A 72,089-nucleotide genomic window follows, 5' to 3' on the forward strand; every position below is an offset into this window, starting at 1 on the left:
TTCTGTCATGTGGCTACACCTCTGTCATTTGGCTACACCTCTACCATGTTACTACACCTTTGTCATAACCATTGCCCTCTGCCATGTGACTACACCTCTGCCATGTGTATACACCTCTGCTATGGGGCTAAACCACTTCCATTTGGCTACACCTCTTTCTTATGGTAACATCTCTGCCTTATTTCTAGACTTCAGTCATGTGGCTTCACCTCTGCCATGCGGCTACACCTCTGCCGTGTCCTCTGTCCACTGTCATGTGACTAAACCTCTGTCATTTGTCTACACCTCTGCATTGTAACTACACCTCTGTCATGTTACTTGCCCTCTGCCATGTGGCTACACCTCTGCCTGGTTGATACACCTCTGCCATGGGGCTACACCACTTCCATTTGGCTACACCTCTATATTATGGTAACACCTCTGCCTTATTACTAGACTTCTGTCATGTGGCTTCACTTCTGCCATGCGGCAACACCTCTGCCATGTCCTCTGTCCGCTGCCATGTAGCTAAACCTCTGTCATTTGCCTACACATCTGCCATGTAACTACACCTCTGTCATGTTACTTGCCCTCTGCCATGTGGCTACATCTCTGCCTCGTTGATACACCTCTGCCATGGGGCTACACCACTTCCATTTGGTTAAAACTCTATATTATGGTAACACCTCTGCCTTATTACAAGACTTCTGTCATGTGGCTACACCTCTGCCACGTTGCTACATTTCTTTCTTGTGGCTACACCGCTGCCATACGGTTACACCTCTGTCATGTGACTACACCTCTGCCACGACGCTACATATCTTTCTTGTGGCTACACCCCTGCCATGCGGTTACACCTCTGTCATGTGACTACCCCTCTGCCACGATGCTACATATCTTTCTTGTGGCAAAACCGCTGCCATGCGGTTAAACCTCTGTCATGTGACTACACCTCTGCCACGACGCTACATATCTTTCTTGTGGCTACACCGCTGCCATACGGTTACACCTCTGTCATGTGACTACACCTCTGCCACGATGCTAGATATCTTTCTTGTGGCTACACCGCTGCCATGCGGTTACACCTCTGCCATATGGCTACACCTCTGCCATGTTGCTACATATCTTTCCTGTGGCTACACCGCTGCCATGTGGCTAAGCCTCTGTCATTTGTCTACACCTCTGCCATGTAACTACACCTCTGTCATGTTACTTGCCCTCTGCCATGTGGCTACACTTCTGCCATCTTGATACACTTTTGCCATTTGGCTACACCTCTATCATGTTGTTACACCTCCTTGTTACTATACTTCTGCCATGTGGCTACACCTCTGTCATGTTACTTGCCGTTTGCCATGTGGCTACACCTTTGCCATGTTGTTACATCTTTTCCATGTGGCTATACCTCTGCCATGTGGCTCAACCTCTGTCATGTGCCTTGGCCTCTACAATGATGCTACATCTCTGTCATGTGGCTACACCTCTGCTACGTGGATACACCTCTGTCATGGGGCTACACCTGTGTCATTTGGCTACACCTCTATCATGTGCCTTGTCCTCTACAATGATGCTACATCTCTGTCATGTGGCTACACCTCTGTCATTTGGCTACACCTCTACCATGTTACTACACCTTTGTCATGTACATTGCCCTCTGCCATGTGACTACACCTCTGCCATGTGTATACACCTCTGCTATGGGGCTTAACCACTTCCATTTGGCTACACCTCTATCTTATGGTAACATCTCTGCCTTATTACTAGACTTCAGTCATGTGGCTTCACCTCTGCCATGCGGCTACACCTCTGCCATGTCCTCTGTCCACTGCCATGTAGCTAAACCTCTGTCATTTGTCTACACCTCTGCATTGTAACTACACCTCTGTCATGTTACTTGCCCTCTACCATGGGGCTACACCACTTCCATTTGGCTACACCTCTATATTATGGTAACACCTCTGCCTTATTACTAGACTTCTGTCATGTGGCTTCACTTCTGCCATGCGGCTACACCTCTGCCATGTCCTCTGTCCGCTGCCATGTAGCTAAACCTCTGTCATTTGCCTACACATCTGCCATGTAACTACACCTTTGTCACATCCATTGCCCTCTGCCATGTGGCTACATCTCTGCCTCGTTGATACACCTCTGCCATGGGGCTACACCACTTCCATTTGGTTACAACTCTATATTATGGTAACACATCTGCCTTATTACTACACCTCTGCCATGTTGATACACCTCTTCCATGGGGCTACATCTCTGTCATGTGGCTACACTTTTGCCATTTGGCTACACCTCTATCATGTGGTTACACCTCCTCCTTGTTACTATACTTCTGTCATGTGGCTACACCTCTGCCATGTGGCTACACCTCTGTCATGTGCCTTGTCCTCTACAATGATGCTACATCTCTGTCATGTGGCTACACCTCTGACATGTGGCTACACCTCTGCCATGTGGATACACCTCTCCTACGTGGCTACACCACTGTCATGGGGCTAAACATGTGTCATTTGGCTACACCTCGATCATATGGTTACACCTCTTCCTTGTTACTATACTTCTGTCATGTGGCTACACCTCTGCCATGTGGCTACACCTCTGCCATGTGGCTACACCTCTACCTCTGCCATGTGGCTACACCTCTGCCATGTGGATACACCTCTGCCATGTGGCCACACCTGTGCCATTTGGCTACAAAAAGTCATTTTGATGTGTGTTTTTTTATACATTTTGTCCCCTAGACCTCACCATTTTAACATACTTTTAGTCTTTTACACTAACATATTACTGGCCGAATATCATTAACCCGGGTCTTTTTTTGTTAATTGTAAAAAAAGATATATATATTACTTTAAATATTTTATTCACTGTGACTTTACCAATGCCATTTCTCCATGATTGCTTTAGTCAAAAACCATTATTATATACCCACGAAGCTGTTCAAAAGTAAATGTGTGCTCCAGACAATCGGACTATAAACAGTTCGGGTGGACAGACGCCAAATCATACGTTCAACTCACCTGGCCCCTTCGTGAATTTTTAAATTCGAACAGTTTTACACACCGTAAGTCTAGCTTATATGATAAGTTGACACTTACCTCGATTAATCTTCCGTGTTCCTTCAATTAATGGTCAGATTTGTCTGGCACATATCGAAACAAAATATTTCCTGAAATGCACACGTGTAATCAATTACATGATCCAGGCTAACACCTGTTAATTTCACCTTAACAATATAATCAAACACTTGTTTGCGCATGTCCGCTAAAAATCAATCATCAAGCGAATCAGTATGGCAGTGACATACGTAAAGCGGTTAAATAATATGTACTGAAGGGGAAAACAATGCAGGATAACTGTTCATTACATTTTGAAAAATGGTATATACACGTTGTTTTGTATAAGATGAGGGGGNGGGAGGGGGTGGTTGTGGGTTCTGGGTTGTGGGTTCCAAAATTCATATAACATTGGTATTTTGTCACTGTACTGGGTACGTATCGGTACTTGATGAAGCTGAGGACAGTGCTGACGACGATCAGAACTCTATAGTAGAGATCCATTTGTCTCAACCGCATCGAGTAATGCTGAACAGTCCTGGAAAACCGAAACTCGGTCATAATGAGCCAAACTCCAACGATACAACCCTTGTGTATGTTCAAAGCTATATAATTCCAGGAGCTGACTCGAGGACTAACACTTGACCACATGCCCGGGTCATGAATTTTGGAATATTTGTTATTATTCGTAAGTGGTGGAATCTAGGTTGTGTAGGGGCACTGTGATATTTTAGTTTAGTTGTTTATTCATCTGTAACATCCACCGTAATGATACCAAGGCTATTTTTTTTGAGAGGGGGTATTTATTATTATAAATAACTCTCTCTTTGGACTTTGCATATAGGAATAACATCTCAATGACGTTACATTATCACTAAGGACTAAGCATTTCATTAAAAAAATATCTAAAAAAATAAATCTTAAATTATCTCGGTAAGGACGTAGTAAATAGGAATATTATCTTATTAAAATAAGCATACTGAGTATTGCTAAAGCAATAAATGTCCCCTACCGACTCTAAAAATTAGTAACGGTGACCTTGACCTTTACCCGACAAACCTGAAACTCTAATTTGTCCGAGATATTATGGTCCTTTGTAATTGTGTAAAGTTTGATCCAAAATCCCTCAAGGAATGAAGCCGCTAGAGAGCAGACAAGGATTTTCTAAAAAAAGTAACGGCGCCCTTGACCTTGATCCAACAACCTTAAAACTCATACTTTTCCAAAATGTTATGGTCCTTTATAATTGTATAAAGTTTTATCAAAATCCATTTAGGAATGAGGCCGCTAGACCGCTGACAGTGATTTTCTAAAAATAGTAACGGTGACCTTGACTTAAAACCCCTGAAATTATAACTTGTCCGCGATTATTAAATAATCCAACTTTAAGAATGTCGTAAAAGTCAGTGTCGTATAACGAATGCCATTTAAATAATATCAAGCTAAGAATGTCGTGAATAGTCAGTGTCGTAGAGCGGATGTCAATTAAATAGTACCGCGTTAATATTGTCCGTAAAAGTCAGTGTCGTATAGCGGATGTCATTTAAATAATCTCATTTTGAGAATGTCGTAAAAAGACAGTGTCGTATAGCGGATGTCTTTTAAATATTCTTGCTTTAATCATGTCGTAAATAGTCAGTGTCATACAGCGGATGTCATTTAAATAGTATCAAGCTAAGAATGTTGTAAATAATTAGTGTCGCATAGCGGATGTCATTTAAATAATCCACATTAAGAATGCCGTAAATAGCCAGCGTCGTATAGCGGGTGTCATTAAATAATCTCACTTTGAGAATTTCGTAAAAAGTCAATGCTGTATAGCGGATGTCATTTGAATAATATTAAGTTAATAATGTCGTAAAAAGTCGGTGTAGTACAGCGGATGTCATTTAAATCGTATCGCGTTAACAATGTCATATATAGCCAGTGTCGTAAAGCGGATGTCATTAAAACAGTTTTGCGTTAAGGATGTCGCTAATAGTCAGTGTCGTATAGCGGCAGTCATTTATTCAGTGGTAATTCATGATATGTAATTTGTATATACATGTTTAACAGTCATCGAGTGTCCATTTACAGCATTGCTGAAAAATTCATCGACTATAACATAGTTATATTACACAGAATCGTGTTCCACATACTCATTGCAATATAGCAATATTATATTAACATCTGATGATCACATGCATATTGATATATTATTCATTCCTGGTTTTCACTGCATACCAATCCATTCCCTCTCCCATATTCCCGTATTTGTTCCTTGTTCATATTACTTTATTCCTATAGGTAGTGTTAAAACTATTGATTATTAAGCAGGTAACAAATTTACATAAGTGTCACGGCACTTCTTTTTGTTTCCTTTTCTATTCTATAAAACGTACAATTTGTATTTCAATGTGTTACCCAAAATTTGAATAAAACAGAGTTTAAACCAAATCTCAGAAATAAATCACTGTACAAATTGATTCTGAATTAAATTGTTCAATATACCTGATAGTCGTTTTGACATTTTCGTGCTCAGAATCAGTACAATTATGCTCAAAATAAGTTATCTAGTGCAGCTATAGAGACGGAAGTACGAACTTGCATTCCTTTGACTTCATAGTAGAGTTGTAGATTATAATCGTTGAAGCTCGTTTTCTTGTTTGACAGCAATAGAGCTGATACCGGAAAATGGCATTCTCAGCAAATCGTGTAGGGCTTTGTAATTTTATAATCTATCTGCTTCAGCAGTCGTCGAAACATAAAGTACTAAAGTGAATGACCACAATGCATTGTAAAGGTATCAGGGAAAATTATCAATTTAAAAGGTTCAAAAACATGCGAACGAACGACTGGCAAATGCATTGCTGATAGCAATCAAACATATGACTGGTTGACGTGCCACGGTGAAAGAGATAAAATGTATATCCTACTAAAATGCAATAAAGACAGGTATCCACCATCTTCCTGATAATATAAAGGGCGATGTTTATGAGAATATTGTTCAAATTCCGATTTTTAATACTTTGTAATTGTGACAAAGAGTCAGAACAAATCATTGCTTTGTTAATTTTATTATTTTCAATTTCATCCAAAGCCAGACCAACAGCAGTAGCTTCAGCTGTAAAAATAGACGCGATATTTGGTAATCGGCAGGAAAAAGATAAGTTGCCAACAACACATGCTGCTGCAACGTTTTCTTCTATTTTAGAGCAGTCCGCATATAAAAGTTTATGTGAAGGAAATCCCGAGATGACCTCGGAAAAAGCGCTGTCGTATATTGAACCGGGAGAGGGCGAGTTTTTTCATTATGGTGTAATTCTAAATTTACTTAGTCGTATTGTCCATGGTGGAATATCTGATATTATAGCAATTTCGATTAAAGTTAGGTCTGAATCCGAATTTTCCAGTAGTTTTGGAAGTTGTAATCCAAAAGACAAATCCAATGTCTCATTTCGTTCGAAAAGCTGAGTATACTTTGGATAAAATACTGGTTGGAAAGCTAGGTTTTCTGGATTTGATTTTAACTGGTAAGCCAACTGTGGACATGCTTTTGTTCTTCTGTCACTAAGTGACGGTTCATTTGCTTCATCGAAGAGACTTGTAGCTGGTGATGTGCGAAAAGCACCTAAAACGAGACAAAGCCCCTGATGATGAACTAGGTCAAGCATCGGCAAATATGACTTGCGGGCTGACCCATATATAATTGAACCATAGTCACCCTTTGAACAAACAAATGAGCGATATTTCGGCACAGAAGCACATCACGGTCAGCTCCCCAATCTGTAAGGGATAGTACTTTTAGAATATTTAAAGCTTTTGAGTATTTATCTTTTAAGTATTTGATGTGAGGCAATAAGGATAATTTTGAGTCGAAAATGAGTCCAAGAAATTTTGATTGTTGAACAACTGGAATAATAGTTCCGTCTAGAGTTAAACAGGGATCATTGTGTAATTTGCGGAGTTTGCAGAAGTGCATGCATACCGTTTTCGATTTAGAGAGTTTAAAAACATTTCGACTTGCCCATGTCTGAAGTTTGTTTAGACACACCTGCAGTTGTCTCTCTAAAGTGTGCGTATGTTTCAATACTGGTGTATCCTTAACGGAATCCCGACCCGGGGTATAATTATGTAGACAGCTGTTTTAATGACTGTATGCATAGGAGCCATAATACACACATACCGTTACATTTGTTTTGTAATTCAGCCGTATAGGACATGTCTACGTTAATGGGCCGTAAAGATAATATCAGTCGACCTCAACACCCTGCAGAGAGTAGGCATGTTAAGTCTTTTTTTAAATAACATTCTCTCAATCACGAATAAAAGCTTTCAAATTTAAAGTCTACAGAAGTAGTTTGCATATGACGTGAATTACAGCACGTGTAACGAAGATTAAGTCATTCACCCCTGAAATTTCATAATGAACTATTCCAACCTTCGAATTGGAAGAGTTCAAATGTGTCTTCATGGGTGAATGAGTTAACTACCTTTATTTTTCACGCAATCATCTTCGATTCCGGTATTATAGTTGAAAATTAAATCATATTTAATTTAAAGTGTATCCAGGTTAATCATATCTTTGTTTTACGATCTTTATTCATACTACTGTTGTCATCCCAAGTTAGTTATTAAACCAATTATGAGATTATTAAAAGGTGACCTTGAGTAAAGTATTTATATCTAGCGGAGAATAACTAAGCGAAGTTTGATGATGTTTACAGATGTCAACACAAGATAAAGGTAAGTAACGCATTTGTATGTATTCTTTATACTATTTTAAAGTCCGTAGGGAGTTTTCTTATGGTTTCCTGACACAAATATTTCATGAATAAAGTCGTGTTTCACATGAAAACAAACACGTAAACATTTTTAACCTTGGAATGAATTGGCCCTTCACTGAAGCGATCAGCCCACCGTAATCAAAATGCTTTCAAGGGTACCAAAATGGGTTATTTGGTATCATTTGTGGCATTGAAACAGTTAACGGATAATCAAATATTCTTATTACTATTGTTTTTGCCAAATGCAAATGTTGTTGCTACATTTAGGACTGGATAGTTAGTTGTACAGGTTTAACGTTCTATCAACAGATAAGGTCAATTAAAGACATGCCCCATGTGTGTTGTGTATGCGTGCATGGTATATGTGAGTTGGATAGGGTATGTTGGTGTAGTTGTTTCCCTGTGATAGCGAAGGTATGATGCCGAATTTATAGTTCTATCTCACCGGAATACCTGCACCCAGCATCATTCCGCCAGGTCACTTTATACTGACAACGGGTGCACCAGTTGTTGCCATTACTCTAAATGCTGAGCGTTTAGCAAGGAAAACAATACCAATAAGAACTTGGGTATGTTCCGGCCTGGGGACAGAACCCATTGTCCACCCCACTCGAGTAATATTTAATAATTAATAGGTTAGTCGCTTGTTGCTTGCCGAGAAACATCTATTAGAAGATAACCAGATCCAAAAAGTTTGACGGACTTTACGTCCCCCGTTATCCCTACCTCAATAAGAGAGGCGACAATGATGCTGCTATTTTGTCCCGAAGGGTTGATGACAATCTGGAGCCCAACAAGGGGACATTGAATGAACGCGAATATCCAGCGCAAAAGCGTCAGATATTTCTCTCGTGACTGACCCTGTGTCACCGCCTTCTTGGAAACATGGATACCAAGGGCTCGGCGTGACCAGCCGATTGGTAATACAGGACCCATATCACCACTCGTTTACCCAGAGTCAAAGAAGTGTGTTGTAGAAAGTAGGATACCGATATCCTTATATCTTGACTTTGTCAGTGATTCCAATCCCCGCTCAATTTATATTAACACACAAATTAATCAGTACAAATAAGCATTTTTACACATGATAGAGATTAAAGACTCTTTACAAGGTACATTCTGTTACAAAGAAAACAATTATACATTTATTAATGGAATGTAGAATAGTACAGAAGATCTGGGAAGATTTGATCTGTGGTAGTAAAGTAAAATATGGTATAATGACACAATACTAGGGAAATAGCAATTGAACACGGTTTCAATTATATAAATACCACACTTTTAATAACAAAATAACATATTTACAAACAATGGTTAAAGCAGTCAGTCATGCATGTGCTTTACCATAGATATAACATTTGCGGAATCGATATAAGAAAATGGGATATGACAAATTTGCCACTCATGGTCATTTATCATATGAATAAATACAATTAAAACCTGCAGATGAGCAAACATTTAGTAAGAATAGATGAAACTCATTGAGGAATTCCAGGTATACAATATCTTCATGGATGTCGGGATAACAAACGGCAACAAACCTGTTCTGCTATTGACAAATATAACATATATTGTCATTTAGCCAATTTTCCTCTTTGGCCAACCCATGGGATAGGCCAGGATATTACTTTCTGATACTATTTGATTTCAATTTCATTATAACAAACCAACCAAGTTTGAATTATTTCTTGCTGAAAATAGACAAGACATAATCAGAAGTGTTATTTCCCTATATATACCAACTGCAAGGAGAACAGATGACCAAAGGGACCCATTTTTAAACCCATCTCTCCTGCCTTTAGGGCATGGACAGATATTATTTTTTCATACCATCTAGTTACCATCTCATCACAATTATTCCAGCCAAATTTGAATAATTTCTTGCCGATATAGACAAAATATAACAAAAGCGTTATTTACCAATATAAACTATAGTAAACTTTACCCTCTCCCCAAGGAAGAGCAGATGACCTTGGGGATAATGAAATGTACAATTAAGGTAATGTACCTCAGATATGGGATGGGGCAGTATATTATTTTCTCATACCATTTAATTGCCATTTGGCATCATAATCATTCCAACCAACTTTGAATAATTTCCGGCTGAAAATGGACCAAATATACCCAAAGGTGTTATTTCCCTTTATAAAATATAGTAAACGTTACCCCTTCCTCAAAGGAGAACGGATGACTGTAGTACCTCTGAGTCTGGAAGAAGATTTTTCAAATATTGGTTAATTTTCCATTTTGGGCCCTGCCCTGACCCCTGGGGTTGGGGTAGGAATCCCAATTTTACAATTTGGTGCCATTTTCCTCTAAGGATAATTCTCACAAAGGAAGATTAATTTCTTACTTAAAATGAACAAAATATACCCAAAAGCGTTATTTCCCTATACATGTGTAAACAAAAGTAAACTTTACCCCATCCACAAGGGAGAACGGATGACTCGGGGGTACTGAAATTTACAATCAAAATAAAGCCCCTGAGGATCTGTCGATCCATGCAGAGAGATTGACTGAAGTACCTCCGAGTCTGGAGAAGATTTTTAAAATATTGGTTTATTTTCCCTTTGGGGCTCCGTCCTGGCCCCTGGGGTTAGGGTAGGTATCCCAATTTTACAATTATGTAGCCGCATCTACCAAGGATGATTTTGACCAAGTTTGAACAAATTTCATCCACTGGTTCTTAAGAAGTAGAAAATGTAAAAAGTTTACGGACGACGACGGACGGAAAGCGATCAGAATAGAGCTTTGCTCAAGTGACCTATAAAAGTAGTTTCAATATTTGTATATATATGACCTCTGTGATCTTGAAAGTCATGCAAGGTACTTTTGTTCAAACTTGGTAGCCAATTACCTGACCATGTTATGTGTTAAATATTAGGACTCTAGACCTTATAGAACTTAAGAAAAAGTTTTTTGAAGTCGTTACCTTGAAATAGCACATATGAAATTTGACCCCTAAATAACTCAAAACTTGACCTGGTCAACTAAAAATGTTTTCTGCCAAAAAATTGTGCATTGGTGTTGTCCACATCATACCTGACTATAAAGTGAAACAAGTTTCGAAATATTCTTGATTAAAGATTTTTTTTAAAACATTTGACCTTTGTGACCTTGATAGTTAATAAAGGTCAATCATTTGTCTAAATATGATAGCTGGACATCTCGGCACCTTACATATAAAATATTAAGACTCTAGACCTCGAAGATTTTTTTTTTAAATCTGTTACCCAATATAGTGCATTTGAACTTTGATCCCTACCGAAAAACGGAAGTTGACGTTTTTTGCTCAAATGATATGAGAGAAAAAAATTACCCTTGCTTATCTCAATATGATATCCACATATCAACCTCGTGATTGATATCGTTAACGAAATATATTGGTATAGGCTGTTAATCAATCAGAGTTCATGGTGGCCATCTTAGAATATCAATTGCTCCAAAAAGTAACATAAGTTCGTAAGGGCCCCCAGAGAAATAAATGTACCAATGGTGGTTAATATGGGAATGGAGGAATTGGAGAAAAAGATCGTTGAAGTTTGTAAAAATATTGTCGGATTTTAAAAAAGATCAAAGGCAATAATGAACACGTCATACGACGTTAAAGGGAAATGTTTCAGAAATAATAAATATATCAAATTGATCGGATAGCCATTTAATATCAATTACGAAAATATTTTTTCAATAAAAAGTGAAAACGTTTCAAAAACAGGTGACCTTTGACCCCATGGCGATAATTTAAACTTGACCCTTTTCTTCATAACATGGCACGGGTCAAATTTAGCCCCGACAACACTTTATCAGTATATTACAGTATACATACAGTACCATTTATTATTAAGGAGATATGGCTGTATGAAAAATGGTAAAAAATCACTTTATAGGTCATAGCAGCCATATTGAATTCCTGATCAACTTCAAATTTGGCAATGACATCTCCAAACTATTACCTACAACCTGGCAAAAAAATCATGTACATACCTAGTTGGTCTCAGAAGAAGAAGAAGAAGAAGAAAAAGACAAAGAAGAAGAAGAAGAAGAAGAAACAGAACAAAAAATAGGTATATCACCTATTGGTGAAAAGCCCTAATATATTACTTCAGCAGAGGACTTAAATGGACTCGTAATATGTTGTACAGACATGACCTAAAACACAAGAGAACACCAAGGTGTCAACAAAACGATAATTCCACCTCAGAACCGCTAAAACTATGGCAAAATATGAACAAAAGGTAAGATTTACATGGAGACTTTTGAAAAATTACACAGAGTTTACTACCAGGTGTTCTAGAAAGGTAAGCATCTTTTGCTTCATCAACGACACCTGCTATGTCTATCCAAGAAATGTCACGTCCTTACATCGCGAACTCGCTTAGTGTCAACAAAACCACAAGGCTGCATCGCTCACCTGGTAAAATCTCACAACTCTAACTTTAAAAGTAGACTAAAAAAAAAGCTACCGGAAAATCATCAGTGTGTTTAAAGTAAAATCTTGACGAACGGACCAGGTGAGCTATAATATCAGATGAATAGATACTGTTTATAACGTAACAGACTGATATCATTTCTCGAAAGGGCGAAACTCTATGTACATCTCGTAGTATATACACATTTGTCGTGAATATTATTGAAAAATTCAGCAAAAGGAAAACAATAAAACATTGATCAGCTGGCTACAAAGGCTTGATCCCAATATTGAAACTGATTAAACAGGTTTTATCGAAGGACATTTCAGTCTCCTTAGGAAAATACAGTTTCCATTGTCTGTTTTGTTTTTTGTTTTGTATTGTTTCATGGCCCGTCTACAATGCAAGTCATTCAGTGCCAACACCATTGTAAAGATAGACATTCACAAACATTATGACATAACACAAAAAATGATAAGTGTAAAAAAGTAAAAAAAAATACATCAATAGCGAACAAATTGGTTTTAAAACATATAAAATATTTATGTAAATATTGATTGAGTGCAAATAATCACAAATCAATCGCACATAAATTGTATCAAATGACGTTTTCATAGACGTTACATGGAAGAATCTGTCACAGATTTGTTTGAAATCAGCGCATTCAATCATAATATGTTTGACCGTAAGCGGTTGGTCGCATGCGTGACAGTTAGGTTGGTCTCCTTGCGTAAAATGTAAGTATGTATGATGTAGGTATAGTCTATGCGCAGTCGCGAAAGGACAGCTTGATCTCTGCAAACCGTTCTACTTGTTGCACATGAACCTACGTTTGGTTGAATCGCAAATAACTTATTGTTTATTACTTCAGATCATTTATGTTGCCATTTCGATTGAGCAATATTCGCTATGGAAAATTTGAAATCATAATGAGGCTGTTTTATATGTTTTGGTTGTGGTTTTATAGCTGCCTTAGCAGCCTTATCTATCTTCTAATTTCCACTTTCTCCAACATGACCAGGTATCCACGTCTAAGGAAATTATATATGACGGATAAAGTTGTATTCAAACACTACACGCATCAAACGTTAACTTCCTTATGATCTGCAATCCAAATAAATCTAATCTAATTTCGTGTCGGTAGTGAAGCGGACGTACAACCTATCAATCAATCAGGCAGGGGCCAGGTGTTTTCATCTGCCTCCACTTGGTATACATATTAAGATATAATATATAAATGTTTTGGTGCAAATGCAAAATGGAGCAATGGTGTAGGAAAATGGTATTTGCTTGGGCATTTTTCCCAACTCGAGACTTTTGGGTCCAATAAAAGAATTAAACATTAAATTCATGAATGTTCATTCATTTTTTTTGAATTTTCTATCACCCAGTACCCATTTGGGTTAACTGTAGTATGTGTGCCTTCTAATAATGTAAAATATTATAAGTTTGTTTAGTTAACAATAATTATATGAATTTCTTTTTGCCTAGCCGCTCAAAAAATAATTACAAATTCATATATCTCAAGTGATGATTAAATGAAATTGAAAAACGTTCATGTATGCTTTAATGTATTATAAAGATGAAGAGTGATAACATGTGAAATTTTTAGTACATGTACATATACTTCATACGTTCCATCATAGGAACATATATAGTGTACTAAAATAGATGCATCACTGTGCAAAACATGTTTTATTTACTTGATTTTTTTTATAGACACCTTTTAATATTGTCTAAAAGAGTAACCTGCTTTTAGGAAAAAAAAGAAAAGAAAGAAAAACATAACTTACACTTTGATTTCTTTTTATACAAATATACCCCCTTCCTCGCCCAAACACAAATTTCACGGTTGGGTATAAACACCAGTGGGTACAATGGTATACAAATGCAATAAATTATGATTAATTAACCAATGCAATTTAATATCTTATTCTTGTACACCATTATAAACAATAAACTAAATATGTTTCAATATTTAATTTTCAGTATACGGTTGCTAGGGCAATGTGACCACCCATCGACTTATTTTCTTTTCAATTTATTATCTACCCGAGAATATGGGCTTTGACTATTCACCTCTGGTTACATGGGATTCTGATAGCTGTACCTAATCTTATTCACCTTGTGTAAAGGTAATGAATCATGCCCTTTCCTTCATCTGTCCAGCAGGTATACAGGTAAATTAGTACACAAAATACACACCTACAGGTAAGATACTGTGGCTGTCTCTTGGTCAGGAGATGTGAGCTCCTAGGCACAAGTTTATTTCACACCCTTGCCAAACTCCATCTAGGTTAATTAATTTCTGCTTGAAGTTACCTCAAGTGCAAACATCTTGTTCTTACTCTGTGAATATATAATGATATTACAAATATTACTTTGGTGATGTTTTATTTCGTTATGAATAATCTATTTATGCAATACGTGATTCTGTTTGAGTATCCATCAACTTTCTTATCGATAACAAACTTCTCAATATCAGATTGTTTATAATCAGGATATCTTTCAATAATAATTATTAAAACAAGAGGCATAGAGGTCCGTATAGCTCAACTGGATAATAAACCAACCATGGAAAATTATTCTTATTACATAAAAAAAACTAATTCTAAATATTGGCTCCGTCTCTCATTAGGTCCCTTCTTTTTGACCCCTAAAAGCAACCCTCTATTTACATAAAGTTGAGTCCTTTATCAATCGCAGTAAGATAACAATGCAATGAAAAAGCCTCATTATAAAGTATATATAGTACTTAGATAAGCCGATAATTAAAATATGTTCGATATTTCCAGCAACCTCTCTGGACAAGTAGCTTTAATAGGTTATTGACATTGGTGAGAATAATCCTTGCTACCAACCTACCGGTGACACGTATGTTTGCCAAAGCATGGTCAGATACTATAGATATACATTAAATACTGCATCCATAACATCGACGCAAAGTAACTAATGTAAATATACAAGTACGTGTACTGTATTTCAAATGTTTTGTTTTGGACGACATTATGTGTCCAACAGTGCTTTTGTAGCCTCTACTATCCCCTGACGTTCAGTTACTGACTGAAATTGAACGAAAACTGTGGTCGTCTTGATGTCCTAATACCCGATTTGGGATTAGCCGTTCTCTATATAATTAAAGTCAATTGTGATTGTTCTTTATTATGAAGATTAAATTGCAATGTAACTGTTGACAAATGTAACTGCACCAGTGGTCTTTGAAAAAAGTTTATTTTTTCTGAAAAACCAGGTACAGTGTGTTTGAATAAGAATGCGGTTTATGCATTCCCGGTGCGAAAATAAACATAACACGATATTGATTAAAGCTGAAAAGATGTCTCGACACACTACCTTCTGCCTCACTGGGTAGTCAAAGACATGCATTCGCTGGTTAGCTGAGACGATGTTCATGTCTAGTTCGTGAAGGACTGTTATCGCAGAATTTTAAAGATGGTTTACGGCCTTCTGTTTCCATGTTATCTATCGTCTCAGCGTCCTTCTTCAAGGTGTTAATTCTTTATACCGGGACATTTTCACCTAGTAAAATTTTCGCTCTTCGACACTAAAATATTTTTTCTCCAATATCAAATTCGCATTTTACATTAAATTTCTATAATGTTGTTAACTAATATTCGATGCAATGATAAATTCGCCTACATGACTGAAGGCAACAATGGCGAAAATGAAACTGCAGCGATATGTGCCCTAACTTGATCAATTTGAATTTACGAAGTCTTTGAACCAATGATACCACATCAGAGGCGGATCGTGATTTTGTTCAGGGAGGTGTCACCATTCCAGACGCATGTGGTCTGAACAATGTCATGTTGCATAAAACAAAGTAAGATACCAGTATTAATCTTGTTTTTTTTAGTAAAATGTCCGAGTGAAATTCAATTCAATATTATACTATGATTTTTGGTAATTTATTCAATTTTTATATTTTTGGGCAGTGTAATACACAACTTGAATCACCAGAAAAACACGGGCAATACAACAATGGAAATCGTTACGCCATATTCAGCAAATTTGTTATTTGATAGGCTATTGGGAGAACCATAGCATAAACATATTATATACTAGTTAAAGGTACCGTCCTATAAAGCGTGTTAAGGATCCCCTTATCACTGCCAAAAGCTGTTATTTTGCATAGGAAATGGAATAAAAATAACATTGAAAAAAATACAGCCAACAACAATGTTCTGAGTAACAAAAACAGCGAGGCTAGACCGGGTTGGAACCTCGCAGATATGGATAGGGTCGGGATATGGCCCATTCCATGTTAATATCCTTACCGAATATCTGACAAAGGCGATGTTCTATTCCCCAGTTTGAGTAAGGGTAACTGTTCCTCTCCTTTTGCAATATTAAAGATTAAATTATCGTTTTCAACCAAAAAATATCTTCTATTTGATTGAAGATAAGATTGACCTGTATGATTCATGTTAAAAATATTCCAAGAATAATGGTACCACGTTAGCCTTGATATTTACTTTCAAGAACAAAAGAAATTCAATTTCATCTTTGTGTGTGATTTCTGTCGGCTCACAATTATTTGAAACAAACTGTTTTTCATATGTTATAACAATCCTTTCTGTTGAATGGACGTCGTATTTCCCCGACTACCAGTAATGACTAATGCTTTATAATTGTTACATCTAATTATCGTTCCTTTATGTGCGAAATGTTATATGCCAGATAGGACTAATGCTTTAATATTGCTACACAAAATTCTCTTTCCTTTATGTGCGGAATGTTACATGCTAGAAAGAACTATTGCTTTATTATTGTTGGACAAAATTATCTTTCCTTTATATGCAAAATGCTATATGCTAATTAGGACTTATGCTATATCATTGCTACACACATTTCTCTTTCTTTTTTATGAAAATGTGAAATGCTAGAAATGACTAATGCTATATAATTGCTATAACTAAGTTTGTTGGCTTAATGAATCAATTCATTTGCTATTTAATCTAGTTTTATTCACTTGATATGTCTAAATATTTCTTCCACAAGTCCATGAAAGAAGAGTGTTCGATATTATTAAAATATTATTGAGTTGTTATTTCTGTATAGACATTTGGTTTGATTCGAGGCCTGCTATATTGCTCTGATGGTCAAGTTAAATACCAATATATCAAACAAAGGACCACGAGCTAGGCCAGAACAGAACTAACCAATCAATAATAAATTAAATACTTAAATCTTTTACAACAAAACAGAAATCAAGACAAAAACAAACAGATCATAGAAAACATTTTAAAACATGCAAAACAAAATAATGATCATCCAGTTTCTCGCTCTGTTCAAGTTTCAATCGACATTGCTGTTCGAGAGTCACTCTCAATAATAAATAGTTTGCTTCTTCAATCTATAGAATAAGTAAAACTGATTTACCACTTAAAAAATGCATCACTGCCCGTCTCACTGAGTTATTTTGGCGTCCTACTGTACAATTCCATTCCAAACTCTGTAGTTTGAGAAATTCCTCATCGGGTTTTTTTCTTCTGTCCCCTGTCGCTATTTTAACATCAGATCTTCCATTTAAACCGCTCCTGAATTTCAGGTTGCGTTCGTTTTGCGCGTGATCTGTGTTGACTCCCTTTTCTTGAACTGGTTGGGGTTTTCTGTATTTGTTTACATTTTTCTTGAATTTGCCGACGGTTTGGGTTTGCATTCACCCGGAGCCGATTGTTCTGCATTTCGTCAATATCACGCTAGGTCAATGATAAATAATTCTTATTGTAAAGAAAGGTAATGTATTCCACGAAACATTCTGCTAAGGTTCCTGAGTCGAAATTGAAAAGTTTAAAAGCCGTATGTGTCGGCATATTTTATTCTCGGTGAATTATTGTCTGTCACAGCAGATTGCTGGATTGTGATGTAACGTTCCGTTGTTTCTTCCGGTTGCACGTTCCAGGACTCTTCTTTACCTTTCGCAAATAACAAGAATACGATGGTCCCAATTATATAAGCACCCATGGACACGTAGAATATCGTCTGCCACCGACTCATTGTTTCCTGTTGTAAAGAAATAAACATTGAAACCATTTCTTTCTTTAAAAAAATCCGTCAACAATTTGATTAAGAATGTATTCGTGAGTGAAATGTATTTGAATCATAAATGTACTTATTTATAAAACAATCAAGTTTGACGAAGAAATGTTTTGGTGGTTTCAATTAACCAATGAAAATAATTGATAACAAGAAATTTGTAGCAGATTCGTCACCCATATATCTGTCATATGTGGGAAGAAGTATATATTTGACATGCAACCACAATGAAATGCAAATGCTTTTTTAAATATATAAATAATTGTTTTAGCTAAGACTTTTTATTGTTTGATTTGAAGCAATGGTGTCTGCTTGATTAAACAGTATAAATTGTCGAACACACGAAAGCGCTAAAGGTAGACAGTGTATATTTGTCATAAGTAGTTGCATCTCAAAAATATATGCTGAATAAGAGTATTCAAATTGTATTGGAGCATACTGAATATAATATAAAAATGTCTTGTCATACTAAATGTGTTTTTTTTAATAAATTGATATAATTCAGCGATGATATTGATGCATAATAAATTGCAGCATACTAAATATGTTCAACAAATATACAGCAACTAACACAAATAGAAATATGATACATACATTGATATTAAAAGTTAAATTGATTGTTTGAACATGAAACACCCTCCATTTTTAAATAAATGTCAAATAAAAAAAATATCATTTGGATTTGTATGTGAGTATGATAATTGATAAAACTGTCCGTATTCGCTTACGTTGTTATTAGTAAGTAGTCCAACAAAATAAGGGGACATAACTCCAGGAAGATTTGAGGAAAAATTGGCTAAACCCATCAATATACCTGTAAACAAACACAAGACACAAGCTAGTATCGCAACAATTGAAGCGTTCACAAGTGGAAGTAAGATATCTCCTCATAAGTAATGGTAAAGTGGAAACTTTAATGAATGGAAATCAAAACCGTAAATCTAAATAAAAGTACTACTCAATAAAATTGATCATGAGAATATTTCATAATAATCTTTTACTAATTTATTCTTAGTACTAAAAAGTGATGAAAAATACAGAAATCTATTGAGAATCAGCAGGAAATGTCTGCATTGTTATCGAAAAAAATATTTGAGACGTTATTTTTGATGACGCAGTGGCGTCATTTCTTTTGTCCTCGGGCCTACGTTGCCACAAGTAATCGAATAACTTTTAACGGCATTCGAAGGGAAACTAAATACAGGATCTGTTCAATTTACCGAAGTTCACATATAGCAAATGCTCTTACTGTACATATATTCTACAACGTATTAAATATCAAAATGCGTCATTATATAACATTAGTATGTATTATATAAATAATGCTTGGATAAGCCATTAATCATCTCTCCTTGTCACATTGGTAACAAAATAAAACTTCAACAGACTAGAGTATAACCAACCTGAATAATTATATCCAATGTCAAAAAGGTTTATAGTAACCCACGCCCCAAGAAATCCTAACATTCCGTTTCCAACGACGATGAGAGCGACAATATAAACATGTTCACATCCGGCCATAGATATAAATGGTAAACAAAGTGCAGCAGGCACCAGACCTGAAATCCAGATAAAAACAATAGATTATATGAAAGACTTACAATATAAGCCCCTGACGGTTCAGGGTAGAATACACCAGCTGTATATCGTTGCAGATCATCATAGAAGTCGAATAATATTGACAGTAATATATTTTCTCCTGTTGCGATTGACTAGGAACTTTCATTCAAATACTTGTTAACTGTCCTACTCGTGTTTTTTTTTAAAACAAAATATCTAACTGTTAAGAAGTTATCATTTATGAAAATGTTTGTATTGTTTTTTGTGTGTATTTTTAGCCGTCGTCGCAAGAGAGATACGTCGGGTTAAACTATTTAGTATTTCAGGTGAGAGAGTGTGCTGAATATGAGGCTTATATACATGTACCATTGTAAGTTGTTGTAATAAGTATTATTTCGTGAGTAAACTTTTCATAAAAATGGAAGAAATTCCTCATGCATTTTAGGGCGGAATAAAGACTTCATTGTGACACTTGCTTGGATTATGTCAGATCATGTAACTATGTATTTAATTAGTAAATAGTAAATGTAAAACAAGAAAAAATAAATATTCATCGAGTCATGATGCGCTACCTGGAAGTACAAAACAGTAATACAACGACTATAATATATGCATCTTGTAAAACATAGTAATGACATTTTACTCCTACAAATAAATAAATAACTATACAATGTTTAATATAGCGCCCTATAAAGCTAGAATAATTCACTCTTAAGCGCTTTACAGTACATAAATAGACAATTTATACAATAAATACCATAAGCACATACATTAATCAATCCAATTTTGAGCAATTCGGAGGAGCTGCCTTATCAGGCGCTAACTACTAATCCTATGACACCTTGCTAATATCGCCCTATGTGTGTATATACCAGCGTGTGTGCTGGATATGTGTACGTTCATACCTAAAGTGTTGAACAGCTTACGCACAGTGACTGTCGACAGGTACCGTTTTCTTCGCAGGAAATCCGCCAACAAGCTCCCTAATACGTTGGTAAACACAAACATCAGCATAGGTAGGGCCATCAATAATCCATCCTAGAAAATTGAGCATGAACATTAAAAAAAACCTGCATTAACGGCTGGCTAGCTGATGAAGATGTGAAAAACTGCGCCAAAGAGTTTAAACGAAGGTTAGTAAGACATCAATAGTATATGAAATAGGAATGAGCAAAGCAGTACATGGAAAGGACATTAGTTTGTGGATTAAGTAAAATTGTCAGTAATGAAGAAAAGAAAAGCTTTGGTTTCTTCATTTTGAAAAGCAATTATTTAATAAACTTAAGGATGTACACCTCTGAGAAGTCAAAAATTTCCTGTATTAAACTTTTTTTCTTATATGGATTTTTGGAAAAAGGAGTTAATGGCATAGTAGAAAATGCAAAAAAAACCCCATATGTCGGTGTGTTCGTTTTTGTGCTATGATCGGTCAAAGATACCAATTTAACACAATAGGTGATTTAAGGTGATTTTTTGGGATTTGACCACTTGCAGAACAAATTCATACAATTTCTTCCAAGTATGTTATCAGATATGTATAAATGTTTGTAGAATTGTTTTAAATTATGGAAGTAAATTTTTAATCTTATTGTTTTAACTCAAAAAGCAGATTTTAGTTACCCCTACCCCCTATTTTTTAATGAAAAATACTCATTTTTTACCATTTTTTTACAGATTAAAAGCTTGATATAAAAAGTTCTGGTATTTAACTTTTTTTAATATTTCATGAATTAAATGAAAACGTGTTTCTCTTTCTAAAACATCTACACAAATGGGGGGTCAGTGTGCTTCTTATTTTGTCCCATTATTATTTGTGTTATTTTTTACTTTTTTCGGGGTCAAAAATCAAAAGTGCTTCAGTCACACTAAATGCGTAAAAAAATTATCAATAATGTATAATTTTCCAGTTTGTTGCATATTAATTTTATCATATTGAACGTTATAAAGTTGTACAGCAAAAATGAACCTGCTACCATTAAAAATGGCGACAAAAAGACAATTTAAGTGATCAATCTAGTGCCAAAAAAGGTGAAATTTTGGCCTTTTTTGAAGCACAAGAAATACACATTTATACACATTTTCAAAATGGCCGTCGAATTGGTAATTTTTTTAAATCTCTGTAAAAAATGTTCTGCAAACAACAGGCATCTAGTTTTTTGACGTATTTTGCAGGTGCGTGTTTGCTTATTAATTTAATCGTAATTTGTTAAATATTACAAAAACCCGTTACACCAGATCAAAACGAGACTTGAACGTGACTGAAACCTCAGAAGAGTACATCCTTAAAGCAAATGCAGGCATTTTTACTACCGTGTCACCATATTATCTGAAGAACGATAAAATATATTCCTTAAGCCCGTTGAGTTTTATAAAATTCAGACGATGCTTTATTAATCAATAATTAAGTATTAAACAAAAGTTAAATCTGCTTCCTAATGCAGATATTTCAAAATATTTAATTCCGGATATCCTTGAAACGAATCTTAATGAAATATTTCCGTTGTTTTTTAATTATGTTATACTCATGACTATTTACTTTAGTAATATCAAACTTTTGTATTTTATTCATGTACGTAGGCAGTGTCGTATATGTGATGTAGCTTCCCCAGGCCTGCATGAAGTTCGTCACAATTATAGCCCACATAGCAGTTGATGTCAAAATTGCTTTCCATGGAGTTGGACAAGCCTACAAATAAAATGTTAAAAACGATTCAACATTCAATGAACTTGCTTTATCACAGAACAGAAAACACCCAAAAAAGCAATACATTCATTGCATGCTGTTTTTCTAAATAAATCACAATGGGAGTTATAATGCATTTATAAAGTCGTGTAAGCCTATTAAAACGGCGAATTAATATACGCCCATGACGTCGGGTTCATTTACTACCAAAATAGTCAGATCAAAACTAAATCACACAATTTTATAAGGTTGATAACAAAACACAAATGACCTTTGAAGTCCTGGTAAAAAAAAGGCAAAAAAATGTTGGCAGCAATGTGTATGAAAATGGGAACATAGAGGTTGCAGATTAATAAAATATAGAGTTTTAATTCATTAAGCAAAACTATCAATGATATCACATGAGAACGTTCGTTCAGGGTTTTCAACGGTGTCACTGTTGGAGGCGCATTGCAGCAAAACGCAACACACTTACACATCCAGCTAGCAAAAGGGGCATACACATAAGTAGAGTTGATAGTCAGTTGGTTGAAGCCTTTATACTGCATTAATGGTGTAAATTGAATGTATGGATTATATATGTGTATATTGTAAAACGCCTAAGCTTGATTTAATCTAGGCAGTATTTGTTCCACACCATTTCATATGAATAATAAACCCAATGGTCCGAGTAAGTTAAGGAAAATGTTATGTAATTACTATGAAGAAAACATCGTCTAAACTCAACAAAAGCATGTTATCAGGAATATTGTGTCTACTAGTATGCTACACCTAATAAATCGGTTGATTGTTGTTTAAAATCAATAACAGACAATACAATCATTTGAAAAGCAAACAATGAATAGAAACAATTGTTTTTTAACTGCCCATGTCAAGCAGACTCATAATAAGGTTTTTAAAGAGAAGGTGAATGTACCTGCTACATAGACTTTCATTTCTTGATAACATATTTTTAACTGTTGTTTCCATTATCATTTTATGTTACTTTTATCATTGTTCAGATATATTCATTTGTTGACATAATTAAAGTGTATGCAGATTGATCGTTATCTTACCGTTGCTCTCTTTACCGATGCAGTACTTTCTATGTACAATCTCTCCACCGCTGAGATCCGGGTGTGGTCAGACGGTGTTTCGAATATTAGACAGTGCCAAAATAAGAACCAAATAATCGCTGATCCCCCTACGTTAAAAGATAAGAAGGAAAATGAAATAAAGATAAATGCGGTCTTAAATAGAACCATTAACATTTTTGTTATAGAAATAGATTTCTAAAATTCGTATAAGATTTTTCTAGAAAATATTTACCAATTTTGAAGAATGGACATGATAAATCACCAAGGGAAACACGCATTGTATGTTTTTTATCCTATAAAATGTATATGTTTTGTTTGGATTTGTGAAATTAGTTGTATTCGGAAACAAATCAGAAACATATTTGCATGTAAAATGATATTAATGGTTTGATCAAAAAAAGAAATAGCAATCGTTTACAACTGCAGATAAAGTTGAAACTTTCACAGTATCGAGATACTCTCGTTTGTTTACATTGAGTAAGTTTGCGAAAATATATCTATACGCAATAATTTTCTTGTGCATAACCTAGATTTAAATAAACGGAATACATAGAACTCTGAGCCATGTTTTTGTTGGAATTTTGTCGCGCCAGTACCAGGTTAAAAAGTCACATTTCGAACATTTCGACACACGAGAAATTCCATTTTTACAGTATGTCAATACCAAATATGTAGAAAACGGAGGGCCATCCACCAAGGAAGTCGGTGTCGCACAAGTACCCAGCGACAGGCAGAACAATAACATTACCAAAAGCAGCACCTGTGTCGTATCAACATGAGCAAATCAAAAGTATATCGTGAGCCTATAACATGTACGTAAAAATACTAATTGATGATGACTTTTAAATGCAATGTAATTTCGTGTTGAAGTCATGCATGACATATTTAGTTATACCAAAGTATCAACTGATTAGATTACATTTAAATTTGCCAGTGCGTCATTTATATTCTGCTAGTCTCGAAACGTTATTAAAGACATGACAACGTCATGGCAAGTGATGATATGTTAAAATGAACTTAACTCATAATAGTACTAGTAATATCAAGTGTATTGATCAAACATACCAAATATGCGCACTCGTGAAAGATATCAAAATATTAGCCAACCTCGTGAAATATATACTGAAGAAACTATTAGATATCCTCTAAATGTTACATTCACAAATCACGAGTTATCATTCATTACTAATGCTGATGATTAGCATCTATCTGCGTACCTCTACCTGTATCTCCAATTTAAGCATAACAGCATTTTTTTTCTAAATAAACAATTTCTGGAGATTTTACCAGAACTTGCAATCATAGGTAAAGTAGTTCGTTCCATCTCTGGAGTCCATTTGCCTTGCATTTCCGAAATAGCTGGAAAGGTCATTCCCTTTAATAAAAAAATAAACATAGCTTTTCAATTGTATATAAATTAATATATTTTGATTTTATTAATACAAACTATTCCATTAAGACTGTGTAACAAATACCCTTGATTACAAATACTAATAAGTTGGGTTTAAATAATACCTGTAATAGGTTAGCCAATACTTTGAATCCATAAATATGATAGATATTTGTTTATGTTCATTATCAACATACGACATTTCATTGTTTTATACTTCTCTTAATGGTCAAATTACTTCTGCAAATACAAATGTAATCTGTATTTAGTTTGGAATGCTACTTGATCAACTACAATTGTACACACGTCGACTTCAAGTCACCTCATTGTGACCTTAACTGGAATACAATGTAACACCTACCTCTGCCAATCCTTCAATAATCCTAATAATAATCAGTGCCCAAGTCCCAACTCTTGCAACAACAGGAGTCACCAAGGTCAGAATGGCAGTGATCAACACGCAGTATCCAAAAATACGCTTCCCTCCAAACTTTGTAGCCAAGTAACCTCCCGGTATTTGTGTGGCAACGTAGCCGTAGAAAAAAGAGCTGAGAATAAGTCCCTGTGTACGCTCATCCCAGTCAAATTCTACAGCCTGGACAAATGAGAACATACTATATATGTGTGTTAAGATATTCGCATTAGGTCGGTTTACAAATGCTCCATCCGAATATCATTATCTCTGACTACTGAGAGACAAGCTTACAACAGGAGGTTTCACGATATGTGAATTGATGAAGATTACAGGTAATAGATATGGTTGCCATCACGATCTTATCTTGAAATATGCGATTTACTCATGCAATATCAATGTCGAAGTTTTGATCCCGTTCATTCCATAAGGGTGCCTTGTTGTTTCGTGTTCACTACCCAGGTTATCACTTTAAGCATGTTGCATTTGTAAAATTTGACCTAGATATTTACACAGATGCCGGCGTCTTCGATATTCAGAAAAAGCTACCCCTTTCCAAACCTGGTTTTATTATAAACATATAAAATCAAGGGTCTTCTTGTCAAGTTTGACTTTATTGTAATCTGCCTGCAGGATCGTGTAAGGAAACATATCATTTCTATGTGTAATATTAGGGTCAATATTTTGAATGATGTCCATTAGAGTGTCTTGTTGTTGTGTTGTCACGTGATATTACTTGAATTTGACCTAGATTTACACAGATACGCAGAAGACGCTTGATCTGGTCTTAATTTCTTTGTACATTTCCAAGGGTCGCTATGAAAATATTTTTCCTTGAATGTATTTTTCCTACCGTCACTGTACCTAAAGCGAACCAGTAACCAAATCGGGACACTTGTGGGAAAACGGCCCAAGAAATTCAATGCAAAGAAGTAATTTGATGTATACAGTTTTCATTTGATAATACTTCTTATGACAATTAAACTGTTTTAAGCTTTATTGGCTGCTGATTATCGTCACATGGACAATTTAAAGGTAAGAATAATTACCAAACCAAGACTTTCCTGATTTACAGGAATGTAGTTGGATATCAGTTTTAAAAGTCTTTTTTATAAAAGCTAATGATAGTTTGGAAAAGAAATTTAATCAGAACCCTCGTTGACTCTTAAATATTCAACGATGCATATTTTCTGCCGATATTGATAATTTGAGTGGCAACGTAGCTGCATAAATACGTATATAAATATAAAACATGTCAGTCGGACTACTTAATTTTAGATATCTGCGTATTTAAATGACATTCGTTATATTTGAACCATATCGAACTAATCGAGTTAATACCTGTCCTTAATTTATTACGTCATTTGTTTGGTTTTTATTTCAAAATATCATAAAATCACTAAATGGTGATTCATTTATAAAATATATAGCAAAACTAAACGGTAGTCAGGCTGAACACTTTTCAATGATATTTGGGTCATTTCAATTATTATTCACACCCTTCCCTTTGAACCAAACACCCTGATTGGCTAGCATATATAAAACAATGTACCTGATTGGTTGTTGTTTTTGAGCTGTTTAGAGCCGGTCCTGGGCACACACCGGTTTCTGTGTAATTTTGGTAGGATTTGGTATCTGTGTAGTTTGCCATGGCAACTATGGCAACGCTGAGGTTAAAACGAAGGGCATATAGATGGAAATATCCAATAAATGACAGGATCGTGAATGTGTGTCGGGCGCCATATCCTGTAATTAATGTAGAATACATATTTTAGTTAGAAAATACGTTCGCTGCATTCATATAAGCAAACGGATACAAACCGTTTCTTTACCAGTCAATAACATGCATATAGCAACAACTTTCCTAGTATCAATATTTGCATATTACGGAATTTTAGTTCTTTGAATTAAATAATTGAAATCAAAGACATAATACTTCATGTTATAATGTGGTTATGGAATATTTCAGTAAATTTGATCATATCAAATAGACTGTTATTCTTTACAGTATAGTAACATCACTGCCGAACGTTGTGTTTCGTCATCTATCTGTTATCGTTAACAGTATAGTAACATCACTTCCGATGTGTTTTGTTTTTTGTTGTTGTTTTTGTTGGTGTTTTTTTTCCTTTTTTTTCTTTCTGGTTCAGTTTATCTGGTTTTGCTCTCGTGTGTTTGATGTCATAGGTTTATATATTTAAGCATTGAACTGTTTTTGTATGGTATTTATGATCTATTTGAATGACACAGCTTTGCAAGCAAACAATATAATGCGCGCTTGCCCTCCACGAGGGAGTTATTTTTGGAAGATAATTCGAACTTTTCTCTTTGCTCATTTTGTGAAGAATCCAGGCGTGAATCTATTTGTTGATTGTATGGGAACCTGACAACAGTCGGTAGACTCTATAACAGCGTCAATATTTGACATGTCGACAGAAACTGAGGAACCATGGATGCGAGACGCGTGAAACTGATAGCGTTTTAAGTGAGTCAGACATTTGTCAAGAACCCCTTTTGATGTTGCATCAATGTTTCAGTGTATATGTCTTTATGTATGTACATATGTTAATATCGGATGAAAATGATGACATAGGATAATGATGGCTGATGATGATAATGGTGATGATGATAACATGATGTCAGATGAGAATATTAAGAATACTATCTTATATAATGATGCATGGGGATGATGATGATGATGATGATGATGATGATGATGATGATGAGGATGATGATGATGATGATGATGCTGCTGCTGCTGCTGCTGCTGCTGATGATGATGATGTTGATGATGTCATAGGATGTCATATGATGTCAGATGATTATGATGATAATGTTAGGAATAATATCTTATATGATGGTGTCTGATGATATGGATGAGGATGAGAGGATGATGTTAAGACTTATATAAGGATGCTGGTGATTGTGAAGATGATGACAAATGATGATGATGATGTTGATGATGTCATATGATGTCAGATGATAATGATGATAATGTTAAGAATAATTTCTTATATGATGATGATGTCTGATAATGACGATGAGGATGATATCAGATGATGGTGATGAAGATGATGATGTTAAGCATTATGCAAGGATGATGACGATATACTTTATAGACACCTTTGTTTAATATGTATGAACAATCATGTACTTATGAGCAATGTCATATATGTTTGTCTTGTCTTGAAAAAAACATGAAAAAAACATCAGTACCGAACATTGTGTTACGTCATCTATCTGTTATCGTTAACATTAAAGTAACATTGCTAGCGAACGTTGTTTTACGCCATATATCTGCTATCGTTAACAGTATAGAAGCATCAATACCGAACGTTGTGTTACGTCATCTATCTGTTATCGTTAACAGTATTGAAGCATCACTACCGAACGTTGTGTTACGCCATCTATGTGTTATCGTTAACATTAAAGTAACATCACTACCGAAAGTTGCTTTACGCAATATATATGTTATCGTTAACATTAAAGTAACATCATTACCGAATGTTCTGTTAAACCAACAAACTGTTTTGCTTGCAGTATAGTAACATTGAACATACCTGTCTAACTATTGTTACGAGTCACAGATATGACGTAATACAGTGCATCCTATAGGTATATTTATACGGTAGTTAATACTTACCTTTATGTGGCTGGACATCACGTCTCCTGTATTGTGTACCTGTCTTTAATAATTTACTTGTCTCATTAGTTCTATCTATAGAAGGCATGCCTGCATTTCTGTTGTCAGTATACTAACACAATACCGTTATGTCTCTCATCCTGCAAGTTCAATGATTTCTCGTCCTTACATACCTACTATATATCATACTATATATACGCACACAATCTTATTTTATTCACTTATCTTAAAATATTATGTTTAAGGACATCTGCTCAATATTGTGAATTACCAATTTCCATTTTGCAGCATCTTTATACCAATGTTACTAGTGTTGTGAAGAATCAAGTAAACCCAATTGGATACTAATTCAATAAGAATAGGCTGGTTTTACATTATGTACAGTATTTCTAGTTTAAAGACATGGAACAAGATAAACATTTTATATAGTTTCACCGACTATGTAGCTTTAAAACGTTGTGACACGTATACGTATAAACATTGTTATCTACCTGGACTAGCAAAGATAACAAGGCCAGACATCATAAATTGATATCAAATATAGCATCCCGTACCATATCAATCAGTTATGTGTAAGTAAGGTGTACACATGTATTTTTGCGTTTCGTTTGAATTGTTCTCGGCAAATTATGTGTCCCAGATTGCGGATGTAATAAAGTGATAAAGAAGTTATCTTCAGTTTGTAACATTATTTGATCTACTCATTTTGAGGACAGTCAAAGAGTATACCGAAATGTCAACATAATCGAAGTTCGAATTTAAAATCATAAAACTAAGGTCACATATGAACAAAGGGGAAATAATTAAAGAGCCTTTTGCAAAAAAAAGTGCAAGGAGAAAAAGACCAAATGTTCCATACAACACCCGTCATTGTGAATAAATTCAAATCCAAGTATTGCAGGGTACTGACATAGAAACAACAGCTACATTAATACACATAATACATCGACTTTCAAATGATACAATGAAATAGCCAATTGATTCATGACTACGATTACTGTTTATTTGCCCGATCCACTTCCGGAGATGATTTTATTTAAATGGTGTGCGATTGTACTCATAACCTTATATGACCTATGGGTTGCCATTGTATCATGACTGACAGCGTTATCTTGTGGTATATATAGTTGGTGATTTACTTGCTTGTACGTTGAGGCTGTCTTCTTATGATGCTTTCTACTGTTACGTTATTTCGCAGACTTTGAGTCATAATACTCTTTAGTCTTGACTCTCTGCTATTTATTTGCTCGTTTGTTTTGACGCTGTCTGGCATTTTGAACTGATGTGGTTTAGTTGTTGTATACTTTGTCCTTGTGACATGAAGCTGGTGTCGCTTTGACCTGAAGCTGGGACTTATTTTAGGGTAAAAACAAACATGATAACTGGGCACCTCTAATGGATCAACCAAAGGAAATGCGGAGGAAATTAGAAATTTTATGATAAATACGTTTTGTATTCAATAATGTCAGAACAAGCGTTTTTTCCTTTTATAACGTATAGGTTTTGTATTATATACCTTATAGATGTTTTTATTCTGAAACACATATGTTAGTCAATAATATGGAAATGCTTGTTTGTTTTCACATAGCATGCTTTGTATCCGACAATTTTGAAGCATAGGTTTGTTTATCTTTTTATTATATAATGAACATACATGTGAGTGTACTCTTTAACATATACTTTGGTACTTTATTATATACAAAATTTATTTTTTATTTATTTGTATTCTTTGAAATAAAAAATGTATTTAACAACGTGTGATTTGTATTCTATAATGCATATATGTTCATTCTATAATGTGTGGCTTGATATTCTATGTCGAAAACATGTTTTTTCTTAAATATATTTACTGTAAAAGAACTTATTTCAGCAGTTTCTTTAACAAGTAGGCCCCTTCACAATATATGCAATAGGAAAATATATGTAGAAACGTCAATCGGTGCAACCACAATTTTGTTAAAATTAGAATACTGCTGAAATAGAGACATTAACAGTATTACTTATAAAGGATATATGAATGTAATGCTAAATATTAAATACACAACTCCAACAACCCAATACCTTTTCACCTCCGAATGGAATATTAGAGAAAGTGTTTTTCTCCTGCCGAAACAACTCCAACAACCCAGGTGGAGTATAAAATGGTCTGGGGTGAATTTTGCGGTATCTGTGATGTAGCATTCAAGTAAGGTGGCACTATAAAAGATGCCGTTGGAAGCACTGTCCGACTACAAACAGAAAACAATACATCTCCAGCACACACGCAGACATACACACACAGGGAGATATTAGCCAGGTGGCACATGACTGGTAGTTAGCGCCTGATAAGACAGCTCCTTCGAATTATATATCCTAATCGTATTAATTGTATATCTATGTACTGTCAAGCGTTTTAGAGTGGCTTATGCTAGCTAGATTCGAATGTTGTATATTATTATTATTATTAATAAGTTACACTCTTCATGATAGCTGTATTTACAGGATAATCGTAAGTAATTGAACATATTCGATGGTCATTCAATAAATTAGGTAACTAATGTCAGGAATCACATGTATGGTGTATTTAGATTGATCTTTCCGTTACAATCCTTCGGAGTACCCCCCTTAACAGAGACACACTTTCGCATCTGCGCTATCCATGACATAAACGCTACGAAGTAGTCTCCCCTTGGTATACTAGCGAGAAACTAGAATATTGCACTACCCAAAGTACTCCTAGGGTCATATCTTTTCCCATAGATCATTGTCTTTTTTAGAGGAAACAGGGAAAAAGTCACAGAAACTTAGATCTGGTGAATAGGGTGGGTGGTCAATCTGTACCTTCGTACCTTGCTTTAAATACACATGTAAAATATTGCTTTTGTGGGGTACAGTACTGTTGTGAAGTAGCTGGATACCATTCAACCTTTTAATGGAACACTTTTACATGTAGAATCTTTGAACAGATTTCAGTTCTCTGTCTCTGTAAAACATTTGATAGTTTACTGTTTTGCACGATATCTGAACCAAAGGCCCCCTAGAGCTGACAAAAAAGGCATACAAAAAAATTTGCGCCTTTTTACTTCTTGTCAATCACTGTTTTTTTTATATATATTTCGACAACCATTATCTGTTGTTAATGCATCTCTGGGGTTCCAAGTAATAGACACAGGTCTCTTACCGGGTAGCTTTCTTGAGTCACAACTAACATATTTTATCAATATTTTATCTAAAAACTTTTTTGCACGTTCATCATTCTTTAAATGCTTCTGCAGTCTGTAAATGCGCTATTCTATTGTATTGCACGTTCGTACGGAAGCTGTGTGGTGACAGCATTTATTGAATGATCTTCTTATTACATTTTTTGTATATAGTATGAATGGTACATAGTCATTGGTATGTAAGATTTTGATTTGAATGAATGAGTATGTAACAGTATATTTGAATGACGAACGAACATCCTCCGATATAAAGATACATATTGTACATAGGCTGACACAAGGGACTCAAATCTGCCAGATTCCATTGCTAGGAAATAAATGATAAAGAAAGAAAAAATCACGTTCTTTGTAATATGCATACATTGACAATGGCAAATATAATGTACAAACTTGTTCTTACAAGCGTCATTTATTAACAAAAACAAAAATCATAACAACACATAAATTACACGCAGATAGGAGACGAGACGTCCAATTGACGAAACCACATCAGGTTGGACGTTTTGTCTCCTATCTGCGATAATTAATCCTTATCTTCGTAAATTAAAGTGGCAATGGAAGTTTCCTTGACAAAATCAGTACAGACCTAATGTAGATTTACAACAGTTAAGTTATAGTTATTGCTCCTTAGTTTCGGTATAGTGTGTCGTTTCTTTGGGAACCCTGTTCCAAGGCTGTTCTGATCCTTTGCCAAATATGAGAAACGTGACAAGTCCAAATAAATACAGAGCCATGGATATGTAGAAAACTATCTCCCATCTCGCCATGGTTTCCTGTCAATAACAGCAAAACAAAAATATTTATTTAAAATGTGTATGTGCATTATTATTATTATAATAAAACACTAATATTTTGGTATTAAAGGATAAAAAAACTATATAGAGGATATTTGATGGTGGTGTCAGTAATAACAAATATATTTCACGATTGTGGCTAATATTTTGATATTTTACACGAGTGCGCAGCGCAGCACGAGTGAAAACTATCAAGATATTAGCCACACGAGTGAAATATATTTGTTATTACTGAAAACACCATTACATTTTCTATTTATTACATTTTTAAAGCATAAAACATGAAATATGTAATGCATTATAAAAGGACGGGAATCAGGAGCGTAATAATTAGCGCCATATCCTAATGACGTCACACTTGACAACAAGGCTGCGCGCCAATTTGAAAGGGATACTCAACGGAATTCGGAATGCAGCGAATAGAAGATACCGTTATGATTGGTCAATATCAAAAAGTGATTTTTCACTGGCAAAATGTAATAAACTGTTTTGTATGTGCTTCTTGTAACTGTTTAATGTTTGTACATGTATCCTGATAGAGGTTATTGCATCAGAAAATTTACAAACAATATAGTCTAGCCCGTCGCTTTAACTTCGTTAATTTAACATATTTTCACCTTTACATCTCGGATAATAGATTTTCCCATTTAGAAAGGTATTTTCTCAAAACAAAACCGCCTTTAGGCGCCAGGTGACGTCCTGAACCCGAAAGAGTATCCGCACAAAAGTGATCCACATAATAAATGAGTCCGTTTTAAACAATCAAAATAAAGTTACAAAAAAATATTGTGAGGATGACAACACCATTTTAAGCGTAACTGTGCGTGTGGAGAAGCCAATGGCTGTACAATTGTATCTGAAATATTGTCCTACATAGTGTTAAGGTTTATGTTATTCCTCCGCGTAAATTTTCTATTTGTTTACATTTGTCACAACCGAGGACCTTGCGATTAAGGATCATGGAGGTCAGAAGTCATTTTGAAAATACAGTGTTCAGCTGACCTTGGAGAAATATATAAGGTAGAAGTATATAGATGATAAACAGCTTATCGCACAATGTGTTCAGGGTCTTGATGCTCGATTGCTTTTTATCGCTATCACGTGCTTAAAGTATCGAGTCCACCTGCGGTGACCTCTCGATTGTATCCACGTGCACGCGATGAGAAAATTGTTCTCACGACACACCCTGAAAACAACGTTTTACTTGAAACACAAATAATGTGCAATGTTTAAGAAACCCGTCAAGTGGCTATTTGTAGATATGTAATTAAAAACAATCATCAATAGTAGGTTCGAAAAACAAAATCATGTTTATACTTTATGTTAGCTAAAACATAAAGTATATTGACCCAAATTACCAAGATAGTAAGAACTACTGTCGTTATATTTGTGATATGAAATGTATCAACCAATAAGAATAATTTCAACAGATCAAGGCAAGTGGAATATGTGACAATTTATTGATATTTGATTACCTGAACGTAATATCTGTGTTCCAGATCCTTTTTTTAAAATTTGACGCAGAAATTATGTTATATCTTTTAATGACGTGTTATAGTGAGTCTGAGGTCAAAAATGAAACTTGACTCATACATTGTGAACTAATGTTATAAACGTGAATAATCTCCATAACGAACCTGATTATTTGTGATAAGGCCAACAGCGTAAGGCGCTATTATCCCTGGCATATTCCCGAAGAAATTGGAGATTCCAGAAAGTGTACCTGTGAATATAAAACATGCATTTTTGCATATATTATAGTAGACGTACATAAATTATGGATATGTAAAATTATTTTATATCTTTCCATGATTTTTAAGTTAAATATATAGAACAGCAGTTTTTCCTGTTTCAACACTTTTTTTTATTTTTTGTTCTATTTTCATTGATTGGTTTATTTTTATTTAATTTATATATTTTTTCAATAAATTATCAAATCATCGCAATAATCTCAAAAAACCCCAAATAGCAGTATTTTCAAAGTAATTGATTAATATTGTTACATGTTTTGGTGCAGGCTTAGCTTTAATTATTGATATATCTCCTGTACATGAAAAAATAATAATAATTCTAGGTTCTTATATACCGCTTTATCACAACCTAGGTCTTAGGTCGTCTCAAAGTGGTTCACAAATTATTATCCGTGGTTATAGGGCCTTTGCAACCAGCGAATATCATTCTCAATTCCCTGGGGAGCATTCAGCCGTAACTGCCATTTCGGCGCTTACCGCTAGCATTCAACAATTCTAGCACTGCCCAACCACGTACTCATTTATAGCTGCATAGGCTGGAACAAGCGGAGTGAAGTATCTTGTCCAAAGATTCAACACAGTGCTGTGACGTGACATGACTCGAGCCGCAACCCTTCGGTCACGAGCCCGGCGTCCTACCACTAGACTACCACGCCTCCAGTATATTGCTCTAGAGATTGTGGGGGAAGACTTGATTGACCTACAGAATGCGATTGTAAATTTCGACTAATGGAAAAAAAACCTGCAGAATTGGGATGTTTTCCTCTGTGTTCTTCTAATTGAAAGGACGAACGTAATTTCAGCTCTTGAATTAGAACTTGTGTAGTGAATTTGTTGTTGCTTTGTAAATACATTGCACGAAATATCTTGAGCAGATTAGAAAACATAATTGTAATATCTGGATAAATCTGACATATAATAACCCATCGAAACAGCAGTATCGCAGAAACAATGATCTGATAGAAATAATACAATGAACTCCAATAACTGTAATATTTGTATGACATTGAATCTAAAATCATATTGCAAATAATTTCAAAGTAAGTCATTTCTTTCAAATATTACAATCGGGATGACCAAACTAGTAAAATGTATGGTGTTTTAAAGGGGCCTTACCGAAAATATTCCTTGTAAAAAACCATTGCATTATATGTTAGATATGTTTTTTAGGAACAGATTTGCAAATAGCCTTGAATATTCTTTAATGGAAAAACAACTGTCTAAGAACGTTGATAGCCGTCACAAGTAATCGTCAAAAACGGTCAGCCGGTTGGCGCAGTGGATAACGCACTCGCCTTTCACCAAGACAATCGGTATTCGATTCCCAAATCAGAGGTAAAAAGGTATTGGGTCAACTGCCAAACCACATAGGTGTTTTGGCCTGGTACTATGGTTTTCCTCCACATTTAAACCCAAGAAGTTCAGGCCTTGTTTGGTCAAAGTTGGTTACCTAGAATCAGCGGTTTTTGAAAAGTTGAAAATACTGTTAAAAAGCACACTAATCTTACTTGTTTCATCCAATCTATTAGATGTTCTTATTGTTTGTGTGTTCATATCTTAAACATTTTCCTAGCCACTGGCTATCTCATAGCAACCTTCGAGTAACCGAGGCATGTGCGCTAACATCCAAACCAACAAGAGAAGATGGTTAAGATAAGTTTATATAACGTGTTTCATAATTGTTGTACGAGTACGTTGCCATGTTATATTGAATTTATAAAACGAGTTCAATAATTTGAAGGCTCGAGATATATTAATTTATTGAGCCAGCTTAATGAATACAATATGACATGTACACACATTAGAGAGTATGTTTATCACATAGCATTCATAAGTTGAAAAATTAACTTCAAACACATTTATGTGTCAGCTGACTTTTTTAAAGTCAAAACCAAATTACTCTGCATAGTATTGTCGTTCCTCACAGTACAAAGTAGTTCCAGATTTGTTTTAAATAATGAAAAGTTTTACATGCAACGAAACTAATAATGACAAAATAATAGTAATGGAATCATGTGGTAAGAAAACAAAGGTAGTCCTGTAGAGGCGTTGGATTAAGTTTCCGAGGTTTTGACCAACCGCAGCATCTTTAGGTTTTATTAAAGGTTTGTAATTCCATATTTATGGCATGCCCGTATGACACAGTAAAATAGTTCAGTTATGTGATAAATATAATCTACTTTGGGATCATCATTACATAGACTAGTTGGATGATCTGTTATATGATACAACTTAAAGTGGGGAAATACATATTTAGCCATGATTACTATAAGATATCGTTAAAGAGATATACATTGAAAATGTGTACAATACATTGGCTTGAAACTTTATTGATAAAGCAAAGTGATATGAAACAAAACATTTGTATCCCAATCCATTATATGTAAGGTGATTTTTTAAAAATAATACGAATACCACAATACAAACTACAAAATGGCAATATTTTTGAAAAACAATCTCTTAAGTCTCTTTAACAAAACTAAGATCCTGAAGATATATACAAAAACCGGCATTATCTTGTAAACTGTGCTACATATCTATCCTAAATTACCTGCATAGTTATGGCCTATGTCGTATATGTTTGAGCTAAGGCCTGTCACGGAAACTCCCAGCATTCCGTTCCCGGCCACAATAAGTACCACGACTACCACGCTGTTACATCCGGCAAGAGTGATGAACGGAAGCACTGTGGCGGCCGCCGACAGTCCTGGAACATAATTATCAATCGCAATGTCAACTTACTTGTTTTGTCAGGGTATTTCAATAATACAGGTCTGAGTTTACATCTCCCCGATCTAGTTCACCCTTTCCCATCAGACCTGACTCATTACAGTCCGAATTAAAACTCGGATTAAAGTTTAAAAAGCATTGCCAAGTTCACTCATCCCGGTCAAGTTTAAGCTTCTGTGTCAGAGTTAATTCATTCAGTTAATTTCAGGGCCCCTATTCATGAAAACGTTCTCATGCTCAAGCATGGATTATGTGCTCAAGCCAGCTTTTTTGTAACTCACCTTAATCATGTCAACGATCAGAAAGTCAATTGTAAATGCTGAAAACAGTATTTAGCGTCGTGTCTCTCAATTTCTTTTCCGAAACGTTGACAAAATGATATTTAAAAAAAAAAAGTATATAACCGAAAGTAATTAGGCTTGAACATGAGAATGGTTTCAAGAATACAGGCTAACCAGAACAATTTCACTTGGCATTAAAACGTCATGTTTAGTAAACGGTACACTCATTACAAAGAACCTTAGTCTGCTATCAAAATGAGGACTATGTGAAATTGGAAAATGACCTACTAGCATTATGATTTGTTAATTGTATGAGTGTACATTTTGCGCTACGTCATCACAAAGAAAAAATCTTGTTTTTTTTTTTTTTTCTATTCATACATATGTTTATTTATTTTTATTTCGAAATCTTATTTAAGATTGCTTTTAATTATTCGAGTTTCATAACTAAAATATCAAAGATGTGTATCCTCTTTATCGAATTACAAGTGAATTAATAAAAAATCCCTATGGACCAAAACGTGAACTGTACAGTTACTAAGTAAGAATCCGATCAATGCAAAATAGCTTAATCTATGTATCAAACATTAAAATTTACCAATTAAAGTTGTGAGTTTTCGGACGGCTACTGTCGACAGGTACCCTTTTTGACGTAGGTAGTCTGATATCCAGCTTGTGATGAGTCCTAATATTAGGTTGACGAGATCAGGAAGTGCAACCAATAGGCCATCCTGTACCATTTAATTATAACGAAAACAATATTGATGTCATTAGAAAAAGTGTCAGAATGTTTATTTCTTTACTTTATCAACTTTACGTTGGATGTGTTGAAATATGAGTATAATGATTACAGATATACGTTTGATTTCCAATATGACTATAAGGAATATGAATACATTTAAAAAAACCATATATATGATGTAAACATATCTCCGCTTTCATTTAGAGAAAAAAATATTTGAAAGGTAAAAACAATTGAAATATATCTGACTGCAAAAATAAAGCACTATCCACTTTGATAGCGAGAGAAGATTTTTGATATAACTTTGATGTTTAGATCGTTTTTCTATGTTTGTGAGATAAGATATTTACATTAGATATTTTTTTTTGCAAATTTCTGGAGGTAAATATATTCACTTTGAGTAAGAGTGAAGTCATTTAGAAGGTATCCATTTTTGTTACAGATTTTACTGTTAAGGTAAAGATATGTAATATTTAATTGCGAGAGGTGATACTTACATTGTAACAGGTGTTTTACATTGTAAGATATGAAGAATATGTCCGAGAGAAACGGTGTAGATTAGAATTAAACTTCATTCAACACGTGTGATACAAAGCAGGTGTATCGGCATAAAAGATAATTTTGTTTAGCTTTTAAACCATTTTGATACATTTTTGCTGTATATAGCATTGACTTGATTTAAGCACTATCATTTAAATCTATTTAAAATAAATAATGTTTATAGTATATTATATTTAAATACTGTTCCAAGAGTTTTTGATGTTACTGTCCTATATTGGGAGTATGATATTTATTATCTGGTATATTTAGTCGACATAGTTCTATGATATGGACACTGGTTTACCAGGATGACCATGAACGTTGGTCATTGTGATTAATTATTGATCACAACTAACAAACATTAGTTACCTATGTAACTTACAAAATACGAACGATATTTAATATCATTGATGAAAACAATCCTACTTTTCCGATAGCAACTTCCTATATTTATCTTATAGATCTAAAAAGGTGGTTAAAGGACCTTTGTAGAAGGTCAACAATAATGATAATTCATTAGTATTGCACCTAGTGATCAAAGGTTTTAACTTACCTGTGCGATATCGTATTTTTGTATTTTGTTCATATATGTAGGAAGTGACGTCAGCGTGACAAAATACCCCCATGAAGTCGTAAAGTTAAGAACGGCTACTGCCCACACGGCTGATGACGTCAGTATAGCTCGCCATGGTACAATGTAATCCTACCGGAATAACAAAAACATATAATTTTATCGAAACAGCAAATGAGCTAAATGACATACAAGTATCCTCCTGTACTAGGACAAAAAGGCTTACCCGAGATACACAAACATGGCAGATCTTCAAATTTATTGTTTGGGAATTGCAGACCTTGGGAATAAACGATATAAACAAAAAATTATAAGTGATTTTTATGAGAATGCAATATAAATGAAATATGAAATAGAATAGTATTCAACCTTGCATCGGACATCCGACCCTGGGCTACACAGTCCGCGGTACTACCATTCGCGCTAAAAGGATACATTCCCTCTCGTGCGAAACGATGAGGCGACTTAACTGCAATTTCAATTAAAGTCTACACCATTTTATTGATAACAATGTCCCATTAACATATTTAAATCCTTTCATCATACCATTGTCTGTGATAGGAGTAGTTTTATATGTACAGTACTGCTACATGTGAAAAGGTCACTTCTTAGGTCGGCCTATCTGTTTAACGTCCAAGTTTTAATACATTTTAAACCGTGACGTAGTAACTTTAACCTATTTGTTTTAATATTTTTGATTGATTTTTTTTTTATATGTTACATAAAATTTTACATTTTGTATGACCTTATTTTTTTTCGCTATGTTTTTTCCCCACGGTCTATATTTGAGTTTATTTAATAGTTACAGGAAAATGCACATGGTATTAGGCTGTTCCATCATTTAACCATTACTACGAGTCTGAATTTGAATGGGATTCTTATGTAGTTATTTTTTAAGAAAAATAAATAAATAGAAGCATAAGTATTAAACTTCTTTTCAATATAGGCTGATACTAAAATGTCTTTGACAGTGTTAGTAACCTTGATGTCGTACTTTACTTGACATCTTCACTGCTGTCATAGCTCCGGTTGTACTTTGAATATAATCCCGCTCCGCTTTGCATATTGTGGGATGCTGCACGGGAGTGTTGTGTACTAAAAACTGCCAAAATAAATACCAAACGCACGCCAGCCCGCCTAGAACATAAAATGTATGAAATATTAAAAGCCCAGACTGATTGAAAAGATACAGACCTGCCTCGTTTGTATTGGATGTCAAAACTTCCAAAATAATCCATATGAATAGCGTTTTATCGTAGGCTCTTCTAATTGCTCTACCAAGCAATAAGCTAAACCTCTCATTTGCCTGTACCATTCTCAGTACTATATAACTAGAGTCGTATTATGACACTTTAGAAGTGAAATAAATAGAATGTTGAAGAAATCAAAAGATTTTTCGATGAATCTTGATCATCCTCTTTTGAAAATTGTTGCGTCTACCAAATCCTTAGATTTTTCGACCATTTACACTACCTTTCCTAATACCAAACAAGGAATGCATTCGTTTTCTTGTTACGAAAGCAAGAAAAGGCGAGCCTTCATATAAATAGGAGGTTGTAAATTATTTTTGGAGCATGTTTTGTGAAAAGTACACATTTGGAGCAAGTTTTGTGAAAAGTACACAAGGACCAAAACGATATATACCGAGAATGATATTTCGTTAATGAATTAATTCATGATTGACAACATCTTTGGTGAGTTCGATGTCAAGTTTCCTAGCAGATTATGTATTTCTTAGGGAACAAACTGTGACCATCTTTTTGCCGATTTGGTTTTGTTTTCACATGAAGGTGAATTTACCGATACGCTTATCAGGAATGGTAACAAAAAACAAGCAAAGCGGTTCAATTTCACATTCAGATATATTGACGATGTGCTGTCTTTGAATATCAAAAAAAAAATAGAGCACCATCGATCGTAATATATCCTCCAGGGCTTGGAATTAAGGACACTATATACAATGTATTCTTCAGTTGCATTCATCAATATTTATGAACAAAATGCTCAACGGGGACAGCTTGTTACTTAGCTGTACGATTGACTTTCCGATCGTGATTTTTCATTTTCTTGGTAGCGGTACCCCTTCTCCACCTATTTATGTTGTTTTCATGTTTCAGTTGATTCAGTACTCAAAAGCTTGCGCTGTGATATTTTGTTTACCTTAACCAAAACGTCCTCAATTCACCTTAGCTGTTGATAGGACACTTAACCCTATCCTCTCTCAAGTAATACTTACGCCAGCTAATCCCTCTAAAACCCGTGTAACTATGAGCGCAGCTGGTCCTAGTTTTGTAACCAGGGGTGTGATAATGGTCAGAATCCCTGGTATCAAGACACTCAGTCCGAAAAGTTGTTTTCCGCCAAATCGTCCTGCTAGCCAACCGCCGGGTATCTGAGTGACGACATACCCGTAGAAAAACGAGCTCAATATGAATCCCTGCGTCGCCTCATCCCAATCAAATTCTGAAGCCTGTTATACCAAAACAAAACAAGATTGAAAACAGAATGGGACGTAGCGTCGAACGTATACATGTACATGTACAATTCATAAGGAAATTGATGCTTAATTTGATATTTGTTTTTCTATCGCTAGAAGAACGATTCAAGTAGTATCCCAGTACTTCACTGTGTGATGAAATGTGGGGAATATGTCAGTGATAAAATAGTCCTTTTGCGCTACATTAAAAAACCTCTTAATTGGGGACTTGGCCAATGACCATATTTGTGGATTGGAACATACATCATTAAACTTGTATATAAATACTACATTCATCAGAGTGTGAACGTTCCTAATGTCATCATGAGGGTATCACTTTCACCCTATCGTCACTATTTATGTAATGTAGTATTCATTTTATTTTACCGAAAGTCAATAATAAACAAAGTTTTTAAATTTGTAACAAATTATGTTTCTTCGTACCTTCATAATTGTACATGTGCAATGATTCGTAATGCAAACGGATGGCGGCTGAAACGAACCGTACGCCCATTATTTTCACTATTTATCGCGGTCACTATTTTGCTATGTTACACACTGTCACTCGTTGCTATGGCGTTTGAACGCACCCTGTCATTGACTCAATGTTAAAGTGACTGTTAGTGTGAAATGAATAATTTGTCTCAACCGATCAGACTACAGGATTTTAAAAGAGATATCATTCTATCAAATAACGTCTGTCTACAATTTAGAGGTCCATAGTTCAATTATTTGACGGTTTTGTTCAATTTTCCATTCAGGCTTTACACAAATATAGACGAAGTGTTCTGTAAATCTTAATTTGTCATTATATTTCAGTAAGTTGGAAAAATTACATAATGGCTTTAAATATCTAGCTTTATATTTTTATATATCATCCCACAAAAATTAAAAATGTGATTCTGCTACCTTCTATATGACAGGTTTTCCTCACTTCCATACTATTGTACAAACACATATTTATTTCATGTATTATCTTTTATCCTTTGTATTACATTTGCAAGGAGAGAGTTTTAAAAACTGCAATACTTGCTGTAAACATTTGCCGTGAAATACAATGAAATCTGTTTATCTCATATCTGCTTATATATACGGGTTATGGGATATATGGTTATATACGAGTTACGGGATATATGGTTATATACGGGTTATGGGATATCTGGTTCTATACGAGTTATGGAATATCTTGTTATATACGGATTATGAGGTATCTTGTTATGTACGGGTTATGGGTATCTGGTTACATATGGGTTATGGGATGTCTGGTTATACACGGGTTATGGGATATCTGGTTCTATACGGGTTACGGGATATCTGGTTATATACGGGTTATGGAATATCTGGTTTTATACGTTTTTGTAATATCTGGTTGTATATTGATGAAACATGTACCGGCAGGCTAGTTTGAGCCTTTGGTGAATATCCATAGAACCGAAAGGGAGAATAACCGTAACAATGGCTGACTTTGAAGTCCTGAAATCAGCATGACAACTGGCCAGTTTCTTACACCCTACATAAATCAAATAACTAATTGCATGCTATGTTTTTGTTAAAACACCCAAAGAATGCGAGTACAGCTAGAGTGTGGCGGGCTCCGTATCCTAGCAATAATAACAAAATACGTTTTCTTATTGAAGACAGGAGTTGTTATTAAGGAAATCAACAAATATACACCCATATTAACAAATATATATCAAAATTACAATAGACAAGGAACTGTTTATATAGTTATGGAGATAATTACTTTCCTTCTAGCGTGAATGCTAACATATATAAGTCGGTGCAAAATCATAGTATACGAAGTAGACAATTAACAATTTATTTTACTTTTCATTTGGTACATTTTCCTACATGGTAATTGTATACCCCTATACCTATTTCGGCCTAAACAATTACATACTTGTTATATTTGCTAGGTATTATCATCACAGTCATATCCGTTCCATATCTTTTCTCGATATAATAATAATCGTTGAACATAAACGCTATATATTTTACAACAATTATGAATAAGTCATTGCGACTTATATTAATCATTCTTGTTGCCCTGGATGATGGCTGGGAGAGGAAACCGGAGTTCCCAGAGAAAGACACCTGATCGGGTAGGTGATACTAATCATTAATTTGTTTTTTTCTTAAATCTGCCGACTGTATTTTTCCATGTCAACGAAACGAACTTTATACCTAGAAGTTGTGAAATTATCATTTGAATGTTATGTAATATACAAGTATGTATATGTTTGTACAAAATAGTGAACTTTAATATGAAAATGTTTAAAATACTCATTTTTCTATCTATAATACAATGTAAATAACCATGCATCTTAAAAGGTAAATGTATACGTATCTGAAATATTTGTAGGTTATTATACAAAGGTATGTTCCTACAAATTTTAGGTTTAGATTATAACTTTATGATAGTTTTCCTTCACGATTTGAACATGAAATATCATTAAAATTGTAGATTTGTTTTAAATGAAATGCTAACATTATTGAAATGGTTTTTGTTTAATCAATTAGTATAAGTAATAAAAGCACTTCTTTTTTGGGATGGAATGTTACAATCCATGTGTCTGTCCAGTGTTTGGATTTTTTGCAATTTCATTTTCGATCATCTGTCTGTTTCATCAAGTGAGTAGTACAATAAAGATACCGATAAGTCCAAAGGACACAAAAGGTAAGGGGTTCTACCTTTTTCTGTTGATAGATAAAGTAATATTGCAAAGACTGAACCTTGTAGCATACCGCCATATATTACATCATTAAATGTTCTAACTGTCACAAATTAGAACTATTATGTTTCACTTTCAGTAATTATCATAAAACTGCGTTTGTTTATATTAAACATCTAAACAGTGTACAATTTGTAAAATATTTGTGTTTCCTTGAGCATTACTTATAACTCGATATTTTATAAATATGTTTTAGTGAGCAATACATTTTACAGACGAATGTTAGACTCACACATGTGATAGCACCTTTAAAATTTCGTTATAGAGTATATCAACAATGAATTACGCTGCACCAATCAGCTGTTTCGTCCATTTAGGATTCAACAGTGATGCTAGGTGCTAAACGGTAAGATATCCGAAGGTTTTGTCTTAACTACTGTTGCAACCGAAGGGGATGTGAATGAAACATTTTAATAATAGGAAATTTAAATGTACAGGAATGTTTGTACTGTCTGTGCTAACAAATCCGATCTTCTTCCTTGTTGATTACATTTATATTGCCTCGCTAACAATACATTAACAATTCAACGAAATCTTATTACTGTAATTTTTTAAAGCCCTATGTTTTACGAATTTCAAAATATTTCAGAGTAGTAATGGGAAATTTATAATCACATTAAGATTACAATTTGTCAGTTTATCACTAATTTTATTTATATACCCACCGAAATAAAATGGTCGAAAGAGGAACATATCTTTTTTTTAAGTTGGCCTGAATTTATCAGCAATAACAAAGTGCAGTTGTTGAAATTAAAATCAACTTAACGACAGACAAGCACCAAATGGTATATTGATTTGCAATAAAAAAAAAAGAATCACTAAACAATGCATAAATTAACATTCTAAATTACAATTTTTATCAATGGAAATACTTAAAACGTGTCGATATGGTTTGAATTCATTGTTTTCCTCGAAAATCAATTAAAATATACTGCATTAACATGATGTTAAGCTGATGTGGGAAATCAAAAATTTGACCTTAAAACTTTATATATCAAGATTTGATTATCTATTCCAGATAGAAAGCCCACGGTCGAGTCTGAACCACGTAAGCATAGGCAGCTTGAATAAATATTTCAAATATTCATGAATTAGTTTTTTTCATCAATAAGAAGATGGGTTGTTTATAAACATTTGTTTCAGGTTAGTAAGTATGGGTTGTGGCAAGATTCCTGTAACACAACACAAAGGTGTGTATATGTGATATTCTATTACAAGGACGGTATGTACTCTGTCACCTTATTCAGGCAAATGACCAATGACAAAGTTGTAAAATATGTACGAGTTGTCCACTCAAATCGAATGGTAGATTTGTCAGGATCATCGAACAAGAGTCTTTACAATCAAATGATGTTATTAATGCAGTTAAATGTCATGACTTGATTTCAAATAATAATTTGTTTTATATATATTAATATCTCAGACATAACAGTTAGTTATAAACGATGTTAGGCTAGGCCTAGCAACTTTTCAAAAGTCTACGTGTGCCAAGACCTTGCCTGCTACATAAAACGCATGATCCATCGTTTTGTTTTGTGAATGTTGTGCAAAAAACATGTAAAAAGTCTTGACAATATTCGAACAATCTTTAAATGTAAGTGTATCAGACATATTTTATTTAAATTAAAATTATAAGACATGGTGAACATTTTCTGTAGTCTCTAGAATTTATCTGAAATACTACAAAATGAACAGAATTGTCTAGTCCTTACCACTTATTGAAAAAACGAGCTCTTATTATTTTTCGCACAACAGATATTGCTATAGTAACAAGCAGCGTACAGCATAAATGGGTTATCATAAATATCAAGAGTGACGTCCTTATGTGTAAAACTAGACAAAAATCTACTAAAACAACGTTTTCTAAAAACATTGATTAATCTAGTCACCAATTCATTGATTTAGTTTTATTGTTGAGCAAGGCTTAAATTGATCGTTCTTAGCCCTATCCGGATATATTTGGTCATTTCGTTCATTTAGAGCTTGATCGTGTTAACAAAGGCCAAATGAATAGAAACAACACGTCCAATGTGTTCCAAAACATATGTTTAATAAAGCAAAATAGGAGTTACGTAACAAACCCGTTTAACGATAAAAATAAACAACTTTATGCTACAACTGTTTATTCTCAATCCCCACATCGGGGACAATTCATATCCGGATATGCACAACCGCATACACACAACATATATCGTCACATGGAAACTTTCCGGAATCCGCCATCCGGCATTCCGTATTTTGCTTATCTAGCACGAGTGTCAATAAACCCACTCCGATTTTTGAACCGTTTCCAATTCACAGCCAGAATAACATTCACAGACCAAACCTGTCGGGGTTTCTACATTAGTTCTCCGTATGTGTTTCCTCTTTTAGCTGACACCGTGTTTAATTTAAAAAGAACTTAATAAGTTAATTACAAAAATTGGTTTTCACAAAGACGAGATATGTGAGGGTTGCGACTATTACAGGATTGTACATTCAAGATCCAAACAATTATCATTAAAGTATGTAGGACATCTTTGTTTTTTAAAATAGATTTAATGTATTGAACTTATAATAGAGTAAATGTATTTTACTTATAACAGAGTAACTGATTTTTATTTATTACCGAGTAAATGTATTTTACTTATAACATAATAAATGTATTTTACTTATAACAGAGTAAGTGTATTTTACTTATAACATAGAAGATGAATTTTACTTATAACAGATAAAATGTATTGTTTTATAACACAGGGAGAATGTATTTTACTTATACAGTAATAGAGTAAATACATTTTACTTATAACAGAGAGAATGAATTTTACTTATAACATAGTAAATATATTGTACTTATAACAGAGTAAATGGACTATTCTTATAATATAGTAAATGCATTTTACTTATAACAGACGGAATGTATTTTACTTATAACAGCTATATTAAATATAATGTACTTATAACAGAGTAAATGTACTGTACTTATAATGGGGTAAATGTATTTTACTAATAACAGTAAATATATTGTACTAATAACAGAGTAAATGTACTGCACTTATAATGGGGTAAATGTATTTAATTAATAACAGAGTAAATATATTTTACTTCTAACAGAGAAAACGTATTGTACTTATAACAGAGTAAATGTATTTTACTTATAACAGAGTAACTGCATTTTACTCCTGATAGAGGAAATTTATTTTACTTATAACAACGTAAATGCAGTTTACTTATAACAGAGTAAATGGATTTTACATCAAACAGATACAGTGACGTTTTGTTGTAATTTCAAACGAGACTTACAAATTGCATGCTTGAAGCATCTGGGGTCCGCGGTGGCCAAGTGGTTAAGTCGTATGACATTCTGTTACCAATGGGTTGTGGGTTGGAGGCCTATGTGGGGTAGTCGCAAGGTACTGGCTGTAGGTCGGTGGATTGTCTCCGGGAACTCCGGCTCTCCTCCACCACCAAAAACCTGGCACGTCCTTAAATGACCATAGCTGTTAATAGGACGTAAAACACAATGCTTTAAATAACGGTAGAGGTAAACATACATCCAATAATGGACTATAATCCCACTTGTACGCGAAGAGCTGATAGTTTAACATATTTCTGACATTATTGCATATACTGTATGTATGCTAATATAAATAAAACAGAACTCCGAAGAGTGATTTTCGCAAGTATTTTCCCCTGAAGAGCCCCAAGATGGGCGAAAGTACTAGCGAAATTAAGCTTGTTTTGTTTATAAGTCTACGGTCACATGGACGACTAAAAATAAATATCGCTCTAATTGAGTTATTCTTGCCACCAATAATACAGATGTTTTGATACCGTTATTATATCTACCTATAACCAGTTTTGAATTATTTGTCTGGTAATTTACAGGATTAATAAAAAGTTGATATATTTACAAAAAAGAAAGGAGTGTTAAATCACTCTATAATCGTCATACTTATCATATATATGAAGTAAATATACATACATTAAATTATGTACGTTATACAAATGATACATTCACTATTCGCAAATATCTACCGCGATAGTTGATAGTTTGTGTATGTTAATGTGAGTCGTGTTATCTACATGTAACACACACGGGGGTTATATCCCTTGCCGTGAAATATTGTATGTATCAACGCATGAAAGATCAACACAGCATAGTGGAATGTTCACCCGATAATCTGTTTTATTAGTACATGATACGATCGAGTTGTTCCCCCTTACCAAGTGTTGTAACCCGAAACCGTACTAGTATCGTTCAACCGGACGCTTGATCACTTGTTATTCAAGAGTCTTGTCAACGTCATTAAGCATTTCAATTAATAATGAAATTTATGAAAAAAAACTCTTATACAGGCATTCCTGAAGTACCCGTGTATTCACTAGTATCGAGAACAATGTAAGAAAATGTGTCAAATCTCCAGAATAATGCCATACATTTCCACTGAATAAATCATAACTGAGCACAAAGCCAACAAGGCAGATTGAAGTTGATAAAAGCATGCAAAGCAAGTGAGATTTTACCTGTACACCATTCAAAACACTTACAAGTTCTCACTCAGGTAATCTTGCTTGACTTGTATCAATGAATTATTGTAAAATATCCAATGAAAATACATGAAATCATTCTTTTTGTAGCATTTTCTTACATTTTTCTCGTTAACAGTGAAATCATGGATACTTCAGGAATGCATGTACATTTTTTTATGAATTAAAATATTCAATGAAATTTTGCGACACTCAAATTCTGACTTCAAAAGTTGAAATGGGTGTGTCAACCTTTGACCAATGAAATAATTTACCAGAATCCTGGTAAGCCTCGGTATGATGTCACAAAACAAAAGCACTGGGTTTTTCCAGACTCTCTGTTCGGCGTAGATTGCGCAGGCAACAAGACTCTGGTTGAACGAGACTAACTGAGACTACACACGGCCTACGTCAATAGTAAAAGATTGCGAGATGATAATTTACCTCCTCTCGATTATGAACCCTCTCACAATGACTCCATATCTTTGATAAAGATATGTGGTCGTGGAGGGGTTGAATCATACCTTGGAAGGTTCAACAAAAGTCAGGATCTAAAGGTGAGTAAGTGGAAATTAACTTTCTTGTTTACATTGAATGTCGATTCAGTTTTGTGTGTTTTACCTCTCTTTGTTTATATGTTTCTTAAAGTTATTCAGATAATATGATAGTCAGGAGGTTTATTAAACTTGCAAATTTCTATAGCTTGACGTTACTAAAACGAAAGTTAAATATCCAATTTATTCCTTCCACCCCCCCCCNAGCGTTGTAAACCGTACTGCTGATAACGATGTGCGAGCATGCCCAGGATAAGGAGTGAAAAAACCCTGAATAATGACCTTCCTATCAGATATCATGTTATACGTTCATATCAACATGACTTTGTTCCCCATTATTCAGATACTGATATCTTACCATGTATGTACTACCTAACTATGGAAACCTTGAAGATAAAACACAGAAAAAGACGTGATTTGAAGTTGAGTCAGACGAATCTGAAATTACTTCCCTGATTACTAGTTTGTAATTTAGATAATTTTCTGAGATTGATTCACATTTGCATGATCCCTTCGTATGATATGCTTGAATGCACTTCAGTTGTCAAACATGTCAAATCGAATTTAACATTGAAAAATAAAAAGCTTTTCTGCTTTAAAAATAAATATAAGGTGAAATACAATAAAGTCAGACTGTCTATTGTAATCAAGTGAGTTCCCAACCGGGTTAATATCGAAAGTTACTTATGATTCAAATATCTAACCTCTCTGAGTAAGTGTATTTGACATGATTAACACTATGTTGTCTCCATTAATGAAGACATCGAATCATGGGAACTTTATTTATCCCTCTATTTGAATTGAAAAAAATAATTTGTTTACCTAAATGGAAGTTAAATATTCACAACATTATCTACAAAATGTTCAGCATTCAGGGAAATGGCTACAAATGGTTTCCCCATTTTCGGTATAATGTGATCGAGTTGATTACTGTGCTTAGTGTTTTCGGCAAAGTTTTTCCATGGGTTTGAAAATAGGCTGATACATTCTGTCCATCAAAATACCACTTCCAGTACGTATAACACACATACACGCATGCATTAAACACTGTGAAACATGTTCTTAAGTTACCTTAGCTGTTCACAGGACCATTAAGAAAACAAAACAAAACCTAGATCACGGCGTTATGTGTACGGTGTACAGCCTCGTATGTCAGACTATAACTAACCAGGTCAGGCTTTTGTGTTAAAACAATATCGCTTACGCCATTATTGTGTGGACAATCTATGATAACTCGATATTAGCAATATACAGACAAATAATAGAGGCTGAGCCCATTGAAGCAATCATCAAAACCAGTTAAAAAAATGTTTTCATTGCATTAGAAAATGTATTGTTTTATATATAATTATTGCATGTCATTATTTAAATTCAAGACTATCATTTGTTTTATTTATACATATTTGTATTTGCATCTAATATACAAAAAGGATTGGGCACAAATTTTCCAACTTATGTACATCCTCTACATTTATAGAGAGGACCTTTATATAAAAAAAATAATGCTGTGTAACACGTACACTGCACGTACAACAGTTAATGCACTATTTACACCAAAATGTCAAGACGAACGTATTTTTCATTTAGAGGATATCTTATCATCAAAATGAAAAAAGAAAGTGTAGATTTTTAATTTCAAAAACACTTTCAGAAACTTAACTCATTTTCTATCATATTTGGGTAATATATTCCATATGATTGCGCCTAAATAATTAATTGCATTTAGCTCACTGGGTACAAAGGCAAGATGACCTGGTGTCGTAGCCCAGCCTTTGCCATCTGCCAGTAGTCTGTTCTTCTGTCCGTCCATCGATCCGTCATCCATTTTTAGCTCACCTGGCCCGAAGGCCCAAGTGAGCTTATGGCGTGGTGTGGCGTTCGGCGTCCGTCTGTCGGCCGTCTGTCGTCCGGCGTCAATATTTTACTTTAAACAACTTCTTCTGAATAACCAAAATGCCTAGGGTCATGATATTTGGCCAGTATCATGCTTAGATGAAGGCTACCAGTGACCTTCACCTAATTGTCAAGGTCACAGTGGTCAAATATGTTAAACACCTTTTAACAACCTCACCTGAATACCCAAGAGGCCTTGGATAATGATAGTTGGCCAATAGCATGCTAAGGTAAAGGGCTTCAAGTTTGTTCAAACAAATGACCTTTGCCCATTGTCAAGGTCACAGGGGTCAAATATGTTGAAATCTTTAAACAACTTCTTCTGAATAACAAAAATGCCCAAGGTGATGATATTTGACCAGAAGCATGCTGGGATGAAGGGCTACAAAGTTTGTTCAAATAAATGATTTTTACCCATTTTCAAGGTCACAGGGGTCAATTGTCTTAAAATATCTTTAAACAACTTCTTCTGAATAACTAAAAAGCCCAGGGTACTGATATTTGGCCATAAATATGCTGGGTTGGAAGACTACATATAAACTCAAGGACACGGTCGTCATAAGTTTAAATCTTTTAATAGGTTCTTATGAATTAAACACTGATATTCTGCCTGTTGTTGTATTGTAGTCCACTTTTATGATTACAAGTGTGAGATTCAGGCCTATTGAGCCTCTTGTTTCCAAACGACGTCCTTCTCAGAACTGCAAATATTTACTAAAAGCATTCTTAGGCGATTGGAATCCAAAATTGTAGAATGGTGGCAAACCTCATTGGAGAAAAGCTGAGCGCATTTGGAAGCAAATCCATGTAGCTGGGGTTCGAAATTATACAAATGTAGGTAATGTTAATAAATTTTTCAATATATATATCAACAAAAATTGGAAGATTCCCTATGCTAGTTTCAAAATTGTACAAATCAAGGGACTGACACCTATGAGGTTGAAGGGTGCAGGAATTTATTCAACCATATTATTAAAGCAACTGCTTCAGAGTTATGAGATATTAGAATAAATCTCAGGTGGTTTGGATTTGAATGTACTAATTGAAGGTACGTGCTGAGCCAAAATAGGTTAAAACTTTGACATCATTGCGATAACAACCATCAATCATGCATGTAATTCAAAAAATAGAGACTTATATAATTACTTTGAAATAGTTGAGTTCAGCACTGTCAACGTTTCACCATATAGAGAATTGCTGGACATGGAGAGAGTAACAAAAAATGCAATCATAATTGATACCATGGTCAGGTTTCACCCATAGGAACTTAATCATATGTTGAGTATGAGGAAGCAAATATGCATACCTACAAAGATTGGTAACAGGTTATTGCGGACAAATTCACTGGGTCATAACTTTAAAACGGTTGTTATATTTGCCCAGAAACATGTATTTAACTTCTTAGCATAAACAAAATCAAAATACAGATATGCTACCTCGATTGTGGTCAGTTTTACCCCTGGCACTCTTGGTCATAGCATGATACATTTGAGATTCACATCCCTCATATATATATACAAATGCAGGTCATGCACGAATGAACAGAGTCATGCTACCCGAAACAGCATTAGGGCTTGCCCCAAATATAAGGGACTCACATTATAGTCACTGGGTTAGAACAGGGGACATTTGTGATCCCCCTCCCTCCATCCTACAATATATACAGTATATATTACTGAGCATGAAGATTATGATACACATATGCTAACAGCTTTTTACCAAAGTGTCCAACCCTTTCCTTTTGATTCTATTATTATTAATTAAATACAAATATATTTTGCTATGATTGTTTAACTAACTAGATGAGCAACAGAGGTACTCGGGATCTCTTTATATATTGTTTTTAAATTTAGGGCGATGTATATTTCAATAGAGGGATTAATGTCTTAAGCATAAAATAGGCATCAGAATAGGTACTTATTTGCAAAGAAAATGATGCATTTTGATTAGAAACTAGTGCGATGGGTGGGGCTTAGCATGACTGAGTCCTATTCTAATGCAGATTAGTACAGGCTTTGTATCCAATCGGAACACCCTGCAAGTTTATTTCAAAAGAATAATTTATCGAACTTATCATTTTGATTGAATAGACCATCACTATAATCTGATTGTGTTTCTAAACAGTATATTCGATATTTATTTATTAATTACACTATCTTCATTATTCTGCGGTAACCCAGATTAGACAGCACCCGCATTTCATACATTTTGATTACAGACAAAAATAGAATAGTCCAACTTGACATTAAATTTATAGAATTGTACACCACTGCTGCATATGTAGAAGAAAAAGATGAGTTTATAGATGCACGTTATTTTTTCAAAATGTATAGCCAGCATCTATAAGCTGATTGCTTGTGCAGTCCTGACACATACACATGTCTATATTTATGAATAACTGTTTTCCCCATTAGACAATGCTAAAAACTTATTAGTCGTTTTAAAATATTTTCTCATCCTCTATTTTCTAGCTTCGTCTCATCTCCTACCTCAATGTAACAGCATTGACAATGGCTTCCAAGTATCATTTCAACAGGGAAACCACTAATTTTGCTCGACTTAGTCGAGTTATAATTGATGTCTATCGGGATCTTTTAATATCAGTGCTGAAAGTTAAACTCTCACCCCAAGGACTTACCGCTATTCTACAAAATCAAGGAGATCACCTTTACAAAATTTTTGAACAACGTCAGCGACAGATTCTTTATCCTTCAGGTGGAGTGTTCTCATGTACCCTGGAAGACTTGGACTTTACAATTCTATATAAACTACTTAGAAACCTCAGGGGTATCAATATTCCACCACCCAAGTGTGGTTGGGGGAGGACACCAGACCCAGCAGACAGGTCAGTTTCAGCTAATATTGAGCGATTGAGAGCCCATCGATATGCAACTATCGGACACCAGCCAACTGCATCAATGTCCGATCCAGAATTCAATAATAGGTGGAGTCTCATCCGTCAGAGCGTGTTGGAAATAGAAAAAGCCGTTTTGTTTGGCGACACATACGTAACAGCTATGGATGCTCTACTGACAATGGACATAGACCCTGATGCAGTGAAGCGTTATATACAAGTACAAGAACTACCTATGAAAACACAAAAGGCGGAATCGGAGGTCAATGGTCGGTATGCTATATTTACAACCCGACTAGTTTTTTCGTCGATTCATAGTTTTGAAAAATGTTGTCACATATCAAATACTTATGATTTTTTGTGTGACAAATATCTTAACCTACAATATATATTAATAAATGCCATTCATATCTGGTCAATGTACAGTTGTGGGACCGCACAACGCACTAAAAATAGCGTGCGAACATCGTTCATACATCGTGCACACACCGTCTGCACATCGTCCAAACATGATGCGCACAACTGAGCGATTTAACATTCGTTCGATCCGTTGTGCGCTTCTCTCCGCACAAATGTGCGATTTGGTAGAATTGGTTGATCAATATTACGGAATGAAAAACATCCGTAACCCCCATATGGAATAAGGAACACTGTATATATACATTGTTCATCAAATAAATTAGGATTATTTTTAATTTTACAATGCGTGTTACACAGCATTACAGTAACCGTTAGACTATCAAGAATTGGTTTAGCTTCCAGGTAACAGAACAGGTAAATAAAATGTTTATGATTGACCGGAGTTTTACCTGACCCGTGTCTTACAAAGAGAGTTGATATGTGATACCGTATGACCGTTATGAAAGCACAACTGGACGTTAAGTATTTGTTATTCGCATTCGTTTTGGTCTAAAGGACCCCTTCACCTGGATTTTCTCACCTTGGCGAGTTACGTAAGTGCCCCGGGTGTGGAAAACTATGGTCAGGATACAGATACAAAGTGACTATGTTTACCTGTATACGTGACCGTGTCAATACGTGTGTGTGCTATTTTACATGTAACGATTTGGGTCGCTTACAAAACACCGAAAAACACCATTTCTGAATTAAGAAAATATAGATAGAAAGATCAGCTGATATATGTAACTAGAATATAGAAATATACTTAAAAATCAAGTTTATATGCTAAAACACGAGGCCGTATTTATTGTTAAGCCATTTCTCAATTTACACCAACCACGATTGTCATCGCACAACGTTCGTCCATCGTCCGCACAAATGTGCGCAGGCAATAATCGTCCAGATTTCAATCGTTCGCACATCGTGCATACATCGTGCACACTCCGTGCGCACATCGTGTAACATTGTGCGTTACCACAACTGTATTATAATACGAATATATCAATAAGTAATTTTAGAGCGTCAAATATCTTCTTCATTGAAAAGTAGATTAAAATGGATTTGCAGTTTGATCTGGCGGGGCTGGGAAGCATCGGGGTCAGTTTCTTCACAATTTAGGGTCCTCATGAAAGAGGGATCTCAATATTCTGAAGTACATAAATATATCATTTAAATTATGTATATAGTTTTATTCTTTCTGCTCGAGTACCTAATTTTATTAATATTTAATTTAGAATATCTGGTAAAAACAAAGAAGGATCAGTGATGAGTATATATAACTAGCGGCATGCTGCGATAAAGAGTTATTGTTACGATATGTGACATTGATTCTCTTCCAAGCTCATAGGGGTCAGAGGTGTACAAATTTTGAACAATTTTTCCTGACTAGCCAAGAAATCTAGGGTAATGGTGATTAGCTAGTGACAATCCGGGGTTATAAAACTCGGGTGAAAGACAAGACCCGCTCTCTAGATAATAGGAGTCAAAGCGTTAAAACCTTTGAATCTTTTTTGAATAACCAAGAGGACATGATAATAATATATCGCTAGTTACATGTTGGGATAAAATGTTATAACACGAATGAGTATCACCTTCTTCAACGTCACATTAAATAGACCAATAGAGATTTAGAAGGCGCAGAGTCGTCAAATGTCTCTTTAAAAATCTATGATATGAAAGGTTATAATTAATTATATGCTAACTCGACTTAAACACTCGGGAAATTACAAAAATGATTGAATTCTACCAGAAGCAAACTATTTCCAAATAATGTTCGTTACTTAGTTACCAATAAATGTACGAATATTTTACTGACTCCTATTTGCTACAACATTTCATTATCAACATGTCTTATAAAATTGTTGCTATATATATGATTGGGTTCTACAATTGTTTAAATACAGCAAGGAAGAAAAACAACTATAAGGAGAGTATGAAGGAGGAAGCGGAAACACAAAATATCAATTTGACTTTAATTGACCACGCTCGAGCCGGGAAAACATGCTTGATGAGACAGTTGTTAAGAAAACCTATAAAAATTGGTGGAACAGATCGTACTAATTTGGCAGAACTACTGACCAAACGACTAAGATACAAACTTGGAACGAGTGCAAAGGAAAGAGAAAGGCTAGAGAAGGGAAAGGAAGCAGAATTGTGTCGACTGCGTTTAAGGAGACTCCGAAAGAGACGAGAAGATACAAAGATGACCTTGATATACCAGAGAAACGATCCATTGGGGACAGGTTCTAGTATGATATATAATACGAGAGATAATGCATTGTTTTCAATATTGTCAAAGATTGTAGTCTAAAGCATTTCTATTATGGGTTATTTCGCAACAATGGTATATATATTTCAGAAATGTTTTAGCATAACCATGAAATACATATCTTATTAACTGTTTCCTTTCAATTTTTAATGCGTGATTTGTCAACTTTCATTAAAAGATATGGAACCTTCGAACTCTGTAGCCTTCGTATTTGTCTAATAAAGTATTTACAGAAAAAAACTGTTATGTGCCATTTCTCCATCTAGAGAATAGTTATTTCCTAACGGCATTGTATATTGATCAGTCCAAAGTTCATAGTTATTTAAGAAGTCTAACTTACGATAATAAGTATTGATGTGTATGCATTTAAATTTGAGATAAAACATAAACAAGTGCTGTGCTTTCAGGTGATATGGGACCCACAGAAAATGAAACAGACACTTCTGACTCTTCAGAAGAGTTGGAAGAGGAGTCGCCCCCTTTTATGGGTGAAATAAACGCGTCACAAATGGCAGACGACCAAATAAAAGCAATAGAAGACATTCATAAGGAAGAAAAAAGCATAGATGACTCATCCGTGGCTTATGTCACGTTGTTTGATTTCGGAGGGGACAATGTGTTTCGTAACTGCCAACACTGCATCATGTCGGCAAACAGTATCTACCTATTGGTTTTTGATGTTTCTTTGTTTGACAACGAAAGTGAAAGTGAGCAAGATTACGTCATTGGTGAGTACATAAGTTATAGACCTAGTCGTTTACATAGAATAAAACAAATCTATCATTACATCTCATATAACTTAACATATGTTAGAGAAAGCGTTTTGCTGCCAAAACTTGATTAGCTACGCCTTTGCATTATTGTGACCAATGACAAAATGTATTTCTCTATTGAACTGAGTATATAAGCATTAGAACGTGCAGAAAATGATTCCGTCACCACATAATGGGTTTAATATTCGTTCTTAATTCCATAAAAAATAACTCATAACATTTAGCCTGACTTCGCTGTTCGGGATTTTCAGTCTTTTATTAGCCGTGTATTATTTCGAAAAAAATAAATAATACCATTGCAAAACTATTTCCGCTGCAGTCGCCGTAATTCTTCATATAATACTTTTCCTGTTTATAACACTAGCTAACTATAGAGGGATACAAACCAAATATGAGATTTGGAATGAAATTGTATACTATATAAGTAAGCAAACCGTGTAGTTAATCTATTTTTGTGTGTTTTTTTGCTTTTTATTTTTTGCTCATCAGTTTGACATTTTGAAGATAAGATATAATCTCAATGCAGGACACTTTATTTTACAGACGAAATAGATTTCTGGATGAATTTGGTTGCAACTTACGCTAAGGATGAATCTACCAAAGGTAAACCACCAATTATCTTGATTGGCTCTCATATGGACGAAGTTGAAAAGGTTAGTATGTGACAAGAATACATTATTTATTTTAATTATTTATATTAAGTTTAATTTGCTACCCGTATGTGAATATAAAAACTAATGCATATATACCAATTAGTAAAGGTAATGAACGATAAAATCCAGAGATAATATTTTTCTTATACATGTACATTCAAAATAATTAAATATTAATGTAATCAAATTTGTTTAATATGTATACAAACGGCAAAACGAAACTGTATGTACATGCAAACTATGTACAAAGCTAATTGTTTCAACACATAATTTTACACTAATAGCATATGTACACTCCTTAACAACCTTCAAAAGTTAATGCGTTTTGTGTCAGTTCATTTTTGTGTCCGTGTACACATGCAAAATGTCGCATTTTTCGCTGCTCACAAGTACGATATGAAATTTTGACAATTTTAACGACTGTATTACTTTTGTGGAGAATCAGCCAATGAACTGCAAGAAACCGCATGCGTGAACGACAAATTCGTTCTCAACGCCAATCTTACTTACCCGTCTTGGCAACGACGTCATTGTATTGCACGTCTGGTATTGTGCATAAGAATATCCGCTTAAATAAACGTGAGATGCACGGTGCGTATGCTGTTCTCAAACAAGTCTTAGTTTGGACGGTACTGACTTTCGATCGAGAGAGTACCGTCTCGTTGGTAAGCGTTTTAAAAATGTATTGTATAATTGAACGTGGTCCCCTTCGGCGGAGGAAGTGTAATTGACTTGGGCGGTGTAACAGCGAACGTCTGAACGCTTGTAGTCGTTATTGATTGAAATTTTGATTGTGTTACCGCGATGATATCCTGCAAGCCTCACGTCATCCTACAGCATCACGTAACGCTGCGTAACACGTAAAATGTTGACGCTAGAGTACAGGATACACACGTTTTGACTGAAGTTTTGACTCAGCAGAATTTCCTGGGCATTTTACAAAAATCCGCTTGGACCCATGCGCCGTCGGTGCAATGCGTACATTGCTGCTAACGGAGAACATACTCGATATTGTTGTTGTGAACTCGCTCAGGGTTCAGTTCATACTTTTGTACCCTTGTGATGAAATGGATGGTCTATGATGGAATGTGTCTTTAACAATTCTAAAACAAAGGGTCCCTCAACGTTTTGAAGTAATTGTTTTATACAAATGTTTACCTATGTACATTTTCTTTTCATCACCAGTATGTATATGAATGTGTTTGTAAAATACTAATGAGTATATCAATATAGAAAATCGAAATCAAAACTCAAAAAACGTGAGCAAAATATGAAAAAACAATTGATATACGAAAACTGAATAAAAACACAAGTTTAAGATGTACATTTGCTTTTAATGTGCCTTATAAAAAGCATTTCACAATATCGCTTCGCATTGTAGAACTGAATCCTGCAATATATATGTAATTGAAAATAACGATAGAAATTGTCATATAAAGGTTAATAAGGAAAACAAATCCACATGTAACTGAGCTTAATCAATTACAAAATCGACGGATGTAGATAAAACATTTAATTTGGACTGATGTAGATATAAGATTTGAAAATCTAGTATCCCATTATCACGCCATCGTGTGTAGGTTGTGACTCAGAAACGGTAGTCAATCATTGACAGTAACAGAAACTGTCAGATATGTATCGCCATCAAATTCTAATATTCAGTGCGATTTTAGCGATATGTCTGGCAATGATTCACTAGACGATTTCGATATCGAAGGCTTTATTGCACCAGAGGTAAACAATATTACAAAAAAACGGACAATGACGTTAGGAAAGTAAAATAGTTTTTACAAATTGTTCTCAGAGAAAAACGACCGATCGAAACAACAACCTCACCCGTACATTTTAAACACGTTCCGGGTTTTCAAAGGTAATGGAGGTTATCCGTTCAACCCCCCCCCCCCCAAAAAAAAGTTTAAACGTGAAGGTAAAGGCAATCTAAACAGGAGAGGCGATGCCATTATAGACATATATATTGATAGTTTTTTTGACTTAAGTCAACTGGGGACCAGTAGCCCTGAAATGTTTGTACGAGCTGCAAAACATTGGTCATTTTGGTATTCACGGTGGTACTGAACACCGAGATATGCGATGAGGCGATGTTCCATTATGTGAGGATTCGGAAAATAATGAATATATTAAATTCCGTGAATGTCAGACGAAAACAAGACCGGGTTTTAATTTATGATCACAATGGCAGAAAATGCAGGTATGTATAAAATCTTCTTTTTACCAACAGAAACAGGCAATCAATTCAGTGTGAACAAAATATCCGGATTAAGTCCCTCATCTTTTTCCGGCATCATCGTGTCGTGACATATGTAAATATAACGTCTAGGTCAATCGTCACGTTCGTCTCGGCTTCTTCAAGCTGTGGAGTCTATGGAGTAACTCAAAATATTTCACTTGCAGATTTCTAGTCTACACTTGCACAAGATTTAAAATAAAACTTTGTTAATTCAGTTATTAGGTCTGACTAGTAAGTCGGGAGTTATTCATCGGGGTAAACGGTTGAAAAACCACAACGCCAGAACATTTCTGGTGCAGAAACTCAATGACATAGGATTACCCCCCAATTAAACCATGCAGGTATAATTGAAAGGTTCAATAAATTTAATTGAACAATATCATCAAAAGATAAACTATCGCAGTAGCGACTCAATTTTAGAATATTTTTCACTTTTTTATGTGTAACTTACCTCCATTTAAAAGTGAAATAATTCCCAAATACTCAGAAATCTACGTAGGTCACACAAATCCATGTAGGCCATGATAATCACTTTCATTTAATTTAGGCCCATTAGAAATGAACGAGCTATTTGGAAATTATCACTACAACGTATTAGTAACTTGCTGATAATAAGTGTGACAGTTTACACTTATTCCAGATCTGCGGGCACAATACATACTGAGCATAAATAGCTATTCCGCAATCAACACAAACAAGCAGAGGACGATATCGATGGTGTTATCAGACTCTAGATCTAATCAGGTCGACAGGCCGTTTCTTCAGGCACCACGAAGGTCACAAAATCGCCGTTCCCAGCATACATGTAGAATTAGTAGTCCGGCAACACATTTTCGTAACTATTAAGAGGGCCTGCCCATTACGTAATTTTCATTTTAAATATAAACAATACAACCGTCACGCGCATAAAATCTGCAGTTTGTTTATTTTACTTGAATGCAATACTGCATACTCTTAATTTTTAAAGACTTTCATCTACTATATAATTATAAAATCTGTAAAATAAAGTCATTTTGAACCTTTGAGTTACGTTTTACATATGGGTCATATAACAACGCCAGCCTTGTCAACAAACAAATGTGTGTATGTCTATTCAAATCAGGTCACATCCCAGCAGTTTCCAACTAAGACTGGGTAGAAACAGGTCACACAACTATTGGTTGTTTAATATGGTATTTATTTTACTCTCCTTCGTTCATGCTCTTGTCTTTTTTACCTTTCAAATATTAATTAACTCGAGTGAAATAAATGTCATATCTAACCTCCACTCGTTGTGTAACCTCTATTTCATATATTCTCATGTGACATTTGTTCGTTGAAAACGATATGAATTATTTGCAGAATGAAGATGACTTGTCTAAGACAATATGGGACAAACTGGGGGAGAAACCTGGCATGAAAGCTCTTCTTAAACATCACATGACTGAGATCTGCTTTTTTGCGGATATGAATGTGAGTTACCTGAACGAAGAGAAGTACCTTGATTTATGGTGTGAAATAGAAAAGTGTGTCCATCTACAGTCTTGTTGGCACGACATCATCACTGGCTGTTGGCTGGCACTAGAAGAAAAACTTATGTTGGAAAAAGAAAAAGGAATTAAGTTCCTGAACATCAAACAGATACTGGATATCAACAAACAGCTTTTGGTACCTCTTGAAGAGGATGAGTTAGTTCCTTTTCTTCGGTATGTATCGGTAATAATTAATAGTTACACTCAAAATGTAGTTAATTGTTGGAGGTTGAACTGTCTCTGTTATAGAACACATTTTCGGTCAAACTATTTTACGATGCGCGGAAGCGCATCTTTGTGAATATGTTTGAACGAACCTCTTTCTTGCATTCAATCATACGTGATGTTGAAAGACGCGTTTCAGCGTTCACAATAACACAGATGGTGAAATTGTCATTTTTGCTTGAATAAATTCGCGTTTTCAACGACTACCATTTGCGTTATTCGACAAACCGTCATTTGAACTGTTCTTCTTTCACGTCGACAAACAATAAGAGAATAATAAACTTTTAACAAAGCCTGAATTGGAACTAAAAAATCAATAAAACGAAGCGAAATATACAAGGTGCTTTAGAAGGGTAAGTGTCATTTGCTTCATAGACGACACTCGACATATAAATCCAGGTCAAATGCAAGTAGTGTCAATAAACATTTAAAAACATCATCTCATTGTTTGACCTCGAACAATTAACATGATGAAAAAAACCTGAATGTTCCGATTGGAAAGCATTCACGTGTGGTAGTTTTTGTAACAAATGGTTTATAAAACATTTGTGATTGGCAAAGAGCTATGGCGGGTTGCTATGCCTATTTCCCAAAAGCTATGAACCGCTAGTGCGCGCGTTCAACCGTGCACTGTTATGACGCGTCCTCATGTATTTATATAAAGGTAGCTCTATCGGAATCCCGTGTCTAAGAATATATTATTGTAAACAGACGAATTTAAGGCCATGTCTATTAATAGATGCGCACCACGATAAAGACTCAACGAAATGCTTATTTCGCGTTATGCTGTATGAAACACAAGATCGTACAATCATTACCAACAAGTTTGAAAGGATTTAATTTCCATTACTACTACCTACGTCATGCCGTTACCTGTTTTCTTAAAAAGCACACATCTTGATTTTGTTCTTCCTGCACCTTGGAATGGCAAACTTACATATAGTTTTTGAATAGCATGTCTAACACGTGTATTGCGCTACTTACTTTGTGATGCAGTCTTCCTGCATTTAAAACAAATGAGACTGTCCTCGACGATGAATTTTCCCGCATGTTCGGATATATCTTTACGATACTAACAGTAATTATTTTTTGCTTTGCCTTTTTTTATTCTGACGCAACAATTTTGTATTTCGGCATCATTTGTTTGTATTCAAATAACAAATAAAAACACTAGTGCTAATTGGAGGGTAAAACAATTCATAAATATCTTTTAAAATTATGTCTTGTATGTAACTACAAAGAGTACACGCGTACAGGGATTTGTTGACATGATTCCATAGAAGATAAATAAATAGGTATGTTATTAAAAAATCAATGAAATGTTTCATTCATTTTGAAAATAAATGAAATGTTTCATTCATTTTGAAAATAAATATCACTTGATTGAGGAAAATGATCACATGCCTAAATATTTGAAAAGAAGTGTATATGAATGTGGATTCGAACCTGCACCATTTACTTCTTCTGGTCACAAGCCAACTGCATTACACATTAGGCCACATCGGACATAGACGAATGCGGAAAAACTAATTGTTTTAACCCGAAAAAACAACTGTCGCAGTTTTGATCAATCATGTTTTTCACTATTTTGAGCACTTTCCCAAAGGAGGACCACTCTTCCGAAATACTATTTGTTTTTGCATATTACATCACGGAATCAAAATGTTTATTCTAAAGTTGGTCTTCGGATGGGAAAGTATTGAAAGTATTTTTTTAAGTCTGGGAAACCCCGTCACTTTCGTAGATGTAGTGAATATGGCTGTATTTGCAGTATTATATTAGCAATCCCGAATATCTCAACAGTTCAAAAAAATCATATTCAATTGGTTTTATATCTATTCCATGCATTTTCGCTATTAAAAACTATTTACTCATCATCGCCGCCATAGCTCTTTATAAAAAAAAACTGTACAACAAGAACGTTCATATATGAATCTAAAGCATTCAAAATTCTTATTGAAATATAGTTGCTAGACTAGGTTTTACAATCATGGATAAAATATATTTGCAACGAAAAAGATAAACTAACTTGTATATTTCATAACACTTTTTTTACATTAAAATGCCCAATCAATGCGCTTCCATGAATATGAATCGTTTGGGCTTTGGAAAACCTTAGACAATAGGTCTATGTATTATTGATTTTTTGAACCTACTTAAATATCTATAGACAAGATATTTACTAATAACATTTAACTTACTTTAACAGGTTAAATGTAAATGGGCTACAAAAGTTTACAACCGAAAGTTGTCAAGCCTAATGGGTGATGCGGGACTGGAGCATCCTCTGACGTTTCACCCTTTATTTATCTTCCATCAGATATGAAATTCTATTAAAACTGTTTTTTTTTTTATTGTTTAATGACTTCAGATTTCATTAAAAAAAAACAACCTATAATTACAAATGTAATTTACTCAGGGGCACTGTTTTTAAACGGAACACATTTTAGGTAGGGATAACAATCGCAAGAAACACTAGCTGATCCTCAGAGGAGTCATCACATGGTTATTTTCCCATATATTGTTTCTTTGTCCGTTCTATCCCTCTTGTTGCCATGTGATATTCATTATAAATTCTGATTATAATCAATTGTGTGACATATTTTTCTATTGTAATTTCAGATATTTGCATAACACTGGAAGTATGTTCTGTTTTGGCATTGTCGGAAAGAAGGATTCCCAATCCCTAACTGAGCAAGAAAAGGAGCAAATGAACGTCATATTAGATATCAACTGGATAGTCCAAGCATTCGGAGCCATCATCACAGATGACGATTTTGTGAAAACAACAGGCCAAAAACAACGTCTTATGTGGAACGAGTATAAAAGAACAGCAAATCTTACAGACATGGTCCTTGACATTCAATGGAACAATGTATCAAATGAATATCGCCAGGTATTATTATCAGAAATGAAAAACCTGGGATTGATAACAGAGCCAGGGAATGTTTCAGATAGTCCAAACCTGGGAAAAGAAAATCAAAGCTATATTGTTCCCTGTCTACTGGGCGAAGCCAAACCAGACCGCATACAAGAACTATTAAACAATAGCAGTGTCCTTTGTACAAAAACATTGTGTCTGGTATTTGAACATCAGTTTGTTCCGCAAGCTGTTTGGGACAAAACTGTTGCATTTTGCATACACGCATTTGGTGAATGTACTAACCTAAACACGGGTATCACGAGAGCGAAAGCCGATTACCTTTGCCCCAAAAGAGGTTTCATCTGCGGAAGGTTTGATCCCGTTTGGAACTTCGTCCTGCACTGTAAAGGGACAATGCTTAAACTGACAATGTTTACTCATCACGAGACATCTTTGACTCACGGAGTTGGACAAAACCTGCGGCTTAAAATCGAAGACATTCTAAAAACCACTATTTCAAAGGCAAATCAGGGACATCGAATATTCAGCTACTACATTCATTGTGACTTTTTTTATTTCCGATGGAGAGTTGCATTGTGGAAAGCCAAATGAGGAGACATGGAAGAGTTGCAATAAATACAGAGTTGAAGATGCTAGGGGAAACAAGTGTATCCTGACGCGAGATGACTGGCAAACATGGTTTGGAGTTGTCGATAAGGTACATTTACAGTAACTTATTTATACAATGCAATCATTGTATCGGTAGAAATTTGAAATATATATGTAAATATGCTTGTGAATTACAATTTGTTGACTGGAAATGTTGTACATTTAATCATGACGTGTGTGTATGTGTGTCTTTTGTTTTGTTTTGTTTTAATATATGATGTCCTTCTCAAGTCATTATTATCTCCCCTTACTGAAAATTGCTAGTTTGATATTCAACAGATTTTTCTCGGTAGTTTATAACAGTTTTAGCTCACTTGGTCCGAAGGCCAAGCGAGCTTATGCCGTGGTTCAGCGTCCGTCGAATGTCGTCAGTATTTGTTTTTCTTTAAAGCGCTAACGGCTCAAAAGATTTTAACCAAATTTAGTCTGAAGCATCATTGGCAAAAGGGGAATGCCCCCCATAGACTGATTGACTTATTGATTTTTCGCTTCACTACCGAGCAGACGGAGAAAAGACGGGAAAATGAGTGAAATGGATAAAGTATGGAGTCCGTCATTTTATGATTCTGTGTGTGTGGTGGTGGTGGGAGTATGAAAGAGGTGAAGGGTACCGAGGAGATGTGCCGATAGAGTTGGAGGACTTGGTCGGTTGACAGTAGTTGTGCGAACCGGGGAGTGGGGCGGAGAGTTGGGCAGGGCGGGGCGTGTCGGGGCGGTGGTCGGCATGAGGTGGTAGTAGGGTTGTAAGTGGATACTTTGGGATGGGTGTTTACAAAACTTCAACCAAACCTTTACCAGAGCATTTTTGGACAAAGGAGTTTCATTTTTTTATAAATGGAGGATGTGCCTCCCTGGGGGCAGAGAGATGGGGCCCAATAAAGGGACAGTTGATTGTCGTTCGTGTCCTTCATCCTTTCCTATAAAGCCTTAAGGAGTATTTTCCTGATAGTTGGTAGCAGTGGTGTTATACATTGAAAATTGTTGTATTCCGTTACAGTACCTCCTTGGGCATTTATTTAATAAGGTCACTCTTCCATTCAGCTGGCACTGTGTTTGTTTACCAGATGTTTCTGAGAAGTCATATATAACATCAACTGTTTGTTTCAAGATCTACTGTTAACATTTCTGCTAGAATGTTATCTGTTCCTTTTACGTAATTGATGGCCTCCTCTCGCTAATTTTTTTTTCACTTAAAGCTGATTCTGATTCATTGTTGTCAATGTCTATACCAGTGTGTACATATGGGTTTCCTCTATTCAACTCATATGTTCAATGTTCTTTCTCTAGTAAATGTGTAAAATTCGGACATGGTTAGAAATGTTAATTGCAACATTCTAACAAAGACCAGTAAAGTATAACACTATCTTATACTTTTCTGGACTTTGTTAGAATGTTGCAATTAACATTGCTAACAATGTCCGAATTTTACACATTTACCAGACATGACCTTTGCATTTTTTATTACTACCCTAATTGTCTCCTTTCTTCAGCTTCGAAAGCGTTGTCTTCCATCCGTTTTCGTCTGTCTCCTCAAACACTTTCTTTCGCCTCTTGTATCATTGTGAAAGCATTTGAAAGCGTTGCCTTTGCAATATACATTTTTGAACGTATATTGCTTTCCTGAAACACAAGCGACCATGATTGTAACCATTCCTCCTTAACACTTTTCCTGTAACTACGTGTCATCGGCTAATGCACACAGTTCTTGATGGGTTTTTTTATCGACCTTCTCCGTATGTCCATCTATTTCTGAGAATGTATTGCGGAGTCTGTATGTCTATTTTGTCACTTATTGCTTGAATTAAGGAAATGCACACGTCTTCTACCTTGAACTTTATTTGTTGCTCTTGACTTTAGTCGCCCCTATGTACGTGCGAGGAGTTGACCGGCCTTTTAAAAGGATTCTGCAAAATATTGACATGAAAAGCTGTGTCTAAAAATCATCAGAAAAATCCTTGCCCTATATAGAATATACAATTTCTTGGTATTACGAGACAGGTTCATTCGTATAACAAAGACTGACACTGGGTCTATCGTACTCCGAGAGACTTATTCCTGAATCATAACATCAAATCAGTTGATGAGCTCAACCTTTAACGATGTATATACAATTGCTAGGAATGAAAATATAAACACAATCATGCTTTTAGAATTGGCTCAAAAGTTTTGCACTGCCCTGTCAACTACGACAATTAGGCTTGGTCATTTATTTGATAGAACCTATTCCTCATGAAGAATAAATATTTCAAATAAATTTACAAGAAGGCATAATTTGGACCAGCATATGAAGCTGAGAGACAGACCTAATATTGTAAATATTTGCAGTATGGTCATGGGTGAGAATATTAAGCTGAACAACAACAAGCGATTGAGATACCAATGTCATTGATTTATTTGCAATTTTCCCTTTCCACACAGGTGTCTCCCGTAGAGAAATTCACTGACATGATAAAAGTGAAAGAAATCCATGCTGATATGGTGACAGGCCTACACTGTTGGATCTATCCAACATCGACAAACAGATGGGAAACATTCCAAACGCAATTAGAACCGTTTTTGGCAGATGCCGAATTGTACGATGTTCCTGACAACAGTATGGCGAAAATCTGTAAAACGCTGATGAGCAAGGAAGTCATTGATTATGGAGAGTATAGCACTCTTCGAGAGATTGTTAACCGTATCCATGTTAAGGCAGCTGGCGTTATTGATAAAGCTATGGTGGACCTGTTGAACTATTGGCCCTAACCTCAGGTAACTAGGCAACTGCTGTTGTAATGTTAATGTGTTGATACATATCAATGTTTATAACTAAGGAATAAAATAAGTAAAAATTTCATTAACGGGTAAATAGTTCTGTATATAAATCCTTTCATCTTCATACATATTAACATACGAACATTCTGATATAAGTTTATACGAAGGCGATATTAAGGACACAGCAGTTCTTGGTCAATTTAATAATTCTACATATATGTTTAAAAATATTTTTGCAGATACAATGACACAACATGAAGTGAGGGATCTCTAAGGGGCTAGCTATCACACCTTGATGCGACACAGTGTTATAATAGGCCTTGCTTTAAAATTGGCCAATGAAGCCAACCTATACTCTTGTATGACATTAGTCATACAAACCCTGGTATGACGTGAATCAGTGGATCTATCACCCACTCTGTCGCAATATATGACGTAATGTATAGACAGTATCCTGACAGTACCAGTGTACTACTAGTGAACTAACCATCAGCCATTGACGTTGTAATAACAAGTTTCACAGTTGGGCGAAAACTTAACAAGGTGTCCAAGTTCACGGGAGATAGAAAAGTTAACTCCAGTGCACAAACATGTGAATTATACTTCACAGGCTTGTGTACTAAATAATTCAGGAGCTTGTGCACTGGGATTCACAACCATGTCCACTATAGTTGACAACATAATTACATGTCTGATGTTCATCGCTTATTACATATTGTGAAATTCTTCCCCTCCCCTCTACTAAAATAAATATAAAAAAAATCTTCATAGTAAAGATTCGTTTACTTCCAAAGATTTTAAAAGTATCCTTAAATAAAAGTAAAGAAATTTCAAGCATGCGTAAATATAAAATGAATTAATCTCAATAGCCTTTGAAATTATTGGTACATGTATATACAGGTATTGGTGGTTCAAAGTTAATAAAAGTGTTTAATAGACATATACTTTAAATTTCATTTATGGTTTTAACAGTATTTAGTTCTATTTCAAAAAACAAATTTTATGAAAATATAATTGTGGTTGATACAAGCTTATTTAGATAGAAATATTTCAAAAGAAAATTGTTATAACAAATAGATCATAATAGGGAATCATAACTTTTTTCTGTATACTCTCTTTGAAACGTTGGAATGTTGGAATCCCGTGAACGATCACACAGACGTACACAAGTTCATGTTGCAGCGTTTTCACACAAGGTATAAGGCCATTTTATTATAAATTTACAAATCTTCGAATAATGACATCTACTTTTTAACACCTGTAGATCTAGGTGTAATTTCCATGAGAGATCTTCGACATAAAATGCTAAGGTAGCTTGAACGAGTTCGTGTTTAAGCAATTTTAATTCAGAACTAGGAACAATATCAAATCTTGCAAATGCTCTACCGCCACCATAAATTGTTAACTTTCTATAAAATTGTATGTAGAAATTCGGTACCAGAATAACCAAAATGAACTCCAATGCTTGTGAACTATATTTCATAAAGGTGTGAACTCGGTCAGCTACAGCTAAAATGAAAGTAATATTTTTAAAGTAAAAAATGCATTAATACTTGGAACACTCTTATATCAAACAATATTTTATGTACTACTTTCTATTATGTACTTGTAATAGTGTTATAGTTGTTTTATGTTTGATAGAGTTCAATGATAATGATATTAGAGGTTGGAGCACTCTTGTTTTAGGGAAATTATCTTATGTTCTACCTTACATGGTTTAACTGTTAATTCCATTTTTGACTCCCCAATATTAGAGCATGGAATACTCTTGTATAAGAAAAAAACATTTTATGTCATACTTTCTGTTGTGTTGTAGTTAAATATAGTTTACACAGTGTAAGAGCTAGAAGCACTCTTGTATTAGCGAAATATCCCATATACTACATTTTATGATTTTACTGTTCTTACCATTCTTTACAAATAATAATAAATTCCCCAATATAAGAGCATGGAGTACTCATGTATTAAGGAAAGTATTGTATGTACTTTTTTCTATGCCTCGAGGCTCGTGACATATCAAATTATTTAACCCGGTTCAATGAATCAATATGACATGGACACTCATATAAGGTCCTCTATTGTTGTACATTTTTCTATTGTTTCTCTACTACACTTGTTCATTTGTTTGATTTTTTAAAAAAAATCCCTAATATTAGAGCTTGGAGCTCTCTAGTATTTTAAATTTTTTCACATGTACAACTTTTTTTTAATAATTACTGAATATAAAAAAGTTCTCTTACATTATTGCTTAGAAAACTTTTGTATACGACAAAATATTTTATGTACTATCTTCTATTGTGTAATAGTAAGATAGTTGTATTATATTTGATAGACTTCACTTATATTAGAGCTTGGAGTTGTATTACGCAATTAATCTGTATTTAACCTTTTATGATTCTACTGTTAATCCCATGATTGACGTTAAAATAAATTCCCCAATATTAGAGCATGGAGCACTCTTGTGTTAGAGAAATTATTGCATGTACTATTTTCTGTTGTGTAATAGTAAGATAGTTGTTTGATGTAAGATATAGTTGACCTTTTTAAGAGAATGGAACACTCTTGTATTCGAGAAATCATTTCATGTACTGTTTTTCTGTTGTGTAATAGTAAGATAGTTGTTTTAATGTTAGATAGAGATTACCTATTTTAGAGCTTAGAGCACTCTTGTATTAAAGAATTTGTTTCGTGTACTTTTTTCTGTTATGTTATATTTAGATATTTGTCTTATGTTAGATAGAGTTCAGTAATATTAGAGCTTGGAGCACTCTTGTATCAGGTAAATTATGTTATATAATAGTACTACCTTTAATGATTTTACCGTTTATCTTATTTTTGACAAAATAATTTATTCTCCAATATTAGAGCGTGGAGCACTCTTGTATTAGAAAAAATAGTTTATGTCATACTTTCTGTGGTGTTATAGTTAAATAGAGTTTACTGATACACAATGTAAGAGCTTGGAGCACTCTTGTATTAGGGAAATTATCCTACATATTACATTTTATGATTTTACTGTTTTTTCCCATTCTTGACAAATAATAATAGATTCCCCAATATA

At 34.7% G+C, this 72,089-nt stretch overlaps 3 protein-coding genes across 4 annotated transcripts in view; 1 reads left to right on the top strand and 2 right to left on the bottom strand.

Annotated features, from left to right (window-relative positions):
- Nucleotides 1-17,656: 17,656 nt before the first annotated feature.
- LOC110454513 (sialin-like) lies at nt 17,657-29,207 on the bottom strand. Its single transcript, XM_021504046.1, has 11 exons — nt 29,038-29,207; nt 26,947-27,140; nt 25,344-25,577; nt 24,880-24,967; nt 24,257-24,352; nt 23,572-23,699; nt 22,370-22,519; nt 20,739-20,871; nt 19,677-19,832; nt 19,002-19,087; nt 17,657-18,240 (listed from the first exon to the last, which is right to left on the bottom strand). The coding sequence occupies exons 1-11, from the start codon at nt 29,123-29,125 to the stop codon at nt 18,028-18,030; spliced, it is 1,566 nt and encodes a 521-aa protein (XP_021359721.1). The 5' UTR covers nt 29,126-29,207; the 3' UTR covers nt 17,657-18,027.
- A 3,573-nt stretch (nt 29,208-32,780) lies between these two features.
- Nucleotides 32,781-38,533, bottom strand: LOC110454500 (sialin-like). Its single transcript, XM_021504017.1, has 4 exons — nt 38,392-38,533; nt 37,334-37,489; nt 34,669-34,754; nt 32,781-33,010 (listed from the first exon to the last, which is right to left on the bottom strand). Exons 1-4 carry the CDS (start codon nt 38,531-38,533, stop codon nt 32,855-32,857), a joined length of 540 nt encoding a protein of 179 aa, XP_021359692.1. The 3' UTR covers nt 32,781-32,854.
- Nucleotides 38,534-49,758: 11,225 nt separating this feature from the next.
- Nucleotides 49,759-72,089, top strand: part of LOC110454507 — a 22,469-nt gene continuing 138 nt past the window's right edge. Inside the window, exons 1-9 of one of the 2 annotated variants that reach the window (XM_021504032.1) lie at nt 49,759-49,920; nt 54,282-54,933; nt 56,968-57,312; nt 57,740-58,060; nt 58,649-58,758; nt 62,348-62,691; nt 65,365-66,323; nt 68,693-69,025; nt 69,268-72,089. The exon at nt 69,268-72,089 is cut by the window's right edge and continues 138 nt beyond it. In XM_021504032.1, coding sequence (XP_021359707.1) covers nt 54,321-54,933; nt 56,968-57,312; nt 57,740-58,060; nt 58,649-58,758; nt 62,348-62,691; nt 65,365-66,217 — 2,586 coding nt within the window. In that variant the 5' untranslated portion in view covers nt 49,759-49,920; nt 54,282-54,320 and the 3' untranslated portion in view covers nt 66,218-66,323; nt 68,693-69,025; nt 69,268-72,089. The remainder of the gene's footprint in view (nt 49,921-54,281; nt 54,934-56,967; nt 57,313-57,739; nt 58,061-58,648; nt 58,759-62,347; nt 62,692-65,364; nt 66,324-68,692; nt 69,026-69,267) is intronic. The other variant, XM_021504033.1, reaches the window with a different exon arrangement.

The sequence above is a fragment of the Mizuhopecten yessoensis genome, unplaced genomic scaffold (genome assembly GCF_002113885.1).
Source record: "Mizuhopecten yessoensis strain PY_sf001 unplaced genomic scaffold, ASM211388v2 scaffold7903, whole genome shotgun sequence".
NCBI lineage: Eukaryota > Metazoa > Mollusca > Bivalvia > Pectinida > Pectinidae > Mizuhopecten > Mizuhopecten yessoensis.

Coding starts and splice junctions, on each gene's coding strand:
- LOC110454513 (XM_021504046.1), bottom strand. CDS start 29,125: ATGCCTTCTATAGATAGAACTAATGAGACAAGTAAATTATTAAAGACA. Junction 27,141..29,037: donor TGATGTCCAGCCACATAAAG/GTAAGTATTAAC, acceptor CATTAATTACAG/GATATGGCGCCCGACACACA. Junction 22,520..23,571: donor CATCGGTAAAGAGAGCAACG/GTAAGATAACGA, acceptor TTTTATTTGTAG/GCTTGTCCAACTCCATGGAA.
- LOC110454500 (XM_021504017.1), bottom strand. CDS start 38,533: ATGGTACAGGATGGCCTATTGGTTGCACTTCCTGATCTCGTCAACCTA. Junction 34,755..37,333: donor CATAGGCCATAACTATGCAG/GTAATTTAGGAT, acceptor TTATATTCACAG/GTACACTTTCTGGAATCTCC. Junction 33,011..34,668: donor GCCTTATCACAAATAATCAG/GTTCGTTATGGA, acceptor TGTTATTGACAG/GAAACCATGGCGAGATGGGA.